The sequence below is a fragment of the Arachis hypogaea genome, chromosome 1 (assembly GCF_003086295.3).
Source record: "Arachis hypogaea cultivar Tifrunner chromosome 1, arahy.Tifrunner.gnm2.J5K5, whole genome shotgun sequence".
NCBI lineage: Eukaryota > Viridiplantae > Streptophyta > Magnoliopsida > Fabales > Fabaceae > Arachis > Arachis hypogaea.
In genome coordinates this window covers 41,231,660-41,303,748 of record NC_092036.1, presented here as the reverse complement: position 1 = coordinate 41,303,748, position 72,089 = coordinate 41,231,660, and the positions used below count along the sequence as shown (strand labels likewise).

Here is a 72,089-nt window from a genome sequence, read left to right as displayed (position 1 = left end):
GACGCCGGCGTGGGATAGCCCCTCGCCTCTCCTCTTCCTTCCGTCGCTAGCTCTCACTCTGGGATCTCTCTTTGCTTCTGTTTCTCGTTTTTTCCCTTTCTCCCTTTCTTTCTCTTAATCCATCTCTGTATATGTGTGGTTTAAGTGTGTGGGTGTGGGATAAAAGGAAAGGGGAAAGGCGGTGGTGAGTGACAGTGAACGTGGCTCATCGAGGGATGAACGAGTGTGGGTGTGGGTTGGGTAGAAAGAGTCAGGGTTAGTGCAATTAGAGTTTGAATTTTAATTTAAAATTAAATTTAATTCAGTATAATTAATTTTAAGAATATTTATTTATTTTTTAAATTATAAATTATTTTTAATTAAATACTTTAATTTATAATTTAGAGATATATAAATAAATTTTTTTAGTTTATAAAATTAATCAAAATTTTTAATTATGTAATTTAAATTATATTTAAAATTTTTTTATCTCTAATTACTAAAACTTTAAATTTTAATTAAATAAGAACCCAAATAATTAATTTCAATCAATCAAAAATATCTAATTGTAATTAAAATTTATATAAATCAAAATTAATTTAAAATTCGACGTCTCATAATTTTGGTTTATTTACCTTTTAACAAAGGTAATTTTCTAAAAATAAAATTATATATATATATATATAACATAAATAAATTATTATTTATTTTTTAAAAATCTGTGGTCTTACACCAGTGACTTTTTTTTAATTTCGGTCTCTCTTGGGTTCGAACGCCCTTGAAGTACATGGCTCACTGAGTTCCTACAGACGACGTCAATGTTCAAGAGTTATTTGATTCGACGGAATCGCAACCTAGTCAAAGGTTACACTGTTGTTGGCAATCCTCTGAGACGATGGATATATACCAAAAGAGAGGGTGGTAGACTTGCAATGACACTTCAATACTAAAGTCAGGGAGATGTTTATGAGGTCAAACATTAGGGTTAGGTTGCATACTTTAGGGGGATAGCGTTCTCCTTCTTATAAAACCTTGGAGTTCCCGCAATAGGAAAGATGTGATACGTATCGACAACATTAAGTATTAGAGGTGATGTGGGCGAAATTCCTCGGACAAACCATATCGATGCATGGGTCTCAGTAGGTTGGGTCGGGTCCGCTCGTTGTTGGGCAGTAGGGTCGTAAGTTCAGAGTAGTTTTGATGAGGTTGTGTTTATTGGACACAATTCTTTCATGCCAACTTATGACCTCAATAAAACACCAAAAAAATGAACTCTTTCGATTCATGTTGTTAGTTTGATATTTTGACTTGGATTTTAAATAGCAATTATTTAGACTTTAATTTAGTTTTGTGAGACACTTTTGAGATCTGACGGACCTTTATTGAATGACTTTATATTTGGTGTTGAATTTGATAAAGTAGCAATAAACTTGTTGAGGATTGAAATGATGTTAACTTGAATTACTAGTATTTTATAATTGGAAATAGTTGAAAGACAAAATTTTTTGCAACCAAAATTTTTTTATTTTTAATTGTTCCTTATGTAATTATGATATAAAAAATATAAATATATACCCCTTTTTAGTGAATCTGCTTAAAGAATTATTGTCATCTATCATGACTTCAAAATCTTTGATATATCATTGATCAATCAAATGACACGCATAGAATTTAAGTACGGTATAAAGTACAAATTTATTATTACTTATAAAACTGTTAACTTCAAATTTAAAATTAGCACAATTTAAATTAATGATTTAATTTAATTTATAAAAAATAAATGTAGTCATACTATCATATTTTTACTAGTAATTATATTTATTCTATTTTAAAAAAGTTAACTATTTACAATCGGTAGTAATTTTAAAAAAAAATCAAGATATTTATATTATTTTTAAAATAAAAAATTATGAATAAAAATACTCTTATTATTATAAAGATTTAAATTTTATATAGAAGTATTTTTTTTTTAATTACCATTCCCGTATTCATTTTTTTAGGATGACCTCAGAGGTCAAATATATTCCATAAGCATATCAACAAAAGAGATAAATATTTATCATCTTGTAAATATGATACGTATCTATTTATATACAATTTAATATTATTAATTTAAAAGACCATTTAATATTATATATTCCTTTTTTCTAGTGATTTCTTGTTGTTATCATTATTATTATTATTATTTTGCTAGTTTGAGGTATTGCTATTATTATTATTATTGTTATTATTATTATTATTATTTAAATTTTTGAAGGATAACGCTACTATCTACTCAAGATAGGGAACTATACATGTTTATTATTCAAAACATAGAAGCCATGGCCTCTTCCTAACCCTCTTTCTTATCACGGTTGACCCCTTCGACGCTCAGTCCTATTAGCGGTTGCCATCGTTCCTCGTCTTCCCAAAATGTAGAAGTCGTGCTCGAACCTGTTGCGTCGCAATCTCCATCATCATCAAGCCAGTTTCTTCTCTCATCGTCGTTGGCCCCAAAATTGACGACTCTGTCCCCGCATCAAGCACCTGTCTTTGAGCCCCTTCTCTCTGTCATAGGTCACATCCTTCTTCTCTCATCGTCGCTTCATATAATTTTTAGCATGTTTTATTTAAATTTTATTAAGATTTCATAGATTTAAGTGTAAAATTCACATTCTTGGATTCTAATTTGAGTTTGTGTGTTTTTATGCAATTTCAAATATTTTTTTGCTGAAATTGAAGAGTTGGAGTAAAAGTCTGATTCAGAGGCAGAGAAAACACTATAGATGCTGTCCGGATCTAACCTCCTTGCACTCGAAAGAGCTTTTCTGGAGCTACAGAAGTCTAAATGAAGCGTTCTTAATGGATATGGAAAGCTAACATCCAACACTTTCCAGCAATGTATAATAGTCTATACTTTGCTTCAGAATTAAAGGCCTAAAACTGGCGTTCAACGCCAGCCTCCTGTCCTATTCTGGTGTCCAGCGCCTACAAGGAGAAGACCAGCGTCCAAACGCCCATAAAGGACCCCTTAGTCAGCATTCAACGCCCTAGAGGCCTCCTAGCATGAGGATCTCAATTAAGCTCAGTCCAAACACTCACCAAGTGGGCCCCAAAAGTGGATTTTAGCACTAAAAGATTGTTTTACCCTTTTTATGTAATCCTTCGTCATTAGTTTACTATTTAAAGTAGAAGATCACTCTTTGTCAAGAATCTTCCACCACTTTTAGACACTTCACACGTTTATCATTGTATTTTTTATCAGTTTGACTTTTTAAACCTCCTAGGTTGAGGGGAGGAGCTCTGCTGATTTTTATGGATCAATAAAAGTATTACTATTTCTTTTCAATCCGTGTTTGGTTCTATTCTAAGATGTATCTTTGTTCTTCATTCTAAGACCGTGTGCCTGACAATCACCCATGTTCTTCTTGGGTTCAGAGTGCATCTTTCATCGGACAACAATGAACCACTAGCTTGGTTATACATCTCTTAGACGGCTAATCCACGACTTCATTGGGGACTTCTCGAGACACCAGTTCAGCCGAGGTATGGGGAGATTATGGTCTTTGTGGTAGAGGCTAGATCCCAAAGTTGCAGCATTCTCTGATCCGGAAGATTCGACCTTGTCTGTGGCGTTTTAAATAGGATCACTAAGGAGAATGGACTGCAGCATCTTCACCCTCAATCAGAATGGATCCACACCAACCATGGGGTTCAGATTTGGAGGAGTATTGACGACCCTTCAACCGGCGTTAATCACATACAGCCTGCCATAGAAGAAATCATTCACAGTTAAAGAAGACAGTAAGACCAGAGTTATCCAGAAGAGCAAAGCATCTCCAAGCCTTAACCATCTTCTTATTATTGCAAACATATCAACCTAGTTAAATTCTCTTTGCTTTCTTTTATGTGTTTAAACAATCAAACAACATTTTCTATTTGCCTGACTAAGATCTACAAGATAACCATAACTTGCTTCAAACCACAATCCTCGTGGGATCGACCCTGACTCGCTCAGGTATTACTTGGACGACCCAGTGCACTTGCTGGTTCAGTTGTACAAAGTGTGGGAATTCGTGCACCAAGTTTTTGGTGCCGTTGCCGGAGATTGTTCGAGTTTGGACAACCAACAGATTATCTTGTTGCTTAGATTAGGTATTGTTTTTAATTTTGTTTGAGTTTTTTATTTTCTTCTTCTTTTTCGAAAAAATTCAAAACAAAAAATTTCAAATACCTTTACTTCTCTTTATTTAGTTTTTGTTTTTGGTTTAAGTCTTTTGTTTGTGTTCTTGGTTAAATTTTCAAATTTCTTTGAGTCTTTTTCTAAAAATTTTCAAAAATAGTGTCTTTTGTTTAAATCTTGTGTCAATCTTTAAGTTTGGTGTCTTCTTGTGTCTTTTCTTTTAAAATTTTTGAAATTTCTGTCTTTGGTTTTCAAACTTTTTAAGTTTGGTGTCCTTTGCATGTTCTTGTTTTCTTTGAATTCTTTGAGTTTTGTTCTTGGTGTTCTTCTTGATCTTCAAAGTGTTCTTATTTTTCTTCTTGTTTTGATCTTAAAATTTTTTAAGTTTGGTGTCTCTTTGTGTTTTTCCTTCTAATTTTCACATAATAGGTGTCATTAAATCTAAAAATCTTAAGTTTGGTATCTTTTTGTTGTTTTTCTCTTTCTTCATTAAATTCAAAAATAAAAAAGATAAAATATCTTTTCTATCTTTATTTTAATTAATTTTCAATTCAAATAAAATTTCAAATTTTAATTTCAAATTATTATCTTATATTATCTTAATTTCAAATTACAAAATCAAATCTTTTCAAAAATCTTATCTTATCTTATTTCAAATTCAAATTTTAAAATTCAATTTTAAAATTTAAAATTTAAGATTTCAAATTTCAAATCTTATTTTTTTCAAATCTTTTTAATTTCTTATCTTATCATTTCTAATTTTAAATTTTAAATTCAAATCTTTTTCAAATCTTTTCAATTTCTATCTTATCTTTTCTAATTTCAAATTTTAAATTCAAATCTTTTCTTATCTTCTATCTTATCTTGTTTTCAGACTTTTCTTATTTAGTTAGTTGTTTTCTTTCTCCTTTTTTAAAACTTCCTAACTAATTCCTCTCTCTTCTAATTTTTGAAATTTCTTCTTCTATTTCTCTCTCTTCTTTTTCGAAATTTATTAATTAATTTTCAAATCTTTTTAATCAATTAACTGTTATTTTTGAATTAAATAAATTAATAAAAAACAAAAATATTTTAATTCTTGTTTCTTTTTTTACTTTTAATTTTGGAATTCTTCCTCTCTCTTATTTGAATTCCTCTTCTCCCCCTTCTTCTATTTTCGTTCTTCTTTCTTTTATCCCTCACATCTCATTGGGAGTTCTCTGTCCTGTGGCATAGAAGCTTCCTTTCTTGTTGTATATATGTTTTCTTTTTTCTGACCAGGAATAGAAACAAAGAACCTCTCTTTAATCCTGATCCTGAACCTGAGAAAACTCTAAGAAAGCATCTACAACAAGCTAAAGCACAACATTCCAGAAGAAAACTCTAAGAAAATTTCGAACAAAAAGCAGAACACATGGCAGCCAAGCCTAATCATGAAGGAGAGGCAAGAAAGGTTCTTGGTGACTTCACCATGCCTACTTCTGATTTCTATGTAAGATGTATCTCCATACCTTCCATTAGAGCTAACAACTTTGAGCTTAAGCCTTAGTTAGTCTCTCTTCTGCAACAGAATTGCAAGTTCCATGGACTTCCACTAGAAGATCCATACCAATTCCTATCAAAATTCTTACAAATCTGTGACATTGTTAAGACCAATGGAGTGGATCATGAGGTCTACTGACTTATGCTCTTTTCCTTTTCTGTTAGAGACAGAGCTAAAATATGGTTAGATTCTCAACCTAAAGAGAGCCTAGACTCTTGGGAGAAGCTAGTCAATGCTTTCTTAGCCAAATTCTTTCCTCCTCAAGGATGAGCAAAATCATAGTGGAAGTTCAAATCTTCAGACAAAAAGAAGGTGAATCCCTCTATGAAACTTGGGAAAGATACAAGCAACTAATCAGGAGGTGTCTTCCTGACATGCTCTCAGAATGGTCTATCCTATGTGACTTCTATGATGGTCTTTCTGAGATGTCCAAAATATCATTGGACAGTTCTGCAGGTGGATCACTCTACTTGAAGAAAACGTCTGCAGAAGCAAGAGAACTCATTACGATGGTTGCAAACAACCAATTCATGTACAACGCTGAGAGAAATCCTGTGAACAATGGGATCACTCAGAAGAAAGGAGTTCTTGAAGTTGACATTCTAAATTCCATATTGGCTCAGAACAAGATCTTGATCCAGCAGGTCAATATGATCTGTCAGTATTTGAATGGAATGCAAGCTGCAGCTGGCAGCACTCAGGAAGCTTCATCTGAAGAAGAAGCTTATTATCCTGATCAACCCTCCATGGAGGAGGTGAATTACATGGGAGAACCCTATGGAAACACCTACAACCCCTCATAAAGGAATCATCCTAACCTTTCAACAGAAGCCCCAGCAAGGCTTCAAAAATAATCAAGGTGGAAGAACCCAGAATAGGTTCAACAACAGGCCACCATTCTCATCTTCTCAAGGGAATATGGAGACTCCTAAGCAGAGCCTTTCTGACTTGGTAACTATAGTCTCCAACCTCTCTAAGACCACTCATAGCTTCATAACTAAAACAAGGTCCTCCATCATAAATTTGTAGGTACAAGTTGGTCAACTGAGCAAGAGGATCCCTGAGACTCCTCGTGACACTCTTCCGAGTAACACTGAAGTGAAACTAAGAGAAGAGTGCAAGACCATCACCACAGAGGCTGAGGTCGAATCTGGAGAGACTGGGATGGCGTTGAACAGCAGTGAGAAAGACCTCACTAGGCATTCAACGCCCAAGTTGGCATAGAAGCTAGCGTTGAATGCCAGTGAGGAATATCTTACTGGGCGTTCAACACCCAAACAGACAGCAAAGCTGGCATTGAACGCCAGTGAAGAAGCCCTCACTGGGCGTTCAACGCCCAACCTGGCAGGGACTCTAGCGATGAACACCGGGAAGGAGGACCCTCCTAGGCATTCAACGCCCAACTTGGTAAAGGAACTGGCATTAAACGCCAGTGAAGGGATGCATGATGGGTGTTCAATGCCTAAAGAACCACCAGAGCTGGCATTGAATGCCAGTAATGGCACACCTCCCAAATGCTCAATACCCACTCAAGAAATCCCTATCTAAGAATTAATGAAAAATTTTTGGAAAAAACAGGGCATGTGCGTGCGCACACACCTATGCACACGCAGGCAGCAACAAAAATTCAACTCCTGTGCGTACGCACCCCTTTGAGCGTATGCACACAAGCTTTTATGCCCTCTGTTCGCAGCACCAGCACGCCTTGTGCACGCACGTTCCCCTATTTTTTGTGACTTGTGCGTGCGCACATACTCGTGCGTACACACACATGCCCTTTTTTGCACTATATGTGCGTCCGCACAGGCTTGTGCGTCCGCACACCAACTTGCAACCACTCTAGTGGGAGCGTTGGCACGGTCTGTGCGTGTGAACCCCTGCCCCTTATGCTCTTGTGCGTGCGCACGGACCTGTGTGCATGCGCACACATGATCCTTCCCTCTAAGAAAAAAAGGTCTTCTATGCGTGCACATACGATTGTGCGTACGCACACCTTTTGAGACCCTTTCTGCTCGGAGCGCTCACACACTCTGTGCGAGCGCACACCTCCCCTGTTCCGCCTAGTGTGCGTACGCACACATACCTATGCGTACGCACGCCCCTGTTTTCTCACCATTACGCTTCTTTTCTTCTATTCTCTCTAGTTCTTCTCTTCTTTCTTTCTCCCACCCATCTCTTCTCTTGCTTTTTCCCTCTTCTTTACTTGCTTTACTTTGTTTTATTTGCTTTTAATTTTTCTTATTGATAATTATATTAGTTTTGCTTTAGTTGCTTGTTAATTAAATAAGTTGCAAGTGTTTGCTTGATGATTATTGGGTTGCTTCTGGTTGGAATTTTGATTTAATGAATATGTGCACTATGTATCATTTCTTTGTTTGATTGCCTAGATGAATTGCAAGTTTAATGCATGTGTTGTAGCTACCATATGTGTTAGACTCTATCCTTGTTTGACATCTTAATCATGAATTGTGCACTTTTAATTTAGTGAATTGAGTTGAACTACTTAGTCATCATGGTTCTTAAGTGAATATAATCACATAACAAGGTATTTGTTCCTTGTTAATGCTTTTCATTTTTTTTAGTCGACTTGACTTGATTCTTATTAAGACTTGTCACTTTTTGTAACAAGCACCTTATACATGTGATTATTTCATTACACCTAAGGATGAATAAGTAGTCATTTTTTATCATTGAATTGGTTATTGTTAATTGTGCCGTTTTCTATTAATTTTGTGCTTTCACTTGCACAATTTCAATATCCAATATCTTATACATTCAATTCACTTTAGTTGTAGTTACCTAGGGTTGCTTGTGCCTTAAGTTTTGCTTATTCTTTACTTGCACCCTAAGCTTTTTAATTGAGGAACATGCTATCTTTTTTGATTATGTGGTTGCTATTTTCACCCGGCCAATTTGTATGTTCTAAAGTGTGCGCACATTTAGAATAAATACATTGTCTTTTACCATACTACACACATCTTACTCTTCCTCAATTGTTATTTATTTGTTTACACAGTAACCCGGAACCCCTGGAGCCCACCAGCTGAAGATGGAGTCTCATAGCTCTTCACCCCCGGATCATGTGCATGCACAGAGGACCGTGCATTAATTAAGTGTGGGGGAGGATTGCCAACTTCGAGGGGGTAAAATTCTTTTCTTAGACACTTTGCAATACTCTTTTTGTTCTTTTTCTTCAATTTTTGCAATTTTTGTTCTTCTTTATACTTTGTTTGGTTTGTTTGTATATATTTCTTTAATGCTTATAGTATTATGGTAGTACATACTTGCATGTTGCATGTTAGAGAAAATAAGTTTGGTAAAACAACAAAGAATTTTCAAGAAATTTCTTTTGGGCATTCCATTGATTGGATTTGGAAAATTATTTTTAAACTTGCTTGAAGTACCTTTTATGTGGAACATATAGAAAAGAGCTTGAACAAAATACCAAGTGAGATTTGAGCTTTGATCGTGTGGTTGTATATTTTCAATCACAAATTTTGTTCTTGTATGTTAAACTCCTTTTATGATTGTAATCTTAGATTTGCTTTAGTCTATATGTCCTATATTTGATGTTTTGAATTGCATTTAGTATGATTGAGGCCATCCTTGATATTAAACTCACTAACCCATATGGCCAACCCTTACATCTACCATTGTAAACCACTTATTGAGCCTTTAATCCCCCTTTGTTCTAATTTTAAGCACATCATTTGTCCTAAGTAAAAAAACCATTATGTCCTTGAATTGTATCTTTGATTAGCTTGGGTTTGAGTGTGTGTGTTAATCAAGTGTGGGGGAATTTGTGGAAAAACTTTGGTAGTTAGTGATTTGGGTGTTCATTGAAAATATTTAGAAAAGTGGGAAAACACTCATGTATTCATTACTTGGAACATATGCATCTCTCTTGTATGATAAAAAAAAACAAAAACAAAAAAAGAAAAAAAAGAAAAGAAAGAAAAAGAAAAAAAGAAATAATAATAAGAATGTAAATAAGAGATGCATATGTAGTTGAATTAAAAAGAAGCATGCATGAGTGAATGTGAGAAAAAGGGATAAATGGGTAGTTAGGTTGTTTTGTTATGTATATAGGATGATATAGGATTACATGGGATACTTGAGCTAATCAAAGATCCAATCTATTAGCCCACTTAACCATATTAATCCTACCCTTACCTAAGCCCCATTACAACCCACAAAAGTCCTCATGATATTTGCATTCATGCACCAAATATTAGTTTATTGTTAGACAACTTGCAAATCTTTGAGAAACATGATTAAAGGAGGATTGAGTGATTAAGCCCTAAACACTAAGTGACTAGAGTGTAAACACATCTGGTGAAGGGTTCAATTGCTCAATTCTATGTTTCCACCCCTTATCTTGTATCTTCTTGTAAGTTGTTGAACTTATTTTTGAAAATTTTAAATCAATCTTTGGACATTGATCATATTGCTATATTTGCTTTGTCTTGGCCCTAAGCTTTATTTTGGATTGATTGAGATTCTTTTGTTTATTTTTACCAAACTCAATAGGAATCATAGTATAGATATATATATATAGATAGCATTTAGTATAGTTACATGCATATAGGTAGTTGCATTAATAATTACCCCTTCATTCATCTTCTTTGGTTGGTTTGAGTGTGGGAAAATTGATGAGACCATATTTTTCGATATATTTTGGTTTGATTTAAGTGGATTCCATCACATAAACCCACATTTATTCACCTAAATAACATGCTTTTGGTATTTCTTCCTAAATTGTGCTTGAAAGTGAAAACATGCTCTTTTGTACTTAATTTAGTCAATTTTATTCACTTTAATCCCATTTGGTGCCTTGATGTATTTGTTAAGTGATTTTCAGGTTTTCAAGGCAAGTATGGGTTGAAGAAGTGAAGAGAAGAGCATGCAAAAGGGAAGAAACCATGAAGAAATGAGATTTGGAAAGCTGCCAGCCTTGACCTCTCGGTACTAAATTGATCATAACTTGAGCTACAGAGGTCTAAATGAGGCGGTTCTAGCGGCATTGGAAAGCTAATGTCTGGGGCTTCAAAATTATATATAATTTACTATAATGAACTAAGTTAAAGTGTGTGTACGCACACAATTTGTGCGCACGCACAGGTCAGGATTCAGCAAGTGTGCGAACGCACACATCTGTGCGTCCGCAAAGGTCCCTGCACATGAGCTCATTAATTGAAAACCACTGGAGGCGATTTCTGGGCCCCCAAAACCCATTCCAACTCAGTTTTTGAAGCTATTTAAGGCCAAAGTGAAGAGGAATGAAGGGGGCAATTAGGTTTAGCTTTTATCATGTTTTAGTGTAGTTTTCTAGAGAGAGAAGCTCCCCCCTCTCTCTAGAATTAGGTTTTTATCTTTATTCTCTTTTTTTCAGCACTTTAATTCTTATTTTAGTGTAGTTTCATTTATGTTTCTATGCATTCTTGTCTTTATCTTCTTCATCTTTTTTGTTATTTTCTCTTTTATGTCATTTTCATGTTATGAACACTTTTGTCATTTTAATTCTAATTAATGCAATTTTATGTTTTCATGTCATTTATTGCTTTCTCTAGTTGTTGTTGTTACTTTCTTGCTTTGGTAGTTTTAAAATTTATTTTATTGCAATTTAATATTATTTTATTCTCTTGCACACCAAGTGTTTGATAAAATGCTTGGCTTAGTTTTCACTTAGTTTTTCTACACTCTTGGCTTAGAATTGTTGACTTTGGTGTCCCTTGAGTCATTGATATCCATTCTTGTTTGATATATTAGAGTAGTTAGTTAATTTGATTTTCCTTGACTCTATGTGACCCCTAGTGTTGACATAGGACTTAGGAATTGAAATTAACTATGCCTATTTGATTTATTTTCGATGTAAGGTTGACTAAGTAGGATTAACTCTTTATAATCATCAAATGTTTGCAGTTTAATGACTAGGATAGGTAGCCTTAGTTCTCAATTACTTGCTAAGAGGTTTCTTGCATTTTGATGAGCGGATAATTTATACGCTTTTTGGCATTGTTTTTATATAGTTTTTAGTATATTTTTATTAGTTTTTAAGAAAAATTTACATTTCTGGACTTTACTAAGAGTTTGTGTATTTTTCTATGATTTCAGGTACTTTCTGGCTGAAATTGAGGGACCTGAGCAAAAATCTGATTCAGAGGCTAACAAAGGACTGTAGATGCTGTTGGATTCTGACCTCCCTGCACTCAAAATGGAATTTTTGGAGCTACAGACATCCAAATGGTGCGCTCTCAACTGAGTTAGAAAGTAGACATCTAGGGCTTTCTAGAAATATATAATAGTCCATAGTTTGCTCGAGTTTAGACGACGCAAACTGGCGTTTAACGCCAGCTTTCTGCCCTATTTTGGCGTTAAACGCCAGAAACAAGTTGCAAAGTAGAGTCAAACGCTAGACACAAGTTACAAACTGGCGTTCAACTCCAAGGAAGACCTCTACACGTGAAAGCTTCAATGCTCAGCCCAAGCACACACAAGTGGGCCCGGAAGTGGATTTCTGCATCATTTACTCATTTCTGTAACCCTAGTAGCTAGTTTAGTATAAATAGAACTTTTTACTATTGTACTGAAGGTCCTTTTCCCTATTTTCATATTCACATGCTATTTGGGGAGGCTGGCCATTCGGCCATGCCTAGACCTTGTTCTTATGTATTTTCAACGGTGGAGTTTCTACACACCATAGATTAAGGTGTGGAGCTCTGCTGTTCCTCGAGTATTAATGCAAAGTACTACTGTTTTCTATTCAATTTATGCTTATTCTTATTCTAAGATATTCATTCATACACAAGAACATGACGAATGTGATGATTATGTGACACTCATCACCATTCTCACTCATGAACGCGTGATTGATAACCACTTCCGTTCTACATGAAAATAAACTAGAGTGTGTATCTCTTGGATTCCTTGTCCACGACGCATAGTTGCCTCTCCTGAAAACAGAGCCTTCCATTCTGTGAGATCAGAGTCTTCGTGGTATAAGCTAGAATCCATTGGCTGCATTCTTGAGATCCAGAAAGTCTAAACCTTGTCTGTGGTATTCCGAGTAGGATCTGGGATGGGATGACTGTGACGAGCTTCAAACTCGCGACTGTAAGGCGTGGTGACAGACACAAAAGGATAGTAAATCCTATTCCTACATGGTCGAGAACCAACAGCTGATTAGCCATGTGGGAAACCGTAGAGGACCCTTTTCACTGTGAGGATGGTAAGTAGCCACTGACAACGGTGATGCCCTACATACAGCTTGCCATAGAAAGGAGTATGAAGGATTGGATGAAGGCAGGAGGAAAGCTGAGATTCAAGAGGGATAAAGCATCTCCATACACTTATCTGAAATTCCCACCAATGATTTACATAAGTATCTCTATCTTTATTTTACGTTTTATTTATTATTTTAATTATCAAAACTCTATAACCCATTTGAATCCGCCTGACTGAGATTTACAAGGTGACCATAGCTTGCTTCAAGCCGACAATCTCTGTGGGATCGACCCTTACTCACGTAAGGTTTATTACTTGGACGACCTAGTGCACTTGCTGGTTAGTTGTGCGAAGTTGTGAAAAAGAGTGATATTACAATTGTGCGTACCAAGTTGTTGGCGCCATTGATATCACAATTTTGTGCACCACATTTTAATCTTTCTTGCTTTGACATTTAATTGCGTTGAATTTTATTGCTTTGATGTTTACTTTCTTGCATGTTTAGTTTTCACACTCTTGGTTGAGAAATTGGATATTTGGGTGGAATTGAGTTGTGGATGTCCATTCCGCATTGTATAGAATAGTTAATTGATTTGGTTTCCATTGACGCTAGTCTTTCACTAAATTAATTAGTGAGTTGACTAGGACTTATGGATTGAGATCATTACACTCTTTTGACTAATTCTCAAGGAGGATTGACTAGTTTGGATTGATTCCACACAATTGCCATGTTTGTGGTCTACAACTAGGATAGGAAACCTAAACTCCCCAATTATTGCCAAGAGTTGCCATTTAATTCCTTGCATGTTTATTTGCTTTCTTTTAATTCCTTGCATGATCATTTAATTTCTTGCTATTTACATTTCTTACCTCTCTTGCATTCCCAATCCCCATTTCCTTCCATAGCCAATAAATGTACACTTAATTTCAACTCCTAGGGAGAATGACCTGAGTTTGAATTACTCTCGATCTCAGTTATTATAATTTGAATTTAAAATAATTGATGTGGGAATTAATTGTTGGTCTAGACTATACTTTCAATGATAGAAATATATTTTGTGAAAATCTAGATCGACGATAAATTCTTCATCGTCAGAAGCCAAGGCTCATGTAGATACCATAAAGGTTCCCTTGCATGCACTCCTGCAGTGCATGAGTTCTGATGAACACTCATCCTCTGATGAGGATGAAGACACTAGGGAAGAGCAAGTTGCTCGGTACCTAGGAGCTCTCATGAAGCTGACTGCCAAGTTATTTGGTACAAAGCCTTTGGAGGAAGAACCTCCAGTGCTTACCAAAGAACTCAATGCTTTGGTTCAGCAGAAGCTACCTCAGAAGCTTCTGGATCCCAGACGCTTCCTAATTCCTTGCACCATAGGCACCATGACCTTTGAGAAGGCTCTGTGTGACCTAGGGTCAAGTATAAATCTCATGCCACTCTCTGTAATGGAGAAGTTGGGAATCTTTGAGGTACAAGTTGCAAACATCTCATTAGAGATGGCAGACAAGTCAATAAAGAGGCCATATGGCTTAGTAGAAGATGTCTTGGCAAAGGTTGAAGACTACTACATCCCTGCAAACTTCACAGTTTTGGATATTGGAGAGGATGAGGATGAATCTATCATCCTCGAAAGATCTTTCCTAGCCAATGCAAATGCCATTATTAATGTGGCAAAGGGAGAAATGGTCTTCCAAATAGGGGAAGACTACATCTTGTTCAAGATGCCTCACCTCAACTCTCCCTCTGAAAAAAGAGAGATATCTGTCCAACACTTAGTATTCTAACCCATCTCTTTCAGTGCAGAGCTTTACTAAGCCCCCAAACATCAATTTTAAGTTTGGTGTTAGGCAGTGATGAGCGGATAATTTATACGCTTTTTGGCATTGTTTTTAGTATGCTTTTAGTATGTTTTAGTTAGTTTTTATTATATTTTTATTAGTTTTTATTTAAAATTCACTTTTCTGGACTTTACTATGAGTTTGTGTGTTTTTCTGTGATTTCAAGTATTTTCTGGCTGAAATTGAGGGACCTGAGCAAAAATCTGATCCAGAGGCTGAAAAAGGACTGCAGATGCTGTTGGATTCTGACCTCCCTGCACTCGAAGTAGATTTTCTGGAGCTACAGAAGCCTAATTGGTGCGCTCTTAATTGAGTTGGAAAGTAGACATTCAGGGCTTTTCAGCAATATATAATAGTTTATACTTTGCCCGAGATTTGATGGCCCAAACATGCGTTCCAGGCCAGCTTCAGAATTCCCGGCGTTAAACGCCGGAACTGGCACAAAAGTGGGAGTTAAACGCCCAAACTGGCACAAAAGTTGGCGTTTAACTCCAAGAAAAGTCTCTACACATGAAAGCTTCAATGCTCAGCCCAAGCACACACCAAGTGAGCCCGGAAGTGGATTTTTACGTCATTTACTCATTTTTGTAAACCCTAAGCTACTAGTTCTCTATAAATAGGACCTTTTGCGATTGTATTTTCATCTTTGGACGTCTAGTTCTTAGATCATAGGGGCTGGCCTCTCGGTCATGCCTATACCTTGTTCTTATGTATTTTCAACGGTAGAGTTTCTACACACCATAGATTAAGGTGTGGAGCTCTGCTGTACCTCGAGTATATGCAATTACTACTATTTTCCATTCAATTCAGCTTATTCTTGTTCTAAGATATTCATTCGCACTCAAGAACTTGATGAATGTGATGATTATGTGATGCTCATCATCATTCTCACTTATGAACACGTGCCTGACAACCACTTCCGTTCTACATGCAAACAAGGCTTGAGTGGATATCTCTTGGATTCCTTAATCAGAATCTTCGTGGTATAAGCTAGAATCCATTGGCGGCCATTCTTGAGAATCCGGAAGGTCTAAACCTTGTCTGTGGTATTCTGAGTAGGATTCAGGGATTGAATAACTGTGACGAGCTTCAAACTCGCGATTGTGGGGCGTTAGTGACAGACACAAAAGAATCACTGGGTTCTATTTCGACATGATCGAGAACCGACAGATGAATAGCCGTGCTGTGACAGAGCGCGTTGAAAATTTTCACTGAGAGGACAGGACTGTAGCCATTGACAACGGTGATGCCCAACATACAGCTTGCCATGGAAGGGAGTAAGAAGGATTGGATGAAGACAGTAGGAAAGCAGAGAGACGGAAGGGACAAAGCATCTCCATACGCTTATCTGAGATTCTCACCAATGAATTACATAAGTACCTCTATCTTTATTTTATGTTTTATTTATCTTTTAATCATTAATCCTCCATAACCATTTGAATCCGCCTGACTGAGATTTACAAGATGACCATAGCTTGCTTCATACCAACAATCTCCGTGGGATCGACCCTTACTCGCGTAAGGTTTATTACTTGGACAACCCAGTGCACTTGCTGGTTAGTTGTGCGAAGTTGTGATAAAGAGTTGAGATTTCAATTGAGCGTACCATGTTGATGGCGCCATTGATGATCACAATTTCGTGCACCAGGCAGCCATTAACAAGCATTGAGAACAAAGGTACTAAGAAGAAAGTACCTAAGGACTGGAGGGACAAGAAAGTCCCCACTGAAGGCCTCTCACCTAGCATAAGAGTTGTTTTCACCAAGAAGCCAGTCATACAACATACAGTGAGTCGTGTCCTATCTCTAGAGCATGTAGAGCTCATCCATGAAAAGACAGGAAGAAAGTTCACTATAAGGGGCAAAATTCTGAGCCCATATCCATCTCCGAAAGGAGCTAACTGTCAAGCTAATGACGTTAAAGAAACGCTTATTGGGAGGCAACCCAACTCTATTTAATTATTTCTATCTCTTTTTAATTCCTTAAATTTGTTTTTTTTAGTATTTCTTTAGGTTAATGTTCATGTGAAGCAGTCAGAACAGAGATAGAAAGGTTCAGCAATGAAAATAGAACGCTCTGGATGGAATGTCTTGCTGGCGTTGAATGCCAGCCAGGGAGCATTGGCTAGGCATTTAACGCCCCAAATGGCAGCAAAGCTGGCCAGGGAGCAGACCCTGGGCATTCAACGCCAATGCAGAGGGCAGAGATTCTGAGCTTCCTAGCCTCTCAGGACCAGTGGGTCCCACAGCATCTTTACCTATCCCACTTTTTTCTTCTTACTTTCACACTTCCCCACACACTCTTCCCTATAAACCATAGCCCAATCACATCCATATCAGTTCCCCAAAACCATCATAACTCCCACCAACCCTTACCCACTTCAAAATCAAAATTTCCACCCATTTAGCCCAACCATGACCGAACCCGATCCTAGCCCACTCCTATAAATAACCCTCTCACTAACCCTTCATACACACACCATTCATACACATAAAAGCCCCATTGGCCGAGTTGCTCTTCTCCCTCTTTCTCCATCTATTTTCTTCTTCTTCTACTCTATTCTTCTCTTCTATTTAATTTTGCTTGAGGACGAGCAAAGCTTTTAAGTTTGGTGTGGAAAAAGCATTGCTTTTTGCTTTTCATTACCACTTATGGCACCCAAGGTTGGAGAATCTTCTAGAAAGATGAAAGGAAATGTAGTAGCCACCACCTATGAATCTTGGAAGATGGAGAAATTCATCACGAAAACCCACCAAGACTACTTCTATGAAGTAGTGGCTGAGAAGAAGGTGATCCATGAGGTCCCTTTTAGGCTCAAGAAGAATGAGCATCCAAAAATCCGAAGAGAGATCCAGAGAAGAGGTTGGGAAGTCCTAACCAACCCCATCCAAGAAGTTAGGATCTTAATGGTGCAAGAGTTCTATGCTAATGCATGGGTCACAAAAAACCATGACATTAGTGTGAACCCAAATCCCAAGAATTGGAGTACCATGATCCAAGGGAGAAACTTAGATTTTAGCCCAGAAAGTGTGAAGTTGGCGTTCAACTTGCCTTTGATGCAAGGAAACCCACATCCTTACACTAGAAGAGTCAACTTTGATCAAAGACTGGATCAAGTACTCTCAGACATCTGTGTGAAACGAGCACAGCGAAAAAGAGATTCCCAAGGCAAGCCTACTCAACTAAGAAGGCTTGACCTCAAGCCTGTAGCTAGAGGATGGTTAGAATTCATCCAATGCTCTATCACCCTTACTAGCAATCGGTCAGAAGTGACCATTAACAGAGCCATCATGATCTATTGCATCATGATAGGGAGTGAGGTGCAAGTACATGAAGTGATCCCTCAAGAACTGTACAAGATAGTTGAGAAGCCTTCCACCCAAGCAAGGTTGGCATTCCCTCACCTCATTTATCACCTCTACAATTCAGCTGGAATTGTCATAAAAGGAGACATCTTCATTGGGGAAGACAAGCCCATCACTAAGAAGAGGATGGAGCAAACTAGAGAGCATGCACGTGAGCCTGTGCAACCGCCTTAGCAAGAAATCCTTGAGATACCTCAAGGGATGCAATTTCCTCCTCAAGGCTATTTGAACCAACTGCACAATTCTCTTGGAGAATTGAACACTAATATGGAGTAACTGAGGTTGGAGCATCAAGAGCACTACACCATCCTCAATGAAATAAGAGAAAACCAAAGGGCTATTAGGGAAGAACAAAGGGCTATGAGGGAAGACCAAAGGGTTATGAGGGAAGAACAATAGAGACAAGGGAGTGACATTGAAGAGATCAAGCACTACATTGGATCCTCAAAGAGGAGTAGTAGCCGCCATCACTAAGGTGGATTCGTTCTCTTAACGCCCCCCTTTTTTCTTATGTTATTTTTCTGTTTTCTGTTTTCTTGTTCTTGTTGCATGATCATTTATGTCTTAAAGTTATAAAATGTTCCATATATCTCTCACCTTGATTAAAAGAAAAATTATTTTATTTGAAAAGAATTGAGAGATACATGAATTTTGAGTTATATAATAAGAACAGTTCAATTATCTTGAAGTGGTGGCATTGCTTTTGTTTTCTGAATGTATGAATGAACAGTACATATTTAAAATTGAAATTAAGAATGTTAGCTCTTGAAAGAATAATGAAAAAGAAAAATTATTATTGGTAGTCTGAAAAATCCAAAAGAATTGATTCTTGAAACAAGAAAAAGCAGTTAAAAGAAAAAGAAAAAGCATGTTGCAAAAGAAAAATATATATATATATATGCATGTGAAAAAAACCAAAAGAAATAAAAAGCAAAAAAAGCCAATAGCTCTTTAAACCAAAAGGCAAGAGCAAAAAGCCAATAACCCTTTAAACCAAAAGGTAAGGGTAAAAGGATTCAAGACTTTGAGTATCAATGGTTAGGAGGGCCTAAAAAGAGTAAAATCTTAGCCTAAACGGCTCAAACAAGTTGTCCCTAACCATGTGCTTGTGGTGTGAAGGTGTCAAGTTAAAGCTTGAGACTGAGCAGTTAAAGTCGTGATCCAAAGCAAAAAGAGTGTGCTTAAGAACTCTGGACACCTCTATCTGGGGAATCTAACAAAGCTGAATCACAATCCGAAAGGGTTCACCTAGTTAACTATCTGTGGCATTTATGTATCTGGTCGTAATACTGGAAAGTAAAGTGCTTAGGGCTATGGCCAAGACTCTGAAAGCTATTTTCAAGAATAAAAAAGAACTAAACTAGGATAGTCAATAATATCATGTGGATCTAAGTTCCTAAATAGACCAACAATTTTGAGTTTCAATGGATAGTGAGATGCCAAAACTATTCAGAAGCAAAAAGCTACTAAGACCCGCTCATTTAATTGAAATTGAGCTTCATTCGAAACTCTGAGATTTATTGTATATTACCCTTCTTTTTATCCTACTTTATTTTTAGTTGCTTGGGGACAAGCAACAGTTTAAGTTTGGTGTTGTGATGAGCGGATATTTTATATGCTTTTTTGGCATCGTTTTCATATAGTTTTTAGCATGTTTTGTTTAAATTTTATTAATTTTTCATAGGTTTTAGTGTAAAATTTATATTTTTAGATTCTACTTTGAGTTTGTGTGTTTTTATGCAATTTTAGGTATTTTCTGGCTGAAATTGAGGAGTTGGAGCAAAAGTCGGATTTAGAGGCAGAGAAAGCACTGCAGATGCTGTCTAGATTAGACCTCCTTGCACTCGAAAGAGAATTTTTCAAATTACAGAAGTCCAAATGGAGCATTCTCAACGGCTCTAGAAATCTAACATTCAGAGCTTTTCATCAATGTATAATAATTTATACTTTACTTCAGAATTGAAGGCCCAAAATTGGCGTTTAACGCCAGCCTCCTGCCCTATTCTAGCGTCCAACACCCACAAGGAGGAGACCAGCATCTAAATACCTAAAAAGGACCCCTTAGCCAGCATTCAATGCCCCAGAGGCCTTCTAGCATGAAGATCTTAATCAAGCTCAGCCCAAACACTCACCAAGTGGGCCCCAGAAGTGGATTTTAGAACTAAAAGTCTGTTTTACCTTTTTTATGTAATTCTTAGTCATTAGTTTAGTATTTAAAATAGAATATCACTCTTTGTCAAGGATCTTCCACCACTTTTAGACACTTTACACGTTTATCATTGTATTTTCTATCAGTATGAGTTTATAAACCTCATAGGTTGAGGGGAGGAACTCTGCTGAGTTTTATGGATCAATAAAAGTATTACTGTTTCTTTTCAATCCATGTTTGGTTCTATTCTAAGATGTATCTTCATTCTTCATTCTAAGACCGCGTTCTGACAACCACCCTTGTTCTTCTTGGGTTTAGAGTGCGTCTTTCATCGGACAAAATGAACCACTAGCTTGATTATACATCTCTTAGACGGCTAATCCACGACTTCGTTGGGAACTTCTCGAGACACTAGTTCAACCGGCGTTAATTACATACAGCCTGCCATAGAAGAAATCATTCATGGTTGAAGAAGACAGTAAGACCAGAGTTATCCAAAAGAACAAAGTATCTCCAAGCCTTAACCATCATCTTATCATTGCAAGCATATCAACCTAGTTGAGTTCTCTTTACTTTCTTTTATGCGTTTAAACAATCAAACAACCTTTTCTATCTGCCTGACTAAGATCTACAAGATAACCATAGCTTGCTTCAAACCACAATCCTCGTGGGATTGACCCTGACTCGCTCAGGTATTACTTGGACGATCCAGTGCACTTGTTGGTTTAGATGTACGAAGTGTAAAAATTTGTGCACCACTTCTTTGCACCCGAATTTTCATTGTGAATAACAAAGAATTGTTGTCAGTCTATGATTACTTATGTTTATTAGAAATTGTTAAATAGGTGATTAAGTGATATAACTTCTTCATTTGGGTTTTTATACATGGGACTTGTGTGTCCTTTTTCACTCAGTAATAATGCTGTTGGCAACCATATTTTGTTGGGTTTGTGCCGCTGTGGAAATTTCAATGATAGATGGTTCGAAGTTTGCGATTTCAAATGCCTTACATACTTTTTTATGTACCTATACATTGATTGACATGTGCACTCAACATATAAAGTCTTGTTCCATGTTTATGCACTTTTTCATTCAATCTTGTTAAAATGTTGATATAAACTTAATTGTTTTCCTGTATTTTTCATTTTATTGTGTGCATTTTTTATACTATGAACCTAAGATGCCAGGAAAGCTCATTACACAAAAAAATAAAGATTGAAAACACTATGTCAGCGCCCTCAAATGGAAGCTCCTACATCTTTATCCTCAAATCATGATGACTTTATGATTTCCTCACCCAGTGATGGTGGTGTCCCTGCACCGGAATCTTTTCACCCATTCCATCTGCTCTGGAGTGAACCAAGACTTGATACACAAACCAACACCAATGGTGTACAAACTTTGGAGCTAGGCAATGAAGACTTGGACCTAGAGGCAAACAAGGTAGATTCGTTTAAATAAAACATTGACAACCTATTTACTACTTCATTTGGTGAAAGTCACAAAGGACGTAAGACTACCGAGTTTTGGAATGTTCATATCATCGGTAACAAATCTTGAACCTCTATATATTCAAAATAATTAGACTCTGTTATGTTTATTTTTCTCGCATCTTGGACACAACAGTGACATAAATAAGGTTCTATTTTTTTATAGATTCGGATGGAATAATCAATCAAGAAAGCAAAATTAAGTGTGACGGAAGCTATGAATTGGCCTAATAATGGTAGAAAGATTATATTGAGGTTCAACAGGGAACTGCAACCAATTAGAGATAGAACTGGTCCATTGAATGGAGTTCTTGGATTGTTAGGTGCTGATTATAACAAATTTTCTATCTGTGAAAAAAGTTGGCAAAAGGTGCTTGCCAAAGATAGGGTTTATAATGATTGCATAAAGGTAAACATTTATAGTATTGTTGAATTAAATCAATTCTTTCATTGTACAATTACTAACAGCATGAAATTATCGTAGCAGAAAATGCTCCACTTTGATGGAAATAGAGGTGGAAGTATTAAGAAAACAATTTTGAAAAGTATAGAGAAGTCTTGGAAGAATGCAAGGAATATGTTGTATCATGATTATTACAAATCAACAAGGACTCTTGAGGAAAATCTTGAGGGACGCCCAGTGGAAATTGATAAAGAGCATTGGAGATAGTTCCTTTGTTATCGTAATGACTCTGACACACAGGTAACCTATTTTGAATTTGTAAAGAAATATTACTATTTATGGTACATTAATATGGACAAATTTGGTGTCTAATCAATATTATTTTTTATGGAATAATAAGAAAAGTGCAGAAAAAATGCTGTAAATCAAATGAAATAACTATTCACTCACACTAGCGGTACTAAAAGCTTGGCGAGGCAAAAGAAAAATGAGGTAATTTAGGTTTGAATAATTCATTTTGAACTGTATTTTAGATTATATCTTCTTTATTTGGATTTAATACGGTTATAGTATAAATTATATTGTTACCATCAGAACTACAAAGAAGGAGAGTTGGTAGAGGAGAATTATGAACCTTAGTGCACAAACGACGTGATAGCTCATATATACATGAAGAAGCTCGGAGCATTGGTGTAAGTACTATGTTTAATCCTTTATATTGTTTCTCGTTGGATTTAATTATAAAATTGTGTTGAATATTCTCTAACCCATAATTGCTTATGTTTGCTTATTTATATCTGTAGAAAAAATTATGGAGATTAAGCAACGTAATGAATTCGCTAGAATATTGTCTGAAAATGATTCCCTTGCTCAAGCTCTCCAAAAAGAGCACTCGGGTAGAGTGCATGCCATGGGTTTCGGACTGACTCCAAGACAACTCTTCCATTTGAGTTCACAGTCGCCTCTAGATGGAGCTCAAATAGAGGAGGTCCAAGGAATGTTGTTTGAATTATAGGCAAAGGTGACAGCCGAGAAATTGAAAAGGAGGGTAGCGGAGGATAAAGTAGCAGCAGAGAAATTGAAAAGGAAGGCAGTGGAGGAAGAAGTAGCAATAGAGAAATTAAAGAGAAAGCCAATGGAGGATGATATAGCAACAGAGAAGATAAAGAGGCAAGCAATAGAGAGTGTTATAAGTTATCTAATTCAACGACAAGATGTAGAGCTGCCACCAAACATCGCTGCACAGACGAATTTTTTGGATGGACATAGCGAAAAATAGAAATTAGAATTTGATTTTATTTTATTTGAAGTATATATTTTGTTTAATATACTTTATTAATTAGAAAAATACTTTATTAATATTAATATAAATATATTAGTTTGTTTTGCAATTAAATTTTCGTGAGTTCTCGTACTCAATTTAGATTTTTAGAAAGACTTGATAAAATTTTTAAATTTAAAAAATAATCCCCAAAAAATATATGTATTCCCAGAATATTTAAAGAAAAATAAATTAATATATTTTAATTTAAAAAATTAGTAGCAATAAATAGTGGCGATTTATAATCGTCATAAATTTGAAAGAAAAAAATTACAGCACCAAATAGCTACGGTTAGTGACCGTCGCAGAAGAAGGTAAAAATCATCTTTGGCCATAACGTGACAGTTCAGAACCACCATAATTCCATCCACGACGCAAAATATTTGAATAGTGGTGGTTATACCAGCAGTTGTTGAAAACTATCACAAAATTCAATCCCCACATTTTAAAAGACGACCGTTCTTAAACTACTAATATTCTGTTTAGCAGTAATTTCAAATTGTCGCAAATCGTAAAAAACCGCCGTTAATATCCGTTTCTCTTGTAATAAAAAAAGATTATTATAAATTAAATAATGTTTGAGGGTCATAATTTAAAAATTATTGGGAGTCATAATTTAGTTTTTTGCCCTTTTTTTAATGCATTCATTTCCTTTTTTATATTTTTTAATTATTATTAAAATAAAAAATAATTTTAATTATAATAAGTATATAATTTTAAATTTAATAAATATATAATTATAAATATTAAATTAAATAAAATAACTTCATGTTATTATCTTCTTAGCAATATTATATAAATTGTTAACCGATGCTGTTGCACTTTGATAAAAATACACTACTAAGCAGCTGCTAACAAAATTAGAAACCTATGCATGGTACGAGATTACGCAACTGTAACTGCGGTCATAACACTGCTATTGTACGTGGTATCAATCCTATCAACATTACAGGGATAATTGTGGCCGTTACATATACATTTTTTTTTCTTTAATTTCTTCTTTATCCATCAATGGTTAACACAACCACAATGGTAATTTTAGGCTTTGAGTTATAATATAAATAAAGCAAAAGCTATGCATGGTAAGCAGTGTCTGATTCCTCAAGTTCAATGCCCTCCTCGGCAAGCCTTTTATCCTTGTAAACATACCACTTGGAACATAGTAAGAAAATCACGACGTTGAAAGCACTTAGAGTAGCCAATAGCCAATAGAAATTGTAGAGTTTCCCTTTGTTAAGGTTGTCGGCTAGCCATGGCTTTCGGGTTCCGGTGACCTTGTCCACTATGGTCACCAACAAGGAGCTGAAGAAGAACCCTAAGGATAAGGTGCTCAAGAACAAACCGGTGCTCATTGCTTTCATCCCTTTGGGACATTCCCTTAGGAAGAAATCTAGTTGACCTATGTAGGTGAATGCCTCTCCTGACCCCACAAAGAAGAACTGAGGGATTAGCCAGAACACGCTCAACGGGACCACCTGTGTGTTTCACAAATATAAATACGCACAATTTGTTAAAGACATAATAATTTATCAGCTTAAATTTTTAAAATAAATAATTTTACACCAAAATTTACAAAAAAAAAAATATTTAATTTGAAATTGTCGGTTTAACGACAATTTTAAACCCCTGTTATTATCAAAATAAATTGCCATTATTCAGCGCGTTTGTTGTACTGCAAATCACGGATCAAATTTAAAAAAAACTTATGTCCATATCCCTTATCGATTTAAGTTTTCTGGACACATGCATACTCTCACGATAATATTAAAAGTAATATCGTACAATGCATAAATGTGCACAAAAAAAAGTATACATGTGCATACAAAAATTAATGGTTAAAACAGCTATTATGTACATATTATTTAATTTATTTTTAAAGTATATTTTATATTTTAATATATATTTTATATAAATAGTTGATTTAGAGTCTGTTTAATTAAGTTCATAATTAATTTTTTTAATTTTTAACTTATGAAAAAATATAATATTAATATTTAGTATAATTTTTAAAATAAAATTGTAATTTTTTAAAAAATTATTTAAATACTTATAAAGAAATTAAAAAAAACTTTTTTCATAATAAAAATATTTTTATTATATTTTAAAAAAAATATTTTTAAAATAAAAAAATTAAATATAAAATAAATTATTTATAAATTATTTTTAATATCCACTTTTATTGTTTAAATTATTTTTTAAAAAGAATTTAATTAAATTATTTACACAAACTGATTGTTAGTGATAAATTTTGTATGTACACCTAACATAGTTGGCGTATATCCATGCGAGTTAAAATGAAGAATGTTATACCTTAGAAGCATCATCATGATCCAATCCATGTGACTCAGCTACCCTTAATCGCTTTATCTCAGTGAGTGCGGCTGCAACCATGGCGAAGATTGAGAGTACTAACCCTACGCCGATACGTTGCAAAGGCGTCAGCCCTTGCGGGTTCTTGAGTGATTTTCTCATGATTGGGACAACCACGCGGTCGTAGACGGGGACGGTAAGGAGTATGCTTCCGACAAAGAAGACGGTGAGTGATGCCGCGGGTATTTGGAACGATTTTCCGATGTGGCGGTCCATGGTGGTGGCTTGTGACACTGAGAATGTGCTCATTTGAGCGTAGATTGTCCAAAACATGATGGTGGTGGCCCATATTGGCAACATCCTTAAAACCATTTTTACTTCTTCAATGTCGGTTAAGGTTGATAGATACCATTTTCTCTCCGCCGTGGTTTCGCCGCCGACGGTGTTTGAGTCCCTAATTGCTGCCTTGTCCAAGAATCTGAAAAGAGCATACCATTCAATTATCTAATAATAATAATAATCCTAATAATAATAATAATAATAATAATAATAATAAAATTATTATTCAAACACAAAAATGTTTAATTTGAGTATGTGATTGATTTCAAAGTTCTTTCGAATACCAAGGAGAATTTATTGAAAGGGATGTCCAAATTAACTTCCTTTGATAAAAGGGTATCCGAAATTCTATAGATTCCAATTCATGGTAGGAGCTAGCATTAATCTCAGAGAGCAAGCGGGTTTGACAATTGAATACAAAATTGACTGGGCTATACCTCCTATTAGTGTATAACAGACAAGATAGAATCACACCTTGCCAGAATACCACGTGATATGAGTGGTGCTTGTACTCATTTGATAATAAGGTTTTGGTAGTAATTAGCACGAAGTTAGTGTATGCTTTTTGTTTATTTTCTCAAAGAGCTTGCATGCATGTATCGGGCACAGCAACCGAATAAAGAAGCTTTATTTATTTTTATTACTGCAAAAATATGAGACCATGATCAATTAATCCTACACATCATTTAACAGCAGTATATATATGAGTTGATTTGGTGTAAGAAGTGGAAAATATTTACGTAATGAGAAATACTATCTTTTAGTATAATTTTTTTTCTAAAAGTTTAAAGCGATAAAAAAAAATAAATAATTATATTTTTAATATATGTTTCACGCAAAATTTTTTTGAGTTTTTATAAATATTTTATATAGGCATATTTTTTATTTTTTTATTTGTCTTATATTAAAATATTTATTTTTTGGATTAACAAAAATCGAATTCTAAAATTTTAGATTATAAAAAATTTGATACTATCATGATATTAGTTTTTTAAAAAATTTAAACTTATAAAAGAAAGAATATAAATGATTATAATAATAATTCTAACAAAAATAAATTCTATTTATCTATCATCTGGGGCTAGAAATGCAACTTCATGATTTATCATAGGTAGTCCTTGAACCTAGAGATGGCACAAACAATAAAAATCATGTTCACGTCCGTGACAGTATCACAGTAAGGTTGGGTTGGTTGGGTGGAAGACAGCGACAAAAATTAAGGTATGAAAGACTATAGAACGAGAGGGGTTGATTGGTGAATAGGACACATATGCATATGGACATGAGGCGTGCACGTGAACTGAGGAACAGGCTTGCCACTGCTTTAGTCCTAGTGATTTCTACTTCCACTAATTTTATTTGGAAAGATAATTGGGAATCTCTGTAATTATTTTCTTAATTTTTACGTTTTGATATTTTAAAAAAATAAAATATATATCTACATTTTTCTCATTTAAATATTAAAAAATAATTTTAAAAATAAATTAGGACTTTTAATCTTTATTCTTTTCTTTTAAAAATCAAAGGGTACTACTGCTTGCATTCACAAGTGAACAATAATTATATATTCTATTTATATATTAATAAATTGTTTGGCTATAACTTTCACATACATAGATGAATTTTAGTGTAATTCTTTTTTGCTAATTGCACAGTTATGTATTAACAATCAAATCTTATTTTTAAAAAGATGATTATTAATTCATCAGCCCAACTTAATTAAGAGTTTCATTAAGGAGATATATATGATTTTTTTAGTAGTTTTTTTGAGTTTCTATTCCTAATTCTATGTTTTACCCTAAAATGATAGTTGTTTGTGGATTAAGGAGACATACATCAATGCATATCATTTTTTTATAAGTAAAATATAAAAGGAATAATGGGATACTAGGAAGGGAGTGGATAACGTGAGAGACTCCCTCCATCCCCAGAATGATTAAATGTTATTTGTTCAACTACCATTTACCTATAGTGATCTTCAGCAAAATAGAATATTATTGGAACAAGTAAACAAGAAATATTAAAATTTATCATTATTTTAATATACTCTATGTAAACACTATTTATTTTCTATTTGTAGAGGAAATAAATAAATAATAGAGGAAATAACAATGGTAAGATATCCAAATAATACTTTTTTTATTTAGAAAATATACAATTGTTTATAAAATTAAAAATATATATAATTTATTTTATTTGACTGAAATGCTGTTTAATATTATAATTATATATATACATATATATATATATATAATAATAATTCATTGGTAATAATAATAATAAAATTATTATTATTTAAATCAACCAATAAACAATTATCCCTGATTTATATATATATAAAATTATAATGATTATTATACAATACTTTAGTCAAGTAGATTAAAGAATATATTATTATCTTAATCCGATAAAAGAGATGAGTGTTATTTACACATCTTGTAAAAGAAGAGAATATCATTTTCTTTAATGATATTTGATTTAATTTAACACTCTATGATAATTATGTATAACAAATATTTTGCGTCTATTATGTATGTATCAAAATAAAATTTCCATTTTATGGTTTCTTAACTAGTACTATATATCATAATAAGAGTAATGATTATGCAAACCTCTTTTATAATTTGTGGTTGAAATTTACCTAGAGAAGAAAGGGAGCATTTTAATTTCCTCCAATAGTAAATACCTTTTTTTTTCTAGCATTATAATTAAGCTGTTATAACTTCTGTGGTCACCGCTCGCAAGTTGAGTAAACAAGAAGATAGGATAAAAAAGAGCGGAAGATATTTACTTTTAACAAATAAAAAGGACACTCATACGAGTGTCATTGATCAAACGTGTCAACGTCCTAATTATTATCTGTTAAAAAACATTTTCATTCTTATAGTGTCAAGTAATGTCACGAGTAGTTATGTGACGAAAATATTATATTTAAGTAGGATTGTTTTCAATATGACTATGATATAGTAATATAATAATTATAAGATTTTAAAAATAATATTATTATAATTAAAATTAAAATAATATTTTTATTATTAAATAATATTTTAAAAAAATATTATTTAAAAAAATATTACTAAAATATAAAAAATTATAACTTTAATTTAATAATATTTACATAATTATTGTAATTACTGTAATATAATAATATTAAAATCTATTATTTAAGTAATTTTTCTCTGAGATACACGTATCTAATAAATATGATTATGATGAAAAGTAATCAATCACATAGCATCCGGAGCATAAACATGATGTGCTAATTATTCCATAATTTATTTTAATTTCTCCTTTGAGCTCATGGAATAACATGGGAGGCCACCCCAGTCAGCATAAAAACAAAAGAAGAGCGTAAAACAATAGTTGTCCATTTCAATGATCAACTTTAGTTCTCAATCATGTAAGTATTTGGTAGACAATTCTATTTCTGAATTCTGATTGATAGCTAAAAAGGCTCAATTCATACACGGGGCCCATCCATGGTCATCACTAATGAAACCTTTATTTAAAACACTTAAAATAATTATTATATATTTATTCGGTAAAATCTAAAAAATTAAAATTTTTAGTATATAATTAATAATAATTTAATAAAATTATTTCTATAAAAAATTTCACTACAAAAAAATTAAAATTTAAAAATAAAAAATTACAAATAAAAAGATAATTTTATAATAATTTAATTATTTTTATTATTTATTTAAAAATAATTTGTTTATTAAAGTATAAAAAATAGATTAAAATAAGTAGGATTAAGAAATGTTAAGAATTTAGTATTATAAAAAATATGAAAAATTTATAAAAAAATTAATTTGATTAATTTTTAAAATTTTAGAGATAAAAATTATTAACGTGTATATTTTAGAAACTAATTTAATTACAAATAAATTTATGATATATGTCAAATAATAAGTGGTATATTAAGTGTCAATTATCTGATATATCAACTAATTATTATGTCATGTACTATTTAATGTGATATACCATCATTTAATTAACTTAACGAAAGAAATAATTTGATTTATATTTTATTTTTTAAAAATTAAATATGATTAAAAGATTATTGAAAAATCAATTTAAAAAAGAGTAATCTTTTAAATATGAATTTGATTATTAACGGAGTGATCAATTTTTAAATTAAAATCACAAACTATTTTTATGAATTTAGACTAAAAATTATTTTATCAAAATAATTTTCAATGGTTTTATAAATATTTTTGCACCGTTTATTCAACTAGGGATGTTCTCAACTATTCCCAAGGCTCACGGAAACGTAACTATCTAGACTCGATTATTCATATTTTTTTCCGAATCATGAATTTACATTTTTATAAGTTTCTCCCTTCGAAATTTGGAAGTGTCCTATGTTTGCACGCAATGATTTGTTTTTGTAATTACTTTTGAAATCTAATGTCAGCAATCAACAGTTCTAATATAATTAGTATATACACTAAACCCATCAAGCATTAAATCTGGTTAAATATGCAGAAAGAACGCTTTGTGAGAAAGGGAAATAAAAGGTGGGGCCAATATGTAATTATCCACTACTTTTTCTTTCCCAAGGTTGAAGGAACTGTAACTAAATATATTAATTTAGGAAAAATATAGACAAATAACATCTAATTAATTTTAGATAATTATAATCAAGAATTATTAATTTTATATTTTCTAAAAATAAAACTTAAATAATAACTAATTAATAATAATTAATTAATATAAAATATAATTTAAAAATATTTGTTAACTTGTTGTCGATTAGATCTTTATTAATTATTTGACGAGATTGATTAATTTAATAGCATTATTATAAGTTATTGCATCTTTATTAAATTGACATCCTTATTAAATTGATTTTTGTTTTGATTTTCTTTTGGTGTATTGGAGAAATAAATGTATTTGTAAGGAAAAATTAATGTATTTGAACATAATATAATATGAATACTTTAATTTATATATATTAAAAAAAATGAAAATCACAATTAATATAAAATAGTATAAAAGGATTATATACTAAAAAAAATTAAAAATTTTAGACAACCAATAATTTTTTATTTTTATTTTATATTTAAATTAATACTAATTAATTTTCTTTTTTTTTTTAAACTAAAAATGTTAATGTCGTAATATTCTTCCTAAAATTTATTAGAATATCTGAAAAAAAAATTATGAAGTTGCTTTTTTCCTTTTAAGGTAGAGAAGATATTTAATTCCTTATCTGTCTGGTTACTTTTTTCCTCCCCCTGTTTGACTATTTCTAGTGTTAGCTTGATGCATTGATGTCTCAAATTTAATTTCAAGTATGATTGATGCTAAAAAGATGGATAAGCGAATAAAAAAAGTTATTTATATATTAAAATTATTTTTTAAAATTAATTATTATATAAATATATATAATTTAATCTAATGTTAATATATATTTATATATTTTAATTAATATTTAATTTTATTAAACGATTTTAATTTATATTTAATATGATTAGAGTGAGTAATATATGAACGAAAATATTTAATAATAAATAATATTTATTAATTATTATAATAATTAATAAATATTAAATAAAATAATTTCTGTCCATTTTTGTTTTCTTGTTTTTTTTTTTTCTAACAATACCGATAAATGAATACGTGATGTATGTGTGTACGGACTGTTTATAATAAGGTAAAAATTTAGGTAAAAGTGTTACCGGTACTGCTTGGTATGAGGCAACATCTGCTTCTTCTTACTGATTGCTTCATCAGAGATGATGTCATCAACGTTGAACAGCAACGACGAATCTGATGGCAGTTCCAACCTCCTCTTCCTCCATGCCGCCACAAACACCACCGCGATCTGCGTCAGCGGGCTCCCCACCAGTTTCTTGAACCGGTACCTTCTAGTTCCAGACAAGAACACAACCAATCCACACAATATAGCACATGCACATATACCATAACCCCAGTCCCTGCCAAAGTTATCTTGAATATAAACAAGAACCGTAACCGCCAAAAGGGACCCTATGCTTATGAAGAAGAAGAACCAGTTGAAGAACTTAGTCATTTGTCCCTTCTCCCCTTTGTTCGACTCGTCAAACTGGTCGGAGCCGAAGCCTGAGACGCTAGATTTGAGTCCTCCGGTGCCGAGGGCGATTGTGTATAGCGCCAAGTATAGTACCATGAGTTGCGTATTTGATGCAGGTACACAAGGTGTGGATGGGTCTTTGCATTTCCGAGGGTGTAGTCCCGGAATTATGGTCGATATTGTCAAGATTGTTACTCCCTGTTGTATCGACACAATATCATACACACAATTTTTATTAATATCTAACCAAAGAAATTAAAAAACTGAACTTGAGAGCAGAACATGCTCTGTTTCACCAAAGGAAGCCAAGTAATTTTTGTTTTAAGGGGTTGTTTGCGAGTTGGAATTTTATTAGGATATATTTTTAAAATCCAGCCCGCAAACAAGTCCTAAAAGTATTCTCCTTGAGCATACTCTTTCGCGGGTAGAATTCAATTTTTGTTGGTGGCGAAAGCAAAGCGGAGTGATTAATATCATGAGATGTAAATATAAACATAGTGGGAAGATGATTAAAAGAGATGAAATGGAATGTCTTACAGTTGCTTGAACGGTTGCGAAGATGGCTATGGTGAGGTATCTGTCACGGACAGAATGGACAAAAGAAAACCAGTGAGTGATCACATGTAAAAAGTGCAAAGACAAAAGTTAATCTGAATAAAAAAAAATTATATATATAAACAAATAATTAAATCCAGCTCTTGTCTTTCAAACACCTTTTTTTTTTCCCTTTTGGAAGTAAAATATTCCAAGGAGATTGAAGTATCATTGAACACAAAGCATTAAGAAAGCAACATTCTACCTTCCAATAAAAGTATCAGCCAAGAAGCCACCGAGCAAGCAGAGCATGAAAGAGGTTCCGAGGAAGTTGGTTACTATGTTTGCAGAAGCAGCATTTCTTAAATGCATCGTACCCGTCAAATACGTCACCAGATTCACCGCGATTCCAAGCGTGGTTAACCTCTCACATGCTTCTCCTCCTATTATACATAAAAACAATCAAAACAAGACATTACTTTACACTCTCATCATCTGATCTCTGTACAAATTAAAAAAACATTTGTGTGGTAATAGTAGTATGGACCTAAGATCATGGCTGCAGCAGCCCAACCACCAGTTTTGGACCTCTCAGCTGGGCGACCCTTGTAGTCCCAGGCATCGGGAATGGTCTCCCCTTGTGTTTGAGACAAAGTTGCCATTTTTGATTGGGGAGATCGAGAAGAGACGGGGAAAGGTCACCAAGTTGGGTGAGGGCGAGGGAGTTAAGGTTCTCGGAGGCTTGTGTTTATATATAAGCAGAGCGAGGTGAGGAGGGACCATGAAGGAATTACGACTGAGATTTTAATAATGTTCATCATAGATGAGAGAGGCTCTTCGCCTAGCTAGCTACCCAATCATTCATTAGAATTATGTGTGAAAAAAGTTAAGTTCCTCCTTGGCAATCATGAACTAGGATACATTAAATTAATTATGATGCCGTTTTTTATTTTTTTTATTTTTTATACAAATTGTTATCTAGTGTTTGAAATCCAGAAAATTGTTTTCTAAATGACAAATGCTCTATGAATCCAAAAATATTTTATAATGTTAAAAATCAGCTATCACATATATATATATTTTTTATATCTTTGTTTCAAATATGTTTCAACAAAATAATTAATCACTTAAATAATTAAATCTCATGATAAAATAATTAAATTTATTATAAGTGAATAAGCAAATTTTTTTACAGCAATATAATAAAATATATACAAACACCAAATATATATATATATATATATATATATATATATATATATATATATATATATATATATATATATATATATAAAAGAAAAACATTCATTCAGTCACACTTTTCAAGTGTAACTAAAAATGAAAGAAAATGATGCTTTTGGCAAAGGCTACATTTTTTTAACTATGGAGACGCTTTAGTAGGAAATGCCTATTCGGTCATTGCCTATTCTCAAAAGTTATGTTTTCTTGTACTAAAAACTATATTTTCCGCGTTTGAGAATAGGGTGTGCTTTTCAAGTAATACTGGTCAGGACCAAGACTACACTTTTCAACATCCATGCTTACTAGAATAGGCTACACTTATTTTTGCTACAGCATTACCTTTCAAACGTAGCCACATTGTATACCATAGCTACTCTGTATAAGTGTAGCCTTATGTCCGTCAATTTTTTTAATATATATATATATATATTCTAATCAAATCCAATTGACTCGGCCATTCATTGCGGATGCTGTTTGTTAGTTAGTTGTCACTTGTCAGTTTAATAGAGAAAAATCAAACTATTTACAATTCCAGTCAATACAAAAGATTGATGATAAATAAATGAACCATAGGTATATTACCTTCCTTCTCAAATAACTTTTGTAGGTTTTTCTTTAGATGGTACAAAATTTCCAGAAAAAAAGAGAAAAATAAAATTCTGTTAATAAATCAATACAAAAATATTCATCACCTACACGGCTATAATAATGTTTAAGAAGGTTTTATCATGCTGTTATAGTAATCCTATAAACTTGTTAGCTGTTACAGTATGCAAGATACAGTAAACTAATAACATCGAAGTAATTCATTGAGGCAATTTATGTACATCACAAAACTTGTTTGGACTAACTACATTCATGAAAATTCAAGCAATTCTTACTGGCAGAGCATACAATAGTAGCAAACCTTGCATTCCATGAGCACTTTCCTGAACAGGAGCAATATTGTGTCGGACAATAACAGATAAAAAAGAAACAAATTTCCTAGGCAATAACGGCAGCAAAAAAAAAACAGATAAAAATTGTACCTGTCGGTGTTCCCAAGCTATTTACTTTTGTAGAAGATGCATTATTAGAAGTCGACGCAGAAGATAATGTTAAAGACCTTGTAGTTCTTCTGGGAATTTGTGCAGCTTCCTCTGAATTCATGTTTCCTCTGATAAAATCAACAATGGAATCAAAATTTTGAAAAAACAAATTGTAACGGATTCCATGTACTCTTAGGCTTGATAATAATAACAATAACCCATTGTACTGGAGTTCAAATTCACACAACCTAAAAGAAATTAACACTAACTCTAATGGATATACTAATCAGATTTATGAAAGCATCATCATCATCATACAGTGAAATTTAACATGAGTGATATCAAAGCCTCAATTCAATAAATGGCTTTCAAAATTCACAAACTAGAATGCAAAATTAATTAAGTTTCATTGGTTTGAAAGGAAAAACCCTAAATTAAACCTAAAAGAAGAGAAAAGGATTATGGAGTGAAGAAAGGTCATTACCGAGCAAACATAGAACACAAATGCGAGCAAATCCAATTGGGTGCGCGTGGCAAGCATCAAGACACAACGGCTTGGAGACGGTGCAGTAGCTCAATGGTGAGCTCCAGTTGACGGCAGCGTGGCGACAGAGCACAACGGCGGCGAGACATCCCTTCTTTCTCCCTTCAAGCTCCTCAGTGGTGGCACAGCAGCTCGATGGTGGCAGAATGGCGACGGCAACAAGTCCCAACAGCGGCGACGAAGCACCCCCTTCTTCTCTCTTCCATTGTGTTTTCTCTCTTCCTCATGCTCTTCTCGCTAGCGCTCAACGACGACGGCGATGGCGGCGGAGCCCTAGCCAACGTCGTCCTTTCTTTCCTTCCTACGCCTCTCCTCTCTTCTTCTCTTCTTCTTTCCGTTCTCCCCCTTTCTAATTTTTTCTCCCTTTCGTGTGTGTGTTGAGTGAGGATGAGAGTAACTACAAGAGAACCGATAATTTGCGGTGGTTTTTTGGTGGATTTACAGCGATTTAAAACGTTGCAAAACAATATACTGGCGGTTCCAGAAATGTTGCGGTTTAGGGGATGGAAATTTGATTTTGCGACAGTTCTAATGAACCGCTACCACAACTGCAAAACCAAGGATTAGCGTCATTTAATTTAACGGTAGTTTAAAACCGCCGTTGTTTCAGTGAGTGGATTTAAAAAATAAATTGTAGTGGTTACAAAATTGCCACAAACTTATGTGTGTTTTTTAAAAAAATTGTGACGGTTTTGAACCGTCACAATTTCATAAACAAGCTTAAAAAAATGACTAATTACAATAATTTATACCATTTTTCTTTACTATAACCTATTTTCTTTACATCATGTTTATTAAACTTGAGATATTAATATAAAAAACACTAAATAAACAATATTAAACTTATAGATAATTCCAAAATGTTAACTAAAATAACACTTATTTGTAAAATAATAAAACATGATACTTGAGTACTACTAGTGCACATACTAGCATATGTGTGTGTGTGCAGGAAAAACAAACTAAGGTGGTAAAAATAAGCTCTTCAAAAAAATAATGTGGTATAAATAAACTTTTTAGAAAAGTCCTAAATATTGAAGTCACGTTGAGAGTCATTACTAACAAATATAAACTATAGGATATATCTCATTTGGATCATTGTGTAAGTCTTTGTGTCTCGTTTTGGTCATTGTTGAGAGTTTCATTCTCTTCAGAATCCTAGCATTATAAGAGAATGATAGTATCCATTGACATCTCAACAACTCCAAAAAAAAGAGTTGCAACAAAGTACCCAAGAACTCAGCAAACTCGCAATGCACAGAATCTAAAATGAGGTTTGAATAAACACTGTTGAAAACCACTTTTCTTGGACTTGAAAACTATGTGTTCATAACTGAAAGTTGAATCATCATATCTAATACTTAGTTTTAAATAATAATTCATCTCCGCACCATACTCACACTACTACATACTTGACTTTTACGAACATTTAAAAAATGTTACCAAATCATATTAAAATGTTACCTATGTATATTAGTAACATTTTTACAAATGTTAAATATACTTTATGTTACTAAAGAGTTTTACTAATATTTATCTAAAGATTTAATAACATTTAGTAAAAATATTACAAAAGATATTCTATAGTAATATTATGAGAAATGTTACAATAAACTATTCATAGTAACACTTAAGAAAATGTTATAATAGATATTTTTTGTAACATTTAAAAAAAATATTACCATAGATATTTTTTGTAACACTTAAAAAAATATCACAATACATCTCTATAATAACACTTTAAGAAATATTACAATAGATCTTCTATAGCAATATTCTAACAAATGTTACGATTTATATTTTTTGCTAACATTGAAAAATGTTACGAAAAATCTTCTTTGTTAACAATAAGAAAAATATTACCATAGATTTTTGGTAACATTTATAGCTATAATATCTATTTACTATTTTTATATTTTAATATGTAATCATTTATTTATTTATTTTTACATACATTAGACGGTTATTACCACTAATTTAAATGCACAAAACATTGAAAATAAATTCATAATAAACACAAAGTATAATAAAAAGAAAACTAATAAACAAATTAAATTTTTTTCTTTAATATTGGTTAAAATTACCACAAAATAATTCTAAAAAAACAAAATATTATAAAATCCAAATCTTCTCTAATTTGTCATCTTCAATCAATATTAACAATTCAAACAAATAAATTAGAATATAAGATCTAAATCTTTTTTAGTTTGTCATCTTAATATTGCTAACACACCACTTTCTTCTTTTTTAATTTTTTCTTATGTTGATCATGCTTCTTTTTCTCTAATTTTAAGTCAAGAACTTTTTGAGTAGAAGGAGAATAAAGAGTCTGCAAAAAGATAACAACTATTTTAAGGCACCAATACCAATATTCTCACTGAACAAGAAGAAAAAAGTAATATCAACTCTATTCAACTAATCTCAATATGATTATTACAAAGTTTTGATTTTTAGTTCTAAATATACATGCTTCTGTTTTGGTGAAAGAATCACATTCTTCTCCCTTGTTCGAGGCAATTGCTTAGCTTGAGACTTAAAAATATCTTCTGTAATAGTAGATGATTTTAGAATATTTCTATTAGCTGACTTTGATTTACTTTGAACCTATAACAAAAGAAAATAATATTATTATACTAATTGTTATATATGTTTACATTATTTAGTTGAATTAAAACAAATGATGATTAAGATATAATTGGCATACACAATAATAAAATTATTAATATTATAAATATGAAAATGACAAATTAGTGATATTATTAGTCTATAAATGCTAAGATTGGAGTTATTTTAGTGTAGATTAAATAATTGACTACATTTTAGAACAACATTATAACGAGTAAATTTTATAATTAATTATTAAGGAAAAAATACAAAGAAATATATAAACACCTCTTTTTCATTAGCGTAGTAACTTCATGATGTGTTGTTGCAGTAGATTCTATTTCCTTCTCATATAGAATAGTTGACATGAAAGAAAAATTTAGAATCTCTACTCTTGAGAGGCCTTTTTATAGCTGATTGAAAAACATATTAAATCCACACAACATCTGTGACTTCATAGCTTCCATTCTTTCTTGAGTTTTGGTTTCTATCTCCTCTTGTATTTTTTGTTGTATATTCTAAATTTCAGCTTGAACATTCTCTTTAACTTCTCCAATTAATTTCTCTGTCTCAACTTAAGATTTAGGCCCCTACAAATTTGAAGCTAAAACACCTCTACTATAAGTTCAGACATGACCGGGTTGATCTTTTCCAAACACTTGGGAAAGTATATCATCTTAGTTTGTGCTTTTTAATTTTTCACGATGTGAAGCTATGGCATCCTCAAGCTCTAACTAAAATCCAAAATTCAAACTACATTAATTTATGACAAAATATCTATATCACACAAAAGAAATATATATATATTAACAGAAACACATATCTTACAAAAATTTTACTTACTCCCTCACTCATTGATTTTTCATCTCTTGACTTGTGTGTTAAAAAGAACATGTTCACCCGACATGGTTCTCTTCTATCAAGGTTTTTCATTACATATTAAGAAAAAACACAATTAAATAAAAATGAACCAATGCAAATAAGACAATGTAAACACATTAATTCTACCTCTTCTTCACGTATTTCAACAAATATTTTTTATCATATTGTATGTTGACTTGTATTCTTTACTCTACTAGCTTTATTCTTCTTGTTTTATTCCTTTAAAATCATAAAAGGTAATTGAATAATTAAGCCTAAAAATAGAAAAATTAATTAGTATAACTAATTATAGTATAAAGGAAATTACATGCTAAGAATTAGTATAACTTAATAATATCAGGCTCCAAAATTGAATAAGAATCTTCCAATGATCAAGTGGAATAGTACAAGGACAATTCTTTATATTGTAAGCTAGTGACATGTTTTCCTTAAAATACCATTTTTTCAACCGATTTTTATATGTCCTCCAAGATGAACCCAAGGTTTTGAAAACCCACTCTTTACCAAGTACTCCAATGTCAAACTTTTCTTACACCATAATGAACATAGATATGTTAATTAATATATAGTTTTTGAAACCAATAAAAGAAAAACACCTAAGTTAAAAGTGTAAAAATGTAATACAATATTAGCTTCCTGGTGCGGAATTTATAACCCACAAACTAACCAATAAGTGCACCGGGTCGTACCAAGTAATACCTCAGGTGAGTGAGGGTCGATCCCACGAGGATTGATGGATCAAGCAACAATGATTGATTGATTGGCTTAGTCAGACAAATAGGAAGGAGTGTTTGAATACTCAAAGAGAATTAAACAATCGTGCAGAAATTAAAATAATAAAGTAAATGGGTTGGGAATAAAGTATGTAGAAGGCAGTTAAGGTTTCAGAGTTATCTATTTTTTTGGATTAACTTTTCTTACTAACTATTTTAATCATGCAGCATTTAATTTATGGCAACCTATATGTGACTAGACCCTAATTCTTTAGACCTTTCTAGTCTCCCCTAAAATTCATCAACTGCCAATATCTTGGTCAATTAATTCCAATTAGAGGGTGATGATCAAATTCTAGTTTATATGCCACAAAAATTCTAATTGCCCAAAAATAAAAGGATTATATGTCACGTATCCCGTTAAGTCCAGATAATTAAAATTTAGGAGAATGTGTTTTCAAGCTGTTCTTCAAGTAAAGAGCTTTTCCAAGTTATACAAGAACTCAAATAGAAAGAGGGTCATACTTTCGTTCCACCCAAATTCATAAGATAAAGAGCGAAAACAATTCTTAAATTATAAATCCATACATGAATTAAAATAGAAAAAGCAATAAAATCAATCCATACAAATAAATAGAGCTCTTAACCTTAACAGTGGAGGTTTAGTTGCTCATGACTCAGAGAAAATAAGGATTCAGGTAAAATGTATTTTGGTAGTCTGGAATGGGGATCTCCCTTGGTATAGAATCCTAAAATCTTTTATATCTAATCCTCATTAATTTAAAATCTAATATCTAAACTAATATCTTTTCCTCTAATATTTAAATTTAAATTAGAATTAATTATGGCAATCAACAAGTCTTCAAGTGATGGATGGGGACCACTTGCTTCGTAGGACCCACGCCTAACTTGGAAAGTAACAGGAAGTGTTCCCTTGAGTCCTCCATTTTGCAGCCTCTGATCTGTGCTTTTTGGGCCAAAAACTGGGTCAAAAATAGCCCAGAAATTGCCCCCAGCATTTTTTGCATTTTTTGCACGTGGCGCATGTCACGCGTACGCGTCAGTCACGCGTACGCGTCGATGGTCATCTTCACGTGTCACGCGTACGCGTCAGGTATGCGCATGCGTATGCGTCATCCACGCGCACGCGTTATCTTGGAAAGCTCTAAATCACGCGTACGCGTCAGGTACGCACACGCATCACTCCTCGCTGATCATCATCTTTAATTCTTGAGCTCCTTCCATTTGTGCAAGCTTCCTCTCCATCAGATCCAGCCAAATGCTACCTAAAATACACAAAATTGCACAAGACTCAAAGTAGCATCCATAGTGGCTAAAAGACAATTAATTATTGATTAAACTTAACAATTTAAATGCAAATTCACTAGGAAAAGATAAGAAAGATGCTCACGCATCACAACACCAAACTTGAATTGTTGCTTGTCCTCAAGCAACCAAAATAATACAGGCTTAGGATGTGAATTTGCATGAGAGTGAGAGTTTGTTAAGCTCATGTCTCTTCTTAAAATGGGGTTTATTCGTTGTAATTTTGAACAATTTTGGCATCTCACTCTCCTTTGAATTAGAAAAATGTCAGTGTCATTTAGAATTAGAATCTGGATCATATTATGAACTCTCTGATCTTTAAACTTCAGTTTAATCCTTGAACACAGCATAATTTTCTTTAATTTATTTTTTTGGTGCTTTGCACCTTGAGCCTAGCCGCGACTTTAAATGTTTTGTCTCAAGGGTTACTTGACACAGAAACACCACAAGCACTTAACTGGGGAACTTCCTTTCAGTTTTGATTTTTCTTTTAGTTACTCCCAGACAGTGGTGCTCAAAGCCTTTAGAATACTCTGTTAAACGCACTTGGTCTCAACTCTTAAGTGTTCTGTCTCAAGGATTACTTGACATAATCACACCACAAGCATATGACTAGGGAAACAACTCTTTGAGCTTTTAATCATGTCTGACCTCCCTAGTCATTGATGCTCAGAGCCTTGGACCTAGGTTTTATTATTATGTGTAATTTTTTTTGCTACTTCTTTTGCTTCAAGGATTAAATTTTTATTTATTTCAGAGAAGTCATAATAATTCTCTAAATTCCTGTTCCTTATACATCAACATCCTTTGATTCAAATTCAAATATGCACTGTTCATGTCATGCATTCAAAATCACAAATAATACCACCACATTTAAGTAAGTAAGAATACTCTTAAATATAAACTCAATTTCTCATGCAGTACATCACTTCTTTTTCTTTTGAATTCAAGCTTTGTGAGTAATACATGAAACAAAAATAAGTACTAAAGATCATGCAAGCAATCAAAGCAACAGGAAACAGAAGACAACACAATAAGAACGGAAGAGAAATAGAATGAAAGGAACTCAACAACCTCAGTTATGCTGGTGGTCATCTCATTCCTTCATGAAGAACATTCTTCTCCCTTTGGTGCTAGACAGAAAAGCCATAAGCGAAGCGTCAACACCAAACTTAAAGGTTTGCTTGTCCTCAAGCAAAGAAGAACTGCAAACAGAGAGAGACATAAAAGCAATTAATATGATGAAAGAAGAAGAAAAAGATAAAAGAACAAGACATAATTAGTATTTAGGAGGTGGATGATTTGAAATCAGGCGCTGAGGTGGTTTAATTGGGTGTCGCATGCGACGCGTATGCGTGAGGCACGCGTAGGCGTGGATCCACACAAATTTCAAGCGACGCGTACGCATGGACAGCCAGAATGGGAAAACGACGCGAACGCGTCAGGGACGCATCCGCGTGGTGGGGCTTGTGCGCCCAGCATAGTTCCAGCCCCACACCGGCATAACTTTCTGGCCAAACACCTTTTACACCGATTTTACTCATCCATGCGTGCGCGTGCTTGACGCATACACGTGGAGTGTCAAAAGTGCAGTGGACGCGCACCCGTCATGGACGCGTACGCTTGAGCCAATTTGTGCGCAAAACACACTTTCTGCTCCCCCCGCGCAACTTTCTACCAGAATATCTATTTACGCCGATTTTCAAGGTCACACGTGTGCGTCTGTGGATGGCTAAAGGCGTAAACGACGCGCACGCGTGAGGTACGCGTATGCGTGACCTTGTTTCTGTGTAAGGCATAGTTCGAGCGACACTCTTGCTCATCTCTCGGGTAAGTTTCTTCTTCGTCTCTTTTTTTTCGAAGTGTTTAGTTCCTGTTCTCAAATAGCTGCTTGATCAGATAGAACTAAATAAAAATCAAATAAATAAGAAAACTAAGGATACAAAATTATCGGGTTGCCTCCCGACAAGCGCTTCTTTAACGTCACTAGCTTGACGTTCAGTTATGCTAATTCAGCAGATGAGCAGACCTCTGGCAATCAATCTCGCCTCCAAGGTAGTGCTTTAACCTCTGGCCATTTACTGTAAATTTTTTGTCAGAATTCTCTTCCTCTATTTCCACATGATCATATGGTGAAGCTCTGGTAACCATAAATGGTCCTGACCACCGGGATTTCAGCTTCCCGGGAAAGAATTTGAGCCTTGAATTATACAAAAGCACTCTCTGTCCTGGCTCAAATACTCTGATGGCAATCTTCTTGTCATGTAATAACTTGGTCTTCTCCTTATAGAGCTTGGCATTCTCATAAGCTGAATATCTAAATTCATCAAGCTCATTTAACTGGAGCATTCGCTTAATTCCTGCAGCTTCTGAATCAAGATTCAGATACCTGAGTGCCCAGTAAGATTATGTTTCAGATCAACTGGCAAGTGACAGGCCTTCCCATAGACCAACTGATAAGGGGACATGCCAATGAGAGTCTTGTACGCTGTCCGGTATGCCTAGAGAGCATCATCAAGCTTCCTAGACCAGTCCTTTCTTGGGACACTGACGGTCTTCTCTAGAATCCTCTTAAGTTCCCTGTTAGAAACTTCAACATGTCCACTTGTCTGTGGGTGATAGGGGCTTTCCACTTTATGACGGACTCCACATCTCTGCAGAAGAGAGTCTAGCTATCTGTTGCAGAAGTGGCTTTCTCCGTCACTAATGAGGGTCCTTGGCACACCAAACCGGCTAAAGATATATCTCTGAAGAAAGCTCATTACCACCTTGGCATCATTGGTGGGTAAAGCCACAACCTCTACCCACTTGGACACATAGTCAACTGCCACTAGAATATAGTTGTTTGAATGTGAGGGTGGGAAAGGTCCCATGAAATCAATACCCCACACATCAAATAACTCCACCTTCAGAATCCCCTGCTGTGGCATTTCATGGTTGGCAGGGAGATTCGTGGCTTTTTCACATCTGTCACAGTGCTTTACAAATTCTCTTGAATCCCTGAAGAGAGTCGGCCAGTAGAACTCGCTCTGAAGGACCTTTGTAGCTGTCCTTTCACCATCAAAGTGGCCTCCATAATCTGAACCATGACAGTGCCAGAGAATCTGCTGTGTTTTTTCATTTGGGATACATCTCTAGATGATACCATCTGAACACCTTTTAAAAAGGTATGGTTCCTCCCAAATGTAGTAATTTGCATTTGTCAATAGCTTCTTTACTTGTTGCCTACTGTACTCCTTTGGAATAAAATTCATGGCCTTGTAATTTGCAATGTCTGCAAACCATGGAGCCTGCTGAATGAGAAACAACTGCTCGTCTGAAAATGTCTCAGTCACAGCTGTGGGTGGTTGTACTCCTGCTTCAGGCTCAATTCTGGAGAGATGGTCAGCTACTTGATTTTCTAACCTTTTCTTGTCTTTTATCTCAATATCAAACTCCTGAAGGAGCAACACCCATCTGATTAATCTTGGTTTATAATCATGTTTGGTTAGAAGGTACTTCAAAGCAGCATGATCAGTATAAATAATAACCTTAGAACCAAGTAAATAGGACCTAAACGTATCAACAGCATACATGATGAGCAGATAATTTGTACGCTTTTTGGCATTGTTTTTAGTATGTTTTTAGTATGATCTAGTTAGTTTTTAGTATATTTTCATTAGTTTTTAGTTAAAATTCACTTTTCTGGACTTTACTATGAGTTTGTATGTTTTTCTGTGATTTTAGGTATTTTCTGGCTGAAATTGAGGGACCTGAGCAAAAATCTGATTCAGAGGCTGAAAAGGACTGCAGATGCTGTTGGATTCTGACCTCCCTGCACTCGAAGTGGATTTTCTGGAGCTAAAGACGCCCAATTGGCACGCTCTCAACGGCGTTGGAAAGTAGACATTCTGGGCTTTCCAGCAATATATGATAGTCCATACTTTGCCCAAGATTTGATGGCCCACACCGGCGTTCAAAGTCACCTTCAGATTTCCCAGCGTTAAACGCCGGGACTGGCACAAGAATGGGAGTTAAACGCCCAAACTGGCACCAAAGCTGGCGTTTAACTCCAAGAAGAGTCTCTACACGAAAATGCTCCAATGCTCAGCCCAAGCACACACCAAGTGGGCCCGGAAGTGGATTTTTATGTCATTTACTCATCTCTGTAAACCCTAGGCTACTAGTTCTCTATAAGTAGGACCTTTTACTATTGTATTGAGATATCTGGGTAGTTATCCTTGTTCTGATGCTATCTTAGATCATTGGGAGGCTGGCCATTCGGCCATGCCTAGACCTTGTTCTTATGTATTTTCAACGGTGGAGTTTCTACACACCATAGATTAAGGTGTGGAGCTCTGCTGTACCTCGAGTATTAATGCAATTACTATTGTTCTTCTATTCAATTCCGCTTGTTCTTATTCTAAGATATCACTTGTTCTTCAACTTGATGAATGTGATGATCCGTGACACTCATCATCATTCTCACCTATGAATGTGTGCCTGACAACCACCTCCGTTCTACCTTAGATTGGGTGAATATCTCTTGGATTCCTGATACACGATGCATGGTTGATCGCCTGACAACCGAGCGCTCGCCTAACAACCGAGCCAGCCATTCCATGAGATCAGAGTCTTCGTGGTATAGGCTAGAACTGATGGCGGCATTCAAGAGAATCCGGAAGGTCTAACCTTGTCTGTGGTATTCTGAGTAGGATTCAATGATTGAATGACTGTGACGAGCTTCAAACTCCTGAGGGCGGGGCGTTAGTGACAGACGCAAAAGAATCACTGGATTCTATTCCGGCCTGATTGAGAACCGACAGATGGATAGCCGTGCCGTGACAGGGTGCGTTGAACATTTCCACTGAGAGGATGGGAGGTAGCCACTGACAACGGTGAAACCCTTGCATAAGCTTGCCATGGAAAGGAGTAAGAAGGATTGGATGAAGACCGTAGGAAAGCAGAGAGACGGAAGGAACACAGCATCTCCATACGCTTATCTAAAATTCCCACCAATGAATTGCATAAGTATCTCTATCTTTATCTTTGTGTTTTATTCGTATATCACCCATATCCATTTGAGTTTGCGTGACTAAGATTTACAAGGTGACCATAGCTTGCTTCATACCAACAATCTCTGTGGGATCGACCCTTACTCGCGTAAGGTTTATTACTTGGACGACCCAGTACACTTGCTGGTTAGTTGTGCGAAGTTGTGTTTATGCCATGGTATTGAACACCAAGTTTTTGGATTCATTACTGGGGATTATTTGATTTGTGAAAAGTATTGATCACAATTTCGTGCACCAAGTTTTTGGCGCCGTTGCTGGGGATTGTTCGAGTATGGACAACTGACGGTTCATCTTGTTGCTTAGATTAGGTATTGTTCTTCAGATTTCTTTAAAAATGAATTCTAGAGTTTCATGATGATCTGTTGAAATCTGGCTAGCTGAGAAGCCATGTCTAATCTTATTGGACCGAGGTTTCAATTTATCATCACAAGAGCTTGTTGGTTTCTATCAATCTTGCTGTTGGAGCAATGATCTGCTAAGGCTTGGCTGGCCATTGGCCATGTCTAGTGTTTTGGACCGAAGCTTTCTTTGAAAGCTTGGCTGGCTGTGAAGCCATGTCTAATTCCTGGACCGGAGTCTTAGACTAGCATTGCAATGATTCCTGGAATTCAAATTAAGAATTCTGAAACCTTTATTTTCTGTTTTCACATAATTTTCGAAAAAGCACAAAAAAATTACAAAATCATAAAAAACCAAAAAAAAGATTTTATGTTTCTTGTTGAGTCTAGTATCTTATTTTAAGTTTGGTGTCTTGCATGCATTGTTTATTTGATCTTGGTTCTATTTTCAAGTCAATAGTACAGGGAACTGAAGATTCAGAACATGCAGCAGAGGAATTACACAGAAAAAGCTGGGCGTTCAAAACGCCCAGTGAAGAAGGACAGACTGGCGTTTAAACGCCAGCCAGGGTGCCTGGCTGGGCGTTTAACACCCAAAAGGGTAGCATTTTGGGCGTTAAACGCCAGAATGGATACCATTCTGGGCGTTTAACGCCAGGATGGCACAAGAGGGAAGATTTTGTTTTCAAATCAAATTTTTTTTAGTTTTCAAAATCTTTTCAAAATCAAATCTTTTTCAAATCAAATCTTCTCAATCAAATCTTTTTCAAAATCAATTTCTTTCTATTTTCAAAGATACTTGCTATCAATTAATGAATTGATTCAACATTTCAAGTATGTTGCCTTTTCTGCTGAGAAAGGTTCAATGTTTGAATCATATCTTTTCTTGATAGCCAAGTCATTAATTTTTAAAATCAAATCTTTTTTAAAATGTTTTTCAAATCATATCTTCTCAATCATATCTTTTTAAACTAATCATATCTTCTTAACCACATCTTTTTTAGAATAGCTTTTAATCAAATCTTTTTGATTTCTAATTTCAAATTCTTTTTCAAAAATCGCTTGATTTCTTTCCCACTTTTATTTTCGAAAATCAATTAGTGTTTTTCAAAATGTTTTCAAAATCTTTTACTTAATTTTCGAAAATTACTTCCCCTCTTCTCACATCTTTCTATTTATGGACTAACATTATTCCTCAATGAACAATTCGAACTCCATCTCTCTTGATAAGTTCAAATTCTTCTACTTCTGCCTTCTATTTTTCTTTTCCTCTGACACCTCAAGGAATCTCTATACTGTGACATAGATGATTCCATATTTCCTTGTTTTCTTCTCTTTTGGATGAGCAGAAGCAAAGACAAAAGCATTCTTGTTGAGGCTGACCATGAACCTGAGAGGACCTTGAAGCGAAAGCTAAGAGAAGCTAAGGCACAATTCTCTGTAAAGGACCTAACCAAATTTTTCAAAGAAGAAGAACACATGGCAGCCGAAAATAACAACAATGCCAACAATGCAAGGAAGGTGCTGGGTGACTTTACTGCACCTACTCCCGACTTCTATGGGAGAAGCATCTTGATGAGCGGATAATTTATACGCTTTTTGGCATTGTTTTTAGTATGTTTTTAGTATGATCTAGTTAGTTTTTAGTATATTTTTATTAGTTTTTAGTTAAAATTCACTTTTCTAGACTTTACTGAGTTTGTGTGTTTTTCTGTGATTTCAGGTATTTTCTGGCTGAAATTGAGGGTCCTGAGCAAAAATCTGATTCAGAGACTGAAAAGGACTGCAGATGCTGTTGGATTCTGACCTCCCTGCACTCGAAGTGGATTTTCTGGAGCTACAGAAGCCCAATTGCCGCGCTCTCAACGGCGTTGGAAAGTAGACATCCTGGGCTTTCCAGAAATATATGATAGTCCATACTTTGCCCAAGATTTGATGGCCCAAACCGGCGTTCAAAGTTACCCTCAGAATTTCCAGCGTTAAACGCAGGAACTGGCATAAAAATTGGAGTTAAACGCCCAAACTGGCATAAAAGCTGGCGTTTAACTCCAGGAAAGGTCTCTACACGAAAATGCTTCATTGCTCAGCCCAAGCACACACTAAGTGGACCCAGAAGTGGATTTTTACGTCATTTACTCATTTCTGTATACCCTAGGCTACTAGTTCACTATTAATAGGATCTTTTGACATTGTATCTGGACCTCATGACACTTTACACGTTTCTTTGTGTACCTTCCACAGCATGAGTCTCTAAACCCCATGGTTGGGGGTGAGGAGCTCTGCTGTGTCTTGATGGATTAATGCAATTACTACTGTTTCTCATTCAATCATGCTTGCTTCTATTCCAAGATATTACTTGTTCTTAAACCGGATGAATGTGATGATCCGTGACAATCATCATCATTCTCAACTATGAAGGTGTGCCTGACAACCACCTCCGTTCTACCTTAGATTAAGTAGATATCTCTTGGATTCTTTAATCGGAATCTTCGTGGTATAAGCTAGAACTGATGGCGGCATTCAAGAGAATCCGGAAGGTCTAAACCTTGTCTGTGGTATTATGAGTAGGATTCAATGATTGAATGACTGTGACGAGCTTCAAACTCCTGAAGGCGGGGCGTTAGTGACAGACGCAAAAGAATCACTGGATTCTATTCCGGCCTGATTGAGAACTGACAGATGGATAGTCGTGCCGTGACAGGGTGCATTGAACATTTCCACTGAGAGGATGGGAGGGAGGTAGCCACTGACAACGGTGAAACCCTTGCATACAGCTTGCCATGGAAGGAGCCCTGCGTGCTTGAAGAAGAAGACAGTAGGAAAGCAGAGATTCAGAAGATGGAGCATCTCCAAAACCTCAACCTATTTTCCATCACTGCAAAACAAGTACTTATTTCATGTCCTTTTGCTTTTCACAATCAATCCTGATAATTTCTGATATCCTGACTAAGATTTACAAGATAACCATAGCTTGCTTCAAGCCGACAATCTCCGTGGGATCGACCCTTACTCACGTAAGGTATTACTTGGACGACCCAGTGCACTTGCTGGTTAGTTGTGCGGGATTGCAAAAGTGTGATTGCAATTTCGTGCACCAAGTTTTTGGTGCCGTTGCCGGGGATTGTTCGAGTTTGAACAACTGACGGTTTATCTTGTTGCTTAGATTAGGACTGTTTTATTTTTGTTGGTTTAGAGTCTTTTATTTGAGTTTAGTTTTATATTTTAAGTTTGGTGTCTTCTTTGTGTTTTCCTTTAAGTTTTCGAAAGTTTGTGTTTGATTTTCTAAAAATTTTAAGTTTGGTGTCTTTTGTGCTTTTATTCACTTAAATATTTTTCAAAAATTTGTTCTTGGTGTTCATCTTGATCCTCAAAGTGTTCTTGGTGTTCATCTTGACATTCAAAGTTTTCTTGTTTGTTCTCTTTGTTTTGATCTAAAATTTCTAAGTTTAGTGTCGTTCTATTGTTTTTCTCTTTCCTCATTAAATTTTAAAAATAAAAAAAATATTCTTTCCTTGTTTTACTCATAATTTTCGAAATTTTGCATTAAATTAGTCAAAGATTTTCAAAATCATATCTTTTCAATCATTCTTATTTGCAATCATATCTTCTCAATCATATCTTTTTCAAAATAATTCTCAATCATATCTTTTTAATTAATTAATTAATTTAGTTTTCAATTTGCTTTGATTTTATTTTTCGAAATTTTTTTATTTTCCATTTATTTTCTTTTATTATTTTCGGTCACTTTTAATTAAAAAAAAAAACTTTACTTGTGAATCCATATCATATTCCCTTTCTCCATCATGGACCTAAGTGGAATTGAACAGTCCAGAAGGACTCTTGGGTCATATGCTAACCCCATTACAGCTGCATATGGGAGTAGCATCTGTATACCTCCCATTAAAGCAAGCAGCTTTGAGCTAAATCCTCAACTCATTATCATAGTGCAGCAAAATTGCCAGTATTCCGGTCTTCCACAGGAAGAGCCTACTGAGTTTCTGGCACAGTTCTTACAAATTGCTGACACAGTACATGATAAAGAGGTGGATCAGGATGTCTACAGACTATTACTGTTCCCATTTGCTGTAAAAGATCAAGCTAAAAGGTGGTTGAACAACCAACCTACAGCAAGCATAAAGACATGGAAACAGTTATCAGACAAATTCCTGAATCACTTTTACCCTCCAAAGAGGATGACACAGCTAAGGCTGGACATCCAAGGCTTTAAACAAGAGGATAATGAATCCCTTTACAATGCCTGGGAGAGGTATAGAGGTATGCTAAGAAAATGCCCCTCTGAAATGTTTTCAGAGTGGGTACAATTAGACATCTTCTACTATGGGCTTACAGAAAATGCTCAGATGTCTTTAGACCACTCAGCTGGTGGATCTATACACATGACGAAGACAATTGAAGAAGCTCAAGAGCTTATAGACACTGTTGCTAGAAACCAATATTTGTACTCTAGCAATGAGTTCTCTCCAAAAGAGGAAGTCATGGCACTAGCCACTGATCCTAATCATCAAGAACAGATGATTGAGCTTAATCAACAATTGCTCCTGATGATAGAACAGTTAGCAAAATTTAAAGAGATGCTCCATGAAACTAAAATTGCTAACAAGAATATGGAAGCACAATTGAATTAGACAAGACAGCAACTATCTAAACAGATAACAGAAGAATGCCAAGCTGTTAAATTAAGGAGTGGGAAGACATTGAATGTATTAACTCAAAGCAGCAGAAAGCTAAGAAAGGAACAACTGTCAGAGGATAGCCAAACCACTATCCAAAATCCCTCTGAGGACAGTAAGAGCCCAGAGAGGAATGCTATTGGCGTTCAAACGCCAGAAAAGGAGGGAAAGCTGGCGTTAAACGCCCATTCCCTGCCCAGTTCTGGCTTTCAAACGCCAGAAAAGGGGGAAAAGTTGGCGTTAAACGCCCATTTTCCACCCAATCCTGGCGTTCAAACGCAAAAGGGGAACCAGACACCTGAGAGTGCTGACAGTAATCCCTCTAAAAAGGCTTCTTCAACCACTTCTGTAAGGAATAAACCTGCAGCATCTAAGGTTGAAGAATATAAAGCCAAGATGCCTTATCCTCAAAAACTCCACCAAGCGGAACAGGATAAGCAATTTGCCCGCTTTGCAGACTATCTAAGGACTCTTGAAATAAAGATTCCGTTTGCAGAGGCACTTGAGCAAATACCTTCTTATGCTAAGTTCATGAAAGAAATCTTAAGTCATAAGAAGGATTGGAGAGAAACTGAAAAAGTTTTTCTCACTGAAGAATGCAGTGCACTCATATTAAAGAGCTTACCAGAGAAGCTTAAAGATCTTGGAAGCTTTATGATACCATGCACATTAGAGGGTACTTGTACCAAGAAAGCTCTATGTGATCTTGGGGCAAGTATCAACCTAATACCTGCATCCATTATCAGAAAGCTTGGCTTGACTGAAGAAGTCAAACCAACTAGGATATGTCTCCAACTTGCTGATGGCTCCATTAAATACCCATCAGGCATAATTGAGGACATGATTGTCAAGGTTGGGCCATTTGCCTTTCGCACTGACTTTGTAGTGCTGGAAATGGAGGAGCACAAGAGTGCAACTCTCATTCTAGGAAGACCTTTCCTAGCAACTGGACGGACCCTCATTGATGTCCAAAAAGGGGAATTAACCCTGAGAGTCAATGAGGATGAGTTCAAGTTGAATGTTGTCAAAGCTATGCAGCATCCAGACACATCAAATGACTGCATGAGCACTGATATTATTGACTCTTTGGTGGAGGAGGTCAGTATGACTAAAAGTCTTGAATCAGAGCTAGATGACATCTTTAAAGATGTTCAGCCTGATCTGGAGGAACTAAAGGAAATAAAAGAAATTCTGAAAATTCCTCAGAAAGAAGATAAGCCTCCTAAACCAGAGCTCAAGCCACTACCACCATCCTTGAAATATGCATTTCTGGGAGAAGGTGACACTTTTCCAGTGATCATAAGCTCTGCTTTAAATCCACAGGAAGAGGAAGCACTAATTCAAGTGCTAAGGACACACAAGACAGCTCTTGGGTGGTCCATAAGTGATCTTAAGGGCATTAGCCCAGCAAGATGCATGCACAAGATCCTATTGGAGGATGATGCTAAGCCAGTGGTTCAACCACAAAGGCGGCTAAATCCAGCCATGAAGGAGGTGGTGCAGAAAGAGGTCACTAAGTTACTAGAGGCTGGGATTATTTATCCTATTTCTGATAGCCCCTGGGTGAGCCCTGTCCACGTTGTCCCTAAGAAGGGAGGCATGACAGTGGTTCATAATGAAAAGAATGAACTCGTTCCTACAAGAACAGTTACAGGGTGGCGCATGTGTATTGACTACAGAAGGCTCAATACAGTCACCAGAAAGGATCATTTTCCTTTACCTTTCATAGACCAGATGCTAGAGAGACTAGCAGGTCATGAATACTACTGCTTTTTGGACGGCTACTCAGGTTACAACCAAATTGCAGTAGATCCTCAGGACCAAGAGAAAACAGCATTTACATGTCCTTCTGGAGTATTTGCCTACAGAAGGATGCCTTTTGGTCTGTGCAATGCACCTGCAACATTTCAGAGGTGCATGCTCTCTATCTTCTCAGATATGGTAGAGAAATTTCTGGAAGTCTTCATGGATGACTTTTCAGTATTTGGAGACTCATTCAGCTCCTGCCTTAACCATCTAGCACTTGTTCTGAAAAGATGCCAAGAGACCAACCTAGTTTTAAACTGGGAAAAATGTCACTTTATGGTGACTGAAGGGATTGTCCTTGGGCATAAAATTTCAAACAAGGGAATAGAGGTGGATCAAGCTAAAGTTGAAGTAATTGAAAAATTACCACCACCTACCAATGTTAAGGCAATCAGAAGCTTTCTGGGGCATGCAGGATTCTACAGAAGGTTTATAAAGGATTTTTCAAAAATTGCCAAACCTCTGAGTAATCTGCTAGCTGCTGACACGCCATTTATCTTTGATAAGGAGTGTCTGCAGGCGTTTGAGACCCTGAAAGCTAAGCTGGTCACAGCACCAGTCATCTATGCACCAGACTGGACATTACCATTTGAACTAATGTGTGATGCCAGTGACCATACCATTGGTGCAGTATTGGGACAAAGGCATGGTAAGCTTCTGCACGTCATTCATTATGGCAGCCGTATTCTAAATGATGCACAGAAGAACTACACAACCACAGAAAAAGAGTTACTTGCAGTGGTTTATTGGTGGACGAAATTGTGATCCTTAATTAATGGCTCCTTGGCATGTGCCAAAAAGTTAAACTAATTTAACTAACTGATTAGAGAAGCTCACAACTCCGTTCAACTGACCAGCAAGTGTACTGGGTCGTCCAAGTAATACCTTACGTGAGTAAGGGTCGAATCCACAGAGATTATTGGTTTGAAGCAATCAATATTTATTTTATTAGTCTTAGTTAGGATGTCAACAAGGATTAATTTGGATTAAAAGTGGAATTACAGGAATTGATAAAAGAGGGAACAATGTTACTTTGATTTGCAGCACTGGGGAATATGTTGGAGTTTTGGAGATGCTTTGTCCTCTGACTTCAACTCTTCCTTGGAATCCTCTTCTCACACGCAGGTCCCTTCCATGGCAAGCTCTATGTAGGGTGTCACCGTTGTCAGTGGCTACTTCCCATCCTCGCAGTGAAAACTATGCTCACGCACTCTGTCACAGTACGGCTAATCACCGGTTGGTTCCCGCTCCTACTGGAATAGAATCACTCTTTTGCGTCTGTCACTAACGCCCAGCAGGTTAAAGTTTGAAGCACGTCACAGTCATTCAATCCCGGAATCCTACTCGGAATACCACAGACAAGGTTTAGACTTTCCGGATTCTCATGAATGCCGCCATCAATCCGGCTTATACCACGAAGATTCTGTTGGGGAATCTAAGAGATATTCATTCAATCTGATGTAGAACGGAGGTGGTTGTCAGGCACACGTTCATGGGTTAAGGAAGGTGATGAGTGTCACGGATCATCACCTTCTCCACAGTTAAGCGCGAATAAACATCTTAGATAAGAACAAGCGTGTTTGAATGGAAAACAAAGGAATTGTATTAAATCATCGAGACGCTGCAGAGCTCCTCACCCCCAACAATGGAGTTTAGAGACTCATGCCGTCACAAAGTATGTAATTCAGATCTGAAAATGTCATGAGGTACAAGATATGTCTGTAAAAGTTGTTTAAATAGTAAACTAGTACCCTAGGTTTACAGAAAATGAATAAACTAAGATAATTGGTGCAGAAATCCACTTCTGGGGCCAACTTGGTGTGTGCTGGGGCTGAGACTAAAGCTTTTCACGTGTGGAGGCCTTTCTTGGCGTCAAACTTCAGGTTGTGACGTGTTTTGGGCGTTCAACTCCGGATAATGACGTTTTTCTGGCGTTTAACTCCAGACAGCAGCATGAACTTGGCGTTTAACGCCAATTTACGTCGTCTATCCTCGCTCAAAGTATGGACTATTATATATTGCTGGAAAGCCCTGGATGTCTACTTTCCAACGCCGTTGAGAGCGCGTCAATTGGACTCCTGTAGCTCCAGAAAATCCATTTCGAGTGCAGGGAGGTCAGGATCCAACAGCATCAGCAGTCCTTTTTCAGCCTAAGTCAGATTTTTGCTCAACTCCCTCAATTTCAGTCAGAAAATACCTGAAATCACAGAAAAACACACAAACTCATAGTAAAGTCCAGAAATATGATTTTTGCCTAAAAACTAATATTATTCTACTAAAAACTAACTAAAACATGCTAAAATCTACATGAAATTACCCCCAAAAAGCGTACAAAATATCCGCTCATCACAACACCAAACTTAAACTGTTGCTTGTCCTCAAGCAACTAGATGAATAAAGTAGGTTCTAATAGAGATAAATAAATAATAATATTCTCGAGTTCTAAATGAGGCTCAGATTCTTATTAGATGAGCGGGGCTTGTAGCTTTTTGTCTCTGAACAGTTTTGGCATCTCCCTGTATCTTTAAATTTTCAGAATGATTGGCATCCTTAGGAACTCGGAATTCAGATAGTATTGTTGATTCTCCTAGTGTAGTATGTTGATTCTTGAACACAGTCATTTTATGAGTCTTGGCTGTGGCCCTAAGCACTTTGTCTTCCAGTATTACCACCGGATACATAAATGCCACAGACACATAACTGGGTGAACCTTTTCAGATTGTGACTCAGCTTTGCTAAAGTCCCCAGTTAGTGGTGTCCAGAGCTCTTAAGCACACTCTTTTGCTTTGGATCACGACTTTAACCACTCAGTCTCAAGCTTTTCACTTGGACCTTCATGACACAAGCACATGGTTAGGGACAGCTTGATTTAGCCGCTTAGGCCTGGATTTTATTTCCTTGGGCCCTCCTATCCATTGATGCTCAAAGCCTTGGATCCTTGCTACCCTTGCCTTTTGGTTTTAAGGGCTATTGGCTTTTTCTGCTTGCTTTTTCTTTCTATTTTATTTTATTTTATTTTATTTTTTTTTATTTTTTATTTTTTTTGAACTGCTTTTTCTTGCTTCAAGAATCAATTTCATGATTTTTCAGATCATCAACAATATTTTTCGTGTTCCTCATTCTTTCAGGAGCCAATATTCATCAAATTCAAAGTACATATTATGCACTGTTCAAGCATTCATTCAGAGAACAAAAAGTATTGCCACCACATATAATTAATTATAAATTTTATTATTAAGAACTCGAAAAATATAAATTACTTCTTTATTCTAAAAGAAAATCTACTACTTTATTCATGCCTAATGATGATGAGAAAAATAAATTATAGCTTAATTGGAAATAAAATCAAAATAGACATCCTAATTACTACTAAATATCTTCTAAGGTCAATTTCTAAAATAATACTATCACAGAGTTAAAGCTGGAATTAGAACTTAACAACCTGTATTTTGGGGAGTGGATGTTCCTCTAGTCTGTGGGGTGCCTTCAAGAATTAATTTCTGACGCTTCAGCTCCCTTAAGTTCACATCCTTGCTCTTCCTGTTCTCTTAGGTGCCATGGTCTTAATGAGTTTTAGCTCAGTGATCATGGCAAATCACACCAAACTTAGAGGTTTGCTTGTCCTCAAGCAAAAGAAAGGAAAGGAGAGGAGTAGAAGGAAAGGCATTGTCAAATAAAGATAAGATGAGTTGAAAAAGATTTGAAAAATATTTTAAAAAGATAATTGAGTTTTTAAAACAAACTTAAAAGAGTTTGATTGGATTGAAAATTAATTTGTTTTTATGGATTAAGATACATGTGATAATTTTTGAAAAAGGGATTTTAGAAATTAGGATTTTTAGAACACTAATTTGATTTGAGGGATGATAATTTGAAACATGTTTATGCAAGAAAACATGAATTGAAACATAAAAAATTAGAAAATTTGTAAAGAGAGACGAATTTTACCTCCTCCCCACCATCCTGGCGTTAAACGCCCAAACGATGCATGGTTTGGGCGTTTAACGCCCACATGTTGCTTCTCCTGGGCGTTCAACGCCCATGTGATGCTTCTTTCTGGCGTTGAACGCCAGGAAGTCCTTCTTTACTGGGCGTTTTTCTAAACGCCCAGAATGCTAGCAGATTGGCGTTAAACGCCCAGAAGGTTACCCTTACTGGCGTTAAACGCCCAGTGGGTGCTTCTTTTGGGCGTTCAACGCCCAAAATGTTTCTCACTGGCTTTTTCACGCCAGTGAGCTTCCAAATTTTCCTATAACTCTGTGACTTCAACCAATTGCTATTTCACCTTTTGAAGATACTGTAGCATCTACCTGTAAAATGAATAAAATTAAATTTTGTGATTGGCTGGGTTGCCTCCCAGCAAGCGCTTCTTTAATGTCATTAGCTGGACTATTACTGAGCTTTTAATCAAGTCTCAGTTTTGAGCATTCTTGCTCAAAATTGCCTTCAGGATAATGTTTAACTCTCTGTCCATTAACAATGAACCTTTTGTTAGATTCATTATCCTGAAGCTCTACGTATCCATATGGTGATACACTTGTAATTACATATGGACCTCTCCACCTGGATTTTAATTTCCCAGGGAATAATTTGAGCCTAGAATTGAATAACAGAACTTTCTGCCCTGGCTCAAAGACTCTGGATGACAATTTCTTATCATGCCATCTTTTTGCTTTCTCTTTGTAAATTTTTGCATTCTCGAAAGCATTGAGTCTAAATTCCTCTAGCTCATTTAGTTGGAGCAATCGTTTTTCTCCAGCTAACTTGGCATCAAGGTTTAGGAATCTGGTTGCCCAGTAGGCCTTGTGTTCCAGTTCCACTGGCAAGTGACATGCCTTTCCATACACAAGCTGGTATGGAGAGGTCCCTATGGGGGTCTTGAATGCTGTTCTGTATGCCCACAGAGCATCATCCAAGCTTCTTGCCCAATCCTTTCTACGGTTAATTACAGTCCGTTCCAGGATTCTTTTAAGTTCTCTATTTGAGACTTCAGCTTGCCCATTAGTTTGTGGGTGATATGGAGTAGCCACCCTGTGGTTGACTCCATAACGTACCAGAGCAGAATAAAGCTGTTTATTACAGAAATGAGTGCCCCCATCACTGATTAACACTCTAGGGACACCAAATCTGCTGAAGATATGTTTCTGGAGGAACTTTAACACTGTTTTAGTGTCATTAGTGGGTGTTGCAATAGCCTCCACCCATTTGGATACATAATCCACTGCCACCAGAATATAGGTGTTTGAGTATGATGGTGGGAAAGGTCCCATGAAGTCAATGCCCCATACATCAAACAACTCAATCTCCAAGATTCCTTGTTGAGGCATGGCATAACTGTGAGGCAGGTTGCCTGATCTTTGGCAACTATCACAGTTAAGCACAAATGCTCGGGAATCTTTATAGAGAGTAGGCCAGTAGAAGCCACTTTGGAGGACTCTTGTGGTTGTTCGTTCACTTCCAAAATGTCCTCCATACTGTGATCCATGGCAGTGCCAAAGGATCCTCTGTGCTTCTTCTTTAGGCACACATCTACGGATTACTCCGTCTGCACATCTCTTAAAGAGATATGGTTCATCCCAAAGATAGTACTTTGCATCTGTGATTAATTTCTTTGATTGCACCTTACTGTACTCTTTGGGTATGAATCTTACTGCTTTGTAGTTTGCAATGTCTGCAAACCATGGCACTTCCTGGACGGCTAGTAATTGCTCATCCGGAAAGGTTTCAGAAATTTCAGTGAGAGGGGGGGACGCCCCTTCCACTGGTTCTATTCGGGACAGGTGATCTGCTACTTGATTTTCTGTCCCTTTCTGTCTCTTATTTCTATATCAAACTCTTGCAGAAGCAGCACCCATCTGATGAGTCTGGGTTTTGAATCTTGCTTTGTGAGTAGATATTTAAGAGCAGCATGATCAGTGTACACAATCACTTTTGATCCTACTAAGTAGGATCTGAATTTGTCAATGGCGTAAACCACTGCAAGTAGCTCTTTTTCTGTGGTTGTGTAATTCTTCTGTGCATCATTTAGCACACGGCTGGCATAGTAAATGACATGCAGAAGCTTGTCATGCCTTTGTCCCAACACTGCACCAATGGCATGGTCACTGGCATCACACATTAGTTCAAATGGTAATGTCCAGTCTGGTGCAGAGATGATTGGTGCTGTAACCAATTTAGCTTTCAGAGTTTCAAATGCCTGCAGACACTCTTCATCAAAGATAAATGGCGTGTCTGCAGCTAGCAGGTTGCTCAGAGGTTTGGCGATTTTTGAAAAATCCTTTATAAACCTCCTGTAGAACCCTGCATGTCCCAGAAAGCTTTTGATTGCCTTAACATTAGCAGGTGGTGGTAATTTTTCAATTACTTCTACTTTAGCTTGGTCCACCTCTATCCCTTTGTTCGAAATTTTGTGCCCAAGGACAATTCCTTCAGTCACCATAAAGTGACATTTTTCCCAGTTTAAAACCAGGTTAGTCTCTTGGCATCTTTTCAGAACAAGTGCTAAATGGTTAAGGCAGGAGCTGAATGAGTCTCCAAATACTGAAAAGTCATCCATGAAGACTTCCAGAAATTTTTCCACCATATCAGAGAAAATTGAGAGCATGCACCTCTGAAAGGTTGCAGGTGCATTGCACAGGCCAAATGGCATCCTTCTGTATGCAAATACTCCAGATGGACATGTGAAGGCCGTTTTCTCCTGATCCTGGGGATCTACTGCAATTTGATTGTAACCTGAATATCCATCCAGGAAGCAGTAGTATTCATGACCTGCTAGTCTTTCTAGCATCTGGTCTATGAATGGTAAAGGAAAATGATCCTTTCTGGTGGCTGTGTTGAGTCTTCTGTAATCAATGCACATGCGCCACCCTGTAACTGTTCTTGTAGGAACCAGTTCATTTTTTTCATTATGAACCACTGTCATGCCACCCTTCTTAGGGACAACTTGGACAGGGCTCACCCAGGGGCTGTCAGAAATAGGATAAATGATCCCAGCCTCTAGTAATTTAGTGACCTCTTTTTGCACCACTTCTTTCATAGCTGGGTTCAGCCGCCTTTGTGGTTGAACCACTGGCTTGGCGTCATCTTCCAACAAGATTTTGTGCATGCATCTGGCTGGGCTAATGCCCTTAAGATCACCAATGGACCACCCAAGAGCTGTCTTGTGTGTCCTTAGCACTTGAATTAGTGCTTCCTCTTCCTGTGGCTCTAAGGTAGAGCTTATAATTACAGGAAAGGTTTCACCTTCTCCCAGAAATGCATATTTAAGGGATGGTGGTAATGGTTTGAGCTCGGGTTTTGGAGGTTTCTCCTCTTCTTGGGGGATTTTCAGAGGTTCTATTATCTTCTCTGATTCCTCCAAATCAGGCTGAACATCTTTAAAGATGTCCTCCAGCTCTGATTCGAGACTCTCAGCCATATTGACCTCTCTTACCAGAGAATCAATAAGATCAACACTCATGCAGTCATTTGGGGTGTCTGGATGTTGCATGGCTTTAACAACATTCAACTTGAACTCCTCCTCATTGACTCTCAAGGTCACTTCCCCTTTTTGGACATCAATGAGGGTTCGGCCAGTTGCTAGGAAAGGTCTTCCTAGAATGAGAGTTGCACTCTTGTGCTCCTCCATTTCCAGCACCACAAAGTCAGTAGGAAAGGCAAATGGCCCAACCTTGACAATCATGTCTTCAATCACGCCTGATGGGTATTTAATGGAGCCATCAGCAAGTTGAAGACATATCCTGGTTGGTTTGATTTCTTCAGCCAAACCAAGCTTTCTGATAGTAGATGCAGGTATTAGGTTGATACTTGCCCCAAGATCGCATAAAGCTTGCTTGGTACAAATACCTTCTAATGTGCATGGTATCATAAAGCTCCCAGGATCTTTAAGCTTCTCAGGTAAGCTTTTTAGAATGACTGCACTGCATTCTTCAGTGAGGTAAACTTTTTCAGTTTCCCTCCAATCCTTCTTATGACTTAAGATCTCTTTCATGAACTTAGCATAAGAGGGTATTTGCTCAAGTGCTTCTGCAAACGGAATCTTTATTTCAAGAGTCCTGAGATAGTCTGCAAAGCGGGCAAATTGCTTATCCTGTTCCGCTTGGCGGAGTTTTTGAGGATAAGGCATTTTGGCTTTGTATTCCTCAACCTTAGTTGCTGCAGTTTTATTACCTACAGAAGTGGGTTGGGAAGCCTTTTTAGAAAGGTCAGCACTTGTATGTGACTGATTCCCTACTGGCATTTGAATGCTAGTGGTGGGAGCTGGAGTGGCGTCAAACGCTACTTCCTTGTTTGTTACTGGCGTTTGAACGCTAGAACCATGCTCCTTTTGGGCGTTCAACGCCAGATCCATGCTTGTTTCTGGCGTTGAACGCCAGGAATAAGCATGGTTTGGGCGTTCAGCGCCAGTTTTATCCCTTTCTGGGCTCTGCTTGTCCTCAGAGGGATTTTTAGTAGCCATTTGTTCATCTCCTGTCTTCTTGCTACTTTGAAGTGAGGTATTTAATGTTTTCCCACTTCTTAATTGAACTGCTTGGCATTCTTCTGCTATTTGTCTTGACAGTTGCTTTTCTGTCTGCTTTAATTGTACTTCCATGTTCCTGTTAGCCATTCTTGTTTCCTGTAATATTTCCTTGAATTCGGCTAGCTGCTGAGTTAGAAAATCTAATTGCTGATTGAATTTATTGGCCTGATCCACCGGACTGAGTTCTGCAGTTACTGTTTTAGCTTCTTCTTTCACGGAAGATTCACTGTTCAGATACAGATGCTGATTTCTGGCAACTGTATCAATAAGCTCTTGAGCTTCTTCAATTGTTTTTCTCATGTGTATAGATCCACCAGCTGAGTGGTCTAGAGAAATCTGAGCTTTTTCTGTAAGCCCATAGTAAAAGATGTCTAATTGCACCCATTCTGAAAACATTTCAGAGGGACATTTTCTTAGCATCTCTCTGTATCTCTCCCAGGCATCATAAAGGGATTCATTATCTCCTTGTTTGAAGCCTTGGATGCTTAGCCTTAGCTGTGTCATCCGTTTGGGAGGGAAATAGTGATTCAGGAATTTTTCTGACAGCTGTTTCCATGTTTTTATGCTGTTCTTAGGCTGGTTGTTTAACCACCTCTTAGCTTGATCTTTCACAGCAAATGGAAACAGTAGTAATCTGTAGACATCCTGATCCACTTCCTTATCATGTACTGTATCAGCAATTTGCAGAAATTGTGCCAGAAACTCTGTAGGTTCTTCATGTGGAAGACCAGAATACTGGCAGTTTTGCTGCACCATGATAATGAGCTGAGGATTCAGCTCAAAGCTACTAACTCCAATGGAGGGTATACAGATGCTACTCCCATATGAAGCAGTAGTGGGGTTTGCATATGACCCCAGAGTCCTCTTGGACTGTTCACTCATACTTACTTCCATAATGGAATACAAGTTGAGAATTTATAGTTTGGAATGTAGCAATGAAATAAATAAAGATGGAATAAATAAAAAGAAGTTAAAAATAAATTTTTTTTTTTAAATAAAATAAAAACGAAATAAATAAAAGAAAGTGAAAATATTTTGAAATTGAAAATTGAATTTTTATAAAAGATTTTCGAAAAAAATTGTTCAAAATTAGTTAGAAAAATAAAAATTTTTGAATTTTGAATTTTATGATGAAAGAGAAAAACACACAAAAGACACAAGACTTAAAATTTTTAGATCTAATGCTCCTTAATTTTCGAAAATTTTTGGAGGGAAAACACCAAGGAACACCAAACTTAAAAATTTTAAGATCAAGACACAAGAACAACTCAAGAACACTTTGAAGATTCACAAGAACACCAAGAACACAAGGAAGAACACCAAACTTAAAATTTTTAGAAAACTTTAAGAAAATTTTCGAAAATTATAAAAATTAATAATAAAACACCAAACTTGGAGTTTGGCACAAGATTAAATCAAGAAAAATTATTTTTTGAAAAAGATTTTTAAAAGTATTGGTGCTCCCTTGTCAAGAATATGACCCTTCTATTCTAGCCAAATGGGCAGAAAAGATAACAATTGTTCTGGGCAGGTATATTCTTTTTGAAAGACTAATGCTTTGGATTAGTAAAAGAAAAACAAGAAAAGATACAGAACAAGAAAAACTCAAGATCAAACAAGAAAAATAAACAAGAACAACTTGAAAATCAATGAAGAACAAAGACACAAGTCAAAAATTTTAAAGAAAAATATGAGACATGCAATTGACACCAAACTTAGAACAAGACACTAAAACTCACGGAAATTAAGAATAAAAACGCAAAATAAATTATTCCTAATCTAAGAAATAAAATAAACCTTCAATTGTTCAAACTCAATAATCCCCGGCAACGGCGCCAAAAACTTGGTGGACGAAATTGTGATCCTTAATTAATGGCTCCTTGGCATGTGCCAAAAAGTTAAACTAATTTAACTAACTGATTAGAGAAGCTCACAACTCCGTTCAACTGACCAGCAAGTGTACTGGGTCGTCCAAGTAATACCTTACGTGAGTAAGGGTCGAATCCACAGAGATTATTGGTTTGAAGCAATCAATATTTATTTTATTAGTCTTAGTTAGGATGTCAACAAGGATTAATTTGGATTAAAAGTGGAATTACTGGAATTGATAAAAGAGGGAACAATGTTACTTTGATTTGCAGCACTGGGGAATATGTTGGAGTTTTGGAGATGCTTTGTCCTCTGACTTCAACTCTTCCTTGGAATCCTCTTCTCACACGCAGGTCCCTTCCATGGCAAGCTCTATGTAGGGTGTCACCGTTGTCAGTGGCTACTTCCCATCCTCGCAGTGAAAACTATGCTCACGCACTCTGTCACAGTACGGCTAATCACCGGTTGGTTCCCGCTCCTACTGGAATAGAATCACTCTTTTGCGTCTGTCACTAACGCCCAGCAGGTTAAAGTTTGAAGCACGTCACAGTCATTCAATCCCGGAATCCTACTCGGAATACCACAGACAAGGTTTAGACTTTCCGGATTCTCATGAATGCCGCCATCAATCCGGCTTATACCACGAAGATTCTGTTGGGGAATCTAAGAGATATTCATTCAATCTGATGTAGAACGGAGGTGGTTGTCAGGCACACGTTCATGGGTTAAGGAAGGTGATGAGTGTCACGGATCATCACCTTCTCCACAGTTAAGCGCGAATAAACATCTTAGATAAGAACAAGCGTGTTTGAATGGAAAACAAAGGAATTGTATTAAATCATCGAGACGCTGCAGAGCTCCTCACCCCCAACAATGGAGTTTAGAGACTCATGCCATCACAAAGTATGTAATTTAGATCTGAAAATGTCATGAGGTACAAGATATGTCTGTAAAAGTTGTTTAAATAGTAAACTAGTACCCTAGGTTTACAGAAAATGAATAAACTAAGATAATTGGTGCAGAAATCCACTTCTGGGGCCAACTTGGTGTGTGCTGGGGCTGAGACTAAAGCTTTTCACGTGTGGAGGCCTTTCTTGGCGTCAAACTTCAGGTTGTGACGTGTTTTGGGCGTTCAACTCCGAATAATGACGTTTTTCTGGCGTTTAACTCCAGACAGCAGCATGAACTTGGCGTTTAACGCCAAGTTACGTCGTCTATCCTCGCTCAAAGTATGGACTATTATATATTGCTGGAAAGCCCTGGATGTCTACTTTCCAACGCCGTTGAGAGCGCGTCAATTGGACTCCTGTAGCTCCAGAAAATCCATTTCGAGTGCAGGGAGGTCAGGATCCAACAGCATCAGCAGTCCTTTTTCAGCCTAAGTCAGATTTTTGCTCAGCTCCCTCAATTTCAGTCAGAAAATACCTGAAATCACAGAAAAACACACAAACTCATAGTAAAGTCCAGAAATATGATTTTTGCCTAAAAACTAATATTATTCTACTAAAAACTAACTAAAACATGCTAAAATCTACATGAAATTACCCCCAAAAAGCGTACAAAATATCCGCTCATCATTTATGCCATTGACAAGTTCAGGTCTTATTTAGTAGGATCAAAAGTGATTGTGTACACTGACCATGCTGCTCTTAAATATCTACTCACAAAGCAGGATTCAAAACCCAGGCTCATAAGATGGGTGTTGCTTCTGCAAGAGTTTGATATAGAAATAAGAGACAGAAAAGGGACAGAGAATCAAGTAGCTGATCACCTGTCCCGGATAGAACCAGTAGCAGGAGCATCCCTCCCTCCTACTGAGATCTCTGAAACCTTTCCGGATGAGCAATTATTTGCTATTCAGGAAGCTCCATGGCTTACAGAAAGTGCAAACTATAAGACTCAATGTTCCTCTTCTGTAACCATGGAAAGGAAGCATGAAGAGCTTCTCTCAAAACAGAGTCAAACAGAGCCCCCACAGCCACACTCTACGTTTGGTGTTGGGAGGCCACAACCAACTTCTAAGTTTGGTGTTGAACCTCCACATTCAAACTCTAAGTTTGGTGTTGGGAGGTTCCAACATGGCTCTGAGTACCTGTGAGGCTCCATGAGAGCCCACTGTCAAGCTACTGACATTAAAGAAGCGCTTGTTGGGAGGCAACCCAATGTTATATTTATTATTTTCCTTTGTTATTTTATGTTTTCTATAGGTTGATGATTATGGAAAGTCACAAAATCAATTGAAAAAGCAGAAACAGAATGAAAAACAGAAAGAAAAACAGCACACCCTGGAGGAGAACTTGCTGGCGTTTAAACGCCAGTAAGGCTAGCAGATGGGCGTTTAACGCCCAGTCTGGCACCATTCTGGACGTTTAACGCCAGAAAGGGGCACCAGACTGGCGTTAAACGCCAGGAATGGGCACCAAGTTGGCGTTAAATGCCAGAAATGGGCACCAGCCCGGCGTTTAACGCCAGAATTGGCACAGGGAGCAATTTTGCTCACCACTTGGTGCAAGGATGACTTTTCCTTGACACCTCAGGATCTGTGGACCCCACAGGATCCCCACCTACCCCACCACTCTCTTTCTTCTTTCTTCTTTTGCTCGAGGATGAGCAAACCTTCTAAGTTTGGTGTGGTAAAAGCGTTGCTTTTTGGTTTTCCATAACCATTTATGGCACCTAAGGCCAGAGAAACCTCTAAAAAGAGGAAAGGGAAGGCAAAAGCTTCCACCTCCGAGCCATGGGAGATGGAGAGATTCATCTCAAGGGATGCACTTTCCTCCACAAAACTATTGGGAGCAAATCAACACCTCCCTAGGAGAATTGAGTTCCAACATGGGACAACTAAGGGTGGAGCACCAAAGACATTCCATCCTCCTCCATGAAATTAAAGAAGATCAAAGAATCATGAGAGAGGAGCAACAAAGGCAAGGAAGAGACATTGAGGAGCTCAAGCACTCCATAAGATCTTCAAGAGGAAGAACAAGCCGCCATCACTAAGGTGGACCCGTTCTTTAATCTCCTTGTTCTTTATTTTCTGTTTTTCGATTTTTTATGCTTATGTTTATCTATGTTTGTGTCTTATTACATGATCATTAGTATCTTAGTATCTATGCCTTAAAGCTATGAATGTCCTATGAATCCATCACCTCTCTTAAATGAAAAATGCTTTAATCACAAAAGAACAAGAAGTACAGGATTTTGAATTTATCCTTGAAACTAGTTGAATTAGTTTGATGTGGTGACAATACTTTTTGTTTTCTGAATGAATGCTTGAACAGTGCATATGTCTTTTGAATTTGTTGTTTTGAGAATGTTAAAATTGTTGGCTCTTGAAAGAATGAAGGAAAAAGAGAACTGTTATTGAGGATCTGAAAAATCATCAAATTGATTCTTGAAGCAAGAAAAAGCAGTGAATTCAAAAAAAAAATTTCGAAAAAAAAGAGAGAAAAAAAAGAAAGAGAAAAAGAAAGAAATAAAGTGTGATCCAAGGCAAAAAGAGTGTGCTTAAGAACCCTGGACACCTCTAATTGGGGACTCTAGCAAAGCTGGGTCACAATCTGAAAATGGTTCACCCAATTATGTGTCTGTGGCATGTATGTATCCGGTGGTAATACTGGAAGACAGAGTGCTTTGGGCCACAGCCAAGACTCATACACTAGCTATGTTCAAGAATCATTATACTTAACTAGGAGAATCAATAACACTATCTGAGTTCTGAGTTCCTATAGATGCCAATCATTCTGAACTCCAAAGGATAAAGTAAGATGCCAAAACTGTTCGGAAGCAAAAAGCTACTAGTCCCGCTCATCTAATTGGAGCTAAGTTTCCTTGATATTTTGGAATCTATAGTATATTCTCTTCTTTTTATCCTATTTTGATTTTCAGTTGCTTGGGGACAAGCAACAATTTAAGTTTGGTGTTGTGATGACCGGATAATTTATACGCTTTTTGGCATTGTTTTTAGTATGTTTTTAGTATGATCTAGTTAGTTTTTAGTATATTTTTATTAGTTTTTAGTTAAAATTCACTTTTCTAGACTTTACTATGAGTTTGTGTGTTTTTCTGTGATTTCAGGTATTTTCTAGCTGAAATTGAGGGTCCTGAGCAAAAATCTGATTCAGAGACTGAAAAGGACTGCAGATGCTGTTGGATTCTGACCTCCCTGCACGCAAAGTGGATTTTCTGGAGCTACAGAAGCCCAATTGCCGCGCTCTCAACGGCGTTGGAAAGTAGACATCCTGGGCTTTCCAGCAATATATGATAGTCCATACTTTGCCCAAGATTTGATGGCCCAAACCGGCGTTCAAAGTCACCCTCAGAATTTCTAGCGTTAAACGCAGGAACTGGCATAAAAATTGGAGTTAAACGCCCAAACTGGCATAATAGCTGGCGTTTAACTCCAGGAAAGGTCTCTACACGAAAATGCTTCATTGCTCAGCCCAAGCACACACTAAGTGGACCCAGAAGTGGATTTTTACGTCATTTACTCATTTCTGTATACCCTAGGCTACTAGTTCACTATTAATAGGATCTTTTGACATTGTATCTGGACCTCATGACACTTTACACGTTTCTTTGTGTACCTTCCACAGCATGAGTCTCTAAACCCCATGGTTGGGGGTGAGGAGCTTTGCTGTGTCTTGATGGATTAATGCAATTACTACTGTTTCTCATTCAATCATGCTTGCTTCTATTCCAAGATATTACTTGTTCTTAAACTGGATGAATGTGATGATCCGTGACAATCATCATCATTCTCAACTATGAAGGTGTGCCTGACAACCACCTCCGTTCTACCTTAGATTAAGTAGATATCTCTTGGATTCTTTAATCGGAATCTTCGTGGTATAAGCTAGAACTGATGGCGGCATTCAAGAGAATCCGGAAGGTCTAAACCTTGTCTGTGGTATTCTGAGTAGGATTCAATGATTGAATGACTGTGACGAGCTTCAAACTCCTGAAGGCGAGGCGTTAGTGATAGACGCAAAAGAATCACTGGATTCTATTCCGGCCTGATTGAGAACCGACAGATGGATAGCCGTGCCGTGACAGGGTGCGTTGAACATTTCCACTGAGAGGATGGGAGGTAGCCACTGACAACGGTGAAACCCTTGCATACAGCTTGCCATGGAAGGAGCCCTGCGTGCTTGAAGAAGAAGACAGTAGGAAAGCAGAGATTCAGAAGATGGAGCATCTCCAAAACCTCAACCTATTTTCCATCACTGCAAAACAAGTACTTATTTCATGTCCTTTTGCTTTTCACAATCAATCCTGATAATTTCTGATATCCTGACTAAGATTTACAAGATAACCATAGCTTGCTTCAAGCCGACAATCTCCGTGGGATCGACCCTTACTCACGTAAGGTATTACTTGGACGACCCAGTGCACTTGCTGGTTAGTTGTGCGGGATTGCAAAAGTGTGATTGCAATTTCGTGCACCACATCTCTATCCCTGTCATTGGAGCAAACAACTTTGAGCTTAAGCCTCAATTAGTTTCTCTAATGCAACAGAATTGCAAGTTCCATGGACATCCATTGGAAGATCCTCATCAGTTTTTAGCTGAATTCTTGCAAATCTGTGACACTGTCAAGACTAATGGGATTGACCCTGAGGTCTACAGACTTATGCTATTCCCTTTTGCTGTAAGAGACAGAGCTAGGACATGGTTGGACTCACAACCTAAAGAAAGCCTGAACTCTTGGGAAAAGCTAGTCAATGCCTTCTTGGCAAAGTTCTTTCCACCTCAAAAATTGAGTAAGCTTAGAGTGGAAGTCCAAACCTTCAGACAGAAGGAAGGAGAATCCCTCTATGAAGCTTGGGACAGATACAAACAATTAATCAAAAAGTGTCCCTCTGATATGCTTTCTGAATGGAGCATCATAGGTATTTTCTATGATGGTCTGTCTGAACTGTCCAAGATGTCTTTGGATAGCTCTGCTGGAGGATCTCTTCAGCTGAAGAAGACACCTACAGAAGCTCAAGAACTAATTGAAATGGTTGCAAATAACCAATTCATGTACACTTCTGAAAGGAATCCTGTGAACAGTGGGACTAATCAGAAGAAAGGAGTTCTTGAGATTGACACTCTGAATGCCATATTGGCTCAGAACAAAATATTGACTCAGCAAGTCAATTTGATTTCTCAAAGTCTGTCTGGAATGCAAAATGCACCAGGTAGTACTAAGGAGGCTTCATCTGAAGAAAAAGCTTATGATCCTGAGAACCCTTCAATGGAAGAGGTAAATTACATGGGAGAACCCTATGGAAACACTTATAATCCTTCATGGAGAAATCATCCAAATCTCTCATGGAAGGATCAACAGAGACCTCAACAAGGTTTCAACAATAATAATGGTGGAAGAAACAGGTTTAGCAATAGCAAGCCTTTTCCATCATCTTCTCAGCAACAGACAGAGAATTCTAAGCAGAATACCTCTGACTTAGCAACCATGGTCTCTGATATAATCAAAACCACTCAAAGTTTCATGACTGAAACAAGGTCCTCCATTAGAAATTTGGAGGCACAAGTGGGTCAGCCGAGCAAGAAAATTACTGAACTCCCTCCTAGTACTCTTCCAAGCAATACAGAAGAAAATCCAAAAGGAGAGTGCAAGGCCATCAACATGGCCGAATTTGGAGAGGAAGGAGAGGTAGTGAACGCCACTGAGGAAGACCTCAATGGACGTCCACTGACCTCCAATGAGGTCCCCAATGTGGAACCATGGGAATCTGAGGCTCAAAATGAGACCATAGAGATTCCATTGAACTTACTTCTGCCATTCATGAGCTCTGATGAGTATTCTTCCTCTGAAGAGGATGAGTATGTCACTGAAGAGCAAGTTGCTAAATACCTTGGAGCAATCATGAAGCTAAATGACAAGTTATTTGGAAATGAGACTTGGGAAGATGAACCCCCTTTGCTCACCAAAGAACTGGATGACTTGTCTAGGCAGAAATTACCTCAAAAGAGACAGGATCCTGGGAAGTTTTCAATACCTTGTACCATAGGCACCATGACCTTCAAGAAGGCCTTGTGTGACTTAGGGTCAAGTGTAAACCTCATGCCTCTCTCTGTAATGGAGAAGCTAGGGATCTTTGAGGTGCAAGCTGCAAAAATCTCACTAGAGATGGCAGACAACTCAAGAAAACAAGCTTATGGACTTGTGGAGGATGTTCTGGTAAAGGTTGAAGACCATTACATCCCTGCTGACTTCATAGTCCTAGAGACTGGGAAGTGCATGGATGAATCCATCATCCTTGGCAGACCCTTCCTAGCCACAACAAAGGCTGTGATTGATGTTGATAGAGGCGAATTGATTATTCAAGTGAATGAAGAATCCTTTGTGTTTAAAGCTCAAGGATATCCCTCTGTCACTATGGAGAGGAAGCATGAAGAGCTTCTCTCAAAACGGAGCCAAACAGAGCCCCCACAGTCAAACTCTAAGTTTGGTGTTGGGAGGCCACAACCAACTTCTAAGTTTGGTGTTGAACCCCCACATTCAAACTCTAAGTTTGGTGTTGGGAGGTTCCAACATTGCTGGTATGCGAAGTTGTGATCAATACTTTTCACAACTCAAATAATCCCCGGTAATGAATCCAAAAACTTGGTTTTCCATACCATGGCATAAACACAACTTCGCACAACTAACCAGCAAGTGTACTAGGTCGTCCAAGTAATAAACCTTACGCGAGTAAGGGTCGATCCCACAGAGATTGTTGGTATGAAGCAAGCTATGGTCACCTTGTAAATCTTAGTCAGGAAAACTCAAATGGATATGGGTGATATACGAATAAAACATAGAGATAAAGATAGAGATACTTATGTAATTCATTGGTGGGAATTTCAGATAAGCGTATGAAGATGCTTGGTCCCTTCCGTCTCTCTGCTTTCCTACTGCCTTCATCCAATCCTTCTTACTCCTTTCCATGGCAAGCTTATGCAAGGGTTTCACCGTTGTCAGTGGCTACCTCCCATCCTCTCAGTGAAAATGTTCAACGCACCCTGTCACGGCACGGCTATCCATCTGTCAGTTCTCAATCAGGCCGGAATAGAATCTAGTGATTCTTTTGCGTCTGTCACTAACGCCCCGCCCTCAGGAGTTTGAAGCTCGTCACAGTCATTCAATCATTGAATCCTACTCAGAATACCACAGACAAGGTTAGACCTTCCGGATTCTCTTGAATGCCTCCATCAGTTCTAGCCTATACCACGAAGACTCTGATCTCACGGAATGGCTGGCTCAGTTGTCAGGCGAGCGCTCGGTTGTCAGGCGATCAACCATGCATCGTGTATCAGGAATCCAAGAGATATCCACCCAATCTAAGGTAGAACGGAGGTGGTTGTCAGGCACACGTTCATAGGTGAGAATAATGATGAGTGTCACGGATCATCACATTCATCAAGTTGAAGAACAAGTGATATCTTGGAACAAGAACAAGCGGAATTGAATAGAAGAACAATAGTAATTGCATTAATACTCGAGGTACAGCAGAGCTCCACACCTTAATCTATGGTGTGTAGAAACTCCACCGTTGAAAATACATAAGAACAAGGTCTAGGCATGGCCGAATGGCCAGCCTCCCAAAGTGATCAAAAGATCTAAAGAACAAAAGATTCCAAAGATCAGAAGATGAAAATACAATAGTAAAAGGTCCTACTTATAGAGAACTAGTAGCCTAGGGTTTACAAAGATGAGTAAATGACATAAAAATCCACTTCCGGGCCCACTTGGTGTGTGCTTGGGCTGAGCATTGAAGCATTTTCGTGTAGAG

The 72,089-nt window shown here is 36.3% G+C and overlaps 1 protein-coding gene, 1 long non-coding RNA gene and 1 other non-coding gene across 3 annotated transcripts; 1 reads left to right on the top strand and 2 right to left on the bottom strand.

Moving 5' to 3' along the window:
* Positions 1-2,251: 2,251 nt before the first annotated feature.
* Positions 2,252-3,307, top strand: LOC140183942 (uncharacterized). Its single transcript, XR_011880523.1, has 2 exons — positions 2,252-2,535; positions 2,701-3,307. It is a non-coding gene; the product is annotated as an uncharacterized lncRNA (long non-coding RNA).
* Positions 3,308-24,339: 21,032 nt separating this feature from the next.
* On the bottom strand, positions 24,340-33,890 carry LOC112803015 (protein NRT1/ PTR FAMILY 6.3). Its single transcript, XM_025846465.3, has 6 exons — positions 33,243-33,890; positions 32,961-33,138; positions 32,699-32,738; positions 31,788-32,359; positions 25,765-26,242; positions 24,340-24,929 (listed from the first exon to the last, which is right to left on the bottom strand). The coding sequence occupies exons 1-6, from the start codon at positions 33,355-33,357 to the stop codon at positions 24,528-24,530; spliced, it is 1,785 nt and encodes a 594-aa protein (XP_025702250.1). The 5' UTR covers positions 33,358-33,890; the 3' UTR covers positions 24,340-24,527.
* A 35,183-nt stretch (positions 33,891-69,073) lies between these two features.
* LOC112712750 (small nucleolar RNA R71) lies at positions 69,074-69,181 on the bottom strand. The gene has a single exon (XR_003157897.1). It is a non-coding gene; the product is annotated as a small nucleolar RNA R71 (small nucleolar RNA).
* Positions 69,182-72,089: the final 2,908 nt, after the last annotated feature.

Bases quoted from the DNA above. Each gene is read 5' to 3' on its own strand.
- LOC112803015 (XM_025846465.3), bottom strand. From the start codon at position 33,357: ATGGCAACTTTGTCTCAAACACAAGGGGAGACCATTCCCGATGCCTGG. The intron at 33,139-33,242 runs GTCCATACTACT...TATGTATAATAG, and splicing joins TGCTGCAGCCATGATCTTAG to GAGGAGAAGCATGTGAGAGG. The intron at 26,243-31,787 runs GTAACACTTTTA...TGCTCTTTTCAG, and splicing joins CCTCATACCAAGCAGTACCG to ATTCTTGGACAAGGCAGCAA.